The sequence below is a fragment of the Cynocephalus volans genome, chromosome 14 (assembly GCF_027409185.1).
Source record: "Cynocephalus volans isolate mCynVol1 chromosome 14, mCynVol1.pri, whole genome shotgun sequence".
NCBI classification, from domain to species: domain Eukaryota; kingdom Metazoa; phylum Chordata; class Mammalia; order Dermoptera; family Cynocephalidae; genus Cynocephalus; species Cynocephalus volans.
In genome coordinates, this window is record NC_084473.1 from 25,604,586 (window position 1) to 25,675,193 (window position 70,608).

The window sequence follows — 70,608 nt, forward strand, 5'->3', positions numbered from 1 at the left end:
CGCCTCCCAGGATAAATCTCCTCCCACCACCAGGCCTATCCCAACTATCCCCCTTCCTCGGAGCCCAGGGCTAAGTGACTCCCCCCACCCCAACCCCTGCCAGCCCCAGCCTTAGGAAGTACTTTTTTTCCTTTCACTCACATGTAAGATCTACCTCCCGAGCTCTCTTGTCCTGCCTGAGTTGGCCTTTTCTCTGCCTTACTGCTAATAGGGATTTAAAAAAAAAAAAGCCCTGCCAGGACATTTTCCAAAAGCTGGGTTGGTCAGGTTAAAATAGCTGTTTGTGTGGGACACCAACTTCCAGGTCCAGGTTAAGCTGCACCAGGCCCACTCTGAGTCATTGTCACAGTTGTTTTCTCCAGCCTAAGCTGAGGAACTGAGCACCACGTTCTTTTTCTGACTATATTGATCACTTTTTAAAATTTAGTAGACTGGATAAGGAAATTGTGGTGTATATACACAAAGGAACACTACTCAGCCATAAAAAGAATGAAATTCTGTCATTTGCAGCAACATGGATGAGCCTAGAGAAAATTATGTTAAGTGAAATAAGCCAGGCACAGAAAGAGAAATATCACATGTCCTCACTCATAAGTGGGAGCTGAGAAGGAAGGAAGGAAGGAAGGAAGGAAGGAAGGAAGGAAGGAAGGAAGGAAGGAAGGAAGGAAGGAAGGAAGGAACTTTCAGAAGAGAGAACAGACCTATAGTTACTGGAGATGGGAAAGGGGGATGGTTAGGGAGCAATTGGGTAAGGGACACAAAAAATAATTATGATTTGTAATGATGATCATTCTAATAATATTGACTTGATCAGCACATACTATACACAAATACTGATAATCCCCTCCGTACTCATAAATATGCATAATCAATTTAAAAGATTAATACTTATGTTTAGAATAGTATTAGCTTTACAGAAAAATTGGGCAGAAAATACAGACAGTTACTATATATCTCCTCCCCACCTAATCCCCCACACTGCTTTCCCTATTATTAACATCTTGCATTAATGTGGTACATTTGTTACAACTGATGAATCAGTTCTGATACATTATTATTAATCAAGTGCATAGTTTACATTAGGGTTCATTCTCCGTGTTGTACAATTCTATGGGTATTGACAAATGCATAATGCCAATTATCCACCATGACAGCATCATACAGAATAGTTTCATCACCTTAAAAATGTCCCGTACTCCATCTATTCATCCCTCCCGCTTTCCCCTGAACCACTAGCAACCACTTATCTTTTTACTGTCTCTACAGTTTTGCCCTTTCCAGAATGTCATACAGCTGGAATCATACAGCATGTAGTCTTTTCAGATTGGTTTCTTTCACTTAGCAATATGCACTCAAGTTTCTTCCATGTCTTCCTGTGGCTTGATAGCTCCTTTCTTTATACTGATGAATAATATGTTATGGTACTGATGTACCACAGTTTGTTTATCCATTTGCCTATTGAAGAATATCTTGGTTGCTTCCAACCACTGGCAATTATAAACAAAGCTGCTGTAAACATTCATGTGCAGGTGTTTGTGTGGACAAAGTTTTCAACTCATTTTGGTAAATACCTAGGAGCATGGTTGCTGGATTGTAATGGTAAGCCTATGTTTGGCTTTGTAAGAAACTGCCAAGCTGTCTTTCAAAGTGGCTGTAACATCTGCATTCCCACCAGCTATGAATGATTCTGTTTCTCCATGTTCTAGCCGGTATTTGTGTTCTCAGTGTTTTGGAATTTAGCCATTTTAGTGTGTAGTGGTATCTCATTATTGTTTTAATTTGCAATTTCCTGGTGACTTATGATGCTGAGAATCTTTTCATGTGCTTCTCTGCCCTCTTTGTGTCTTCTTTGGTTAGGTATTTATTCACATCTTTTGCCCGTTTTTAAATTAGGTTTAAGAGTCCTTTGTATATTTTGGATACAAGTTTTTTATCAGGTATATATTTTGTAAAGATTTTCTCCTAATATGTGGCTTGTCTTTTCATTCTCTTAAGAGTGTCCTTCACACAGCAGAAAATTTTAATTCTAATGCATTACAACTTGGCAATATTTTATCTTATGGATCATGTTTTTGGTGTTGTATCTAAAAAGTCACCACCAAACCCAAGGTCACCTAGATCTTTTCCTATATTATCATAGTTTTGCATTTTACATTTAGGTCTATGATCCATTTTGAGTTAATTTCTGTAAAAGGTGTAAAGTCTGTGTCTAGATTGATTGATCCTGCAAGTGTATGTCCAATTGTTCCAGCACCATTTGTTGAAAAGACTGTCTTTTCTCCATTGAATTACCGTTGTTCCTTTGTCAAAGTCTATTTGACTATATGTGTGTGAGTCTATTTCCAGGATCTCTATTCTGTTTCATTGACCCATTTGTCTACTCTTTCACTAATACCATACTGTCTTTATCACTATAGCTTTATAGTAAGTCTTCAAGTTAGGTAGTTTCAGTCCCCTGACTTTGGTCTTCTTCAGTCTTGTGCTGGCTGTTCTGAGCCTTCCACCTCCCATATCAACTTTAGAATCAGTTTATTGATGTCCAAAAAATAACATTCTTAAATTTTGATTGGGATTGTGTTGAATCTACATAGCAAGTTGGGAAGAACTGACATCTTAACAAGACTGAGTCTTTCTATCTATGAACATAGAATATTCCTCCATTTATTTATCAGAGTTTTCTTTTGTCAGAGTTTTGTAGTTTTCTTCATATAAATTCTGTACATTATGTTAGATTCACACCTAAGCCAGCCTCCCTCCCGCCTTCCCTCTCTCTCTTGCTCCTCCTTCCCTCCCTCCTTCTTTCCTTTCCTTTCTTTTCTTTTCTCTTTTCCTTCCTTCCTTCCTTCCTTCCTTCCTTCCTTCTTTCCTTCCTTCCTTCCTTCCTTCCTTCCTTCCTTTTCCTTTCTTTCTTTCTTTCTCTCTCTCTCTCTTTCCTTTTCTTCCTTCCTTCCTTTCTCGCACTAATGTAAATGGCATTGTGCTGTTAATGTCAAATTCCTATCGTTCACTGCAAGCATATAGGAAAACAATTGACTTTTGTGTATTGACCTTGTATCCCGCACCCTGCTATAGTTATTAGTTCTGGGAGTTTTTGTTGAGTCTTTGAAATTTTCTACATAGATAATTATGTTATTGGCAAACAAAGTTTTATTTCTTCCTTCCCATTTTATATACCTCATTTCTTTTCTTGTCCCGTTGCATTAACTAGGTCTTTCAGGACAATGTGGAATAGAACTCGTGAGAGGTGACATAGTTGTCTTTTTCCTGACCTTAGGGGGAAATCATCTAGTTTCTCATCATTAAGTATGTTAGTATTAATTACTTTTTTTAAAACATGGAAATCAATAAAAACTAATTTAAAATATGTCTCTATGTTTTCTAGATTTTTGTGTCTTTCTTTAAAAAACCTTCCTTACTCCAAGGTTATAGAAATATATCCCTGCATTTTCTTGATTTTTTTTTTCTAGTAATTGTATAGGCTTGGTTTTTTATCTGTACCTCTTTAATCCCTCTGAAATTTATTTTATATATGGTATAGGGTAGGGGTCTATGACAGATACATACTGTATATTGGCTGGCTCAAAATTCATATCAGTGACTTTCTGGTGTGTCTTCCTGTATTGCAGAGATTCCCTTGAAGCTAGGATTCCAGATGTAATAGAGAGTTCCCCAGTTAGATGCCTTTAGGGTCCACCACATCTCCGAGCCAACGACCGAGCATGGACAGAAAACTGGGGTAAGGCCATTTATTCCTACTATGGGACTCTTTTTCTGGGCAATCTTTGTGGTAATCAAGACTTTATTTTTAGAGCTGCACCACAGTCTGAGGCTTTTTCTAGCCAATTCTCCCGTCTTCTCCTTTTCCTTTTACAGGTGTCAGAACTATGTAACAGTCGCAAGGCTGTCCCTGCTACTCCTGCTTCCTCTCCCTCATTATCTTTCACAAGCTTTATCTCAGTAAATCTCTTGCCTTCTTACCTATATCATGGTGTCTTCTTCCTAGAGGACCTAAGCAGATACAACTCACATGAAGCTTTGAGTTATGGGGGGAAGAAGGCAGAACAGTCTCTATTTTCCTAGCATAGATCCTGGCAGGGGTGATGTGGTTTTGGAACAACATCCATTGCAAAACCTTCCTACTCTCTGGCAGCTTCCAGGTTGTAGCAGAGACATCATGTCCTTCAATGGCTCAGCTCTGCACTGGGCCTTTGAAGTTGTTCTGGTAAGCTCAACCTAAAGTCTTCTTCAACACTCTCTGCAATTCTGGCTGCTATACATAACTTCCATAAATTCCTTTCTGATTAAAATAGCTAGAATGAATTCTCCTTTCAAAAAGCAAAACCATCATCAATATAATATCTAACTTAATTTTTTCCTAAATGGTAAATCTAATGTCCAAACCATTGCCCCCAAAGCATTCTTAAACGATTATTTCCTACTGATTTAAAACGCCACTTTAGCATATACTAGATTTCCATGGGTCTGTTTCTTTATTCTGTTTCATTGATTGGATTATCTTTTCTTGTACCAATATCACTCTGAATGGATCACTTTATAGTAAATGTACGTGGAAGGGCTGTTTCTTCCTCAATGTTCTGACTGGGTCAAAATTGGCTTGGCTATTCTCGTGCATTTTTTCTTCTAGATGACTTTATAAATTAGCTTGTAAAGTTACATTTTTAGAACTTTTGTTAAGTTTTTATTGTTATTTTACCGATTTTATGGATTAATTTTGGCAGAATTTGTGTATCTATGATACTGGATCTTCCCAGGACCAATTTGTTTATAGTAGGGCAGGCTAGATGGCTTGGGAGTAGGCCTGAAGCTTGAACAGGCAATTCCAACGCAATAAGATTATTGCCTCAGTACCCAAATACAGAGGTTACAGGAAAGAGCTCCGAGGCTGTCCCTGGAGAGTCCAGGAAGTCTTCACAGACAAAGAGGCAGCATTTGAGCTGAAATTTGAAGGCTGACTAAGATCTTTCCAGGGAAAACAGTGGGGAGAGTGTATCCCAGGAAGGGATAATATGGACAATGGTACGCAGGCATGAGAAGAGATGGAGTGTTTGGGGAAACTAAAAGTTGTCCTGGATCACTGAAGCATACAGTGGCAAGCATACGGAGGTGGTGTGGAAACAGTGATTGATTAGGCTGGAGGGACATTCATTTGACGGCCATCATTTTTACCACGCATTATCCTAAGAACTCATAGAACTTTTACAGCATCCCAATTATGTAACTACTGTTACAATCCCCATTTTATAGGACAGACAACATAGTAAAAGAAAGGTTATAACTTTCTCAAAGCCATATAGCTATAAAGTGATGGAGGTAAGAATCAAGCCCGGGCAATCTGGCCCAGGGCCATCCATATTCTTATCACTACCCCACCACGAAGAGCCTCCTGTGCTTGAACCATGGAGTCTGACTTCACGCTGTGAACAACAAGACTTGTTAAACCAAGAGAGAAGAGACATGGCAATTCCTTTTGCAGAAAGCTCATTCAAGCAGCAGCCTTGGGGGAAATGCTGCTTGTGGAGACACATGGTGCTTGAACCAAGACAGCTGCCGGGGGATGGAGAGGAAAGGCCAGAAAAGGAGCCATCAGGACCTGGACCTCAGGCTCAGACTCCAGATCAAACCTGCCTTTCATTCTGTATTACCATTTGTTTATTCATTCATTCATTTATTCATTCAGCACTTAGAGGGTGCGAGGCTGGGTGCAGGGTGCCAGGATACATCCTGCTTCTGCGCCAAGACTGGACCAAAAGCTCATGGGGTGACTGGTCAGAACTGTCCCAACAATACCATGTGACAAGAGGGCCCAGTGCCTGGCCCACTCCCCTGGCTTCCAACAACATTCTTCCCACAGCCCTCCCTTGTCCACATGGGACTCACACTGTCTGTCCTCTCACCGTGCAGAATGTCCCTGTCCCTCCCCTCTCCTTTGCTCCTCGCCTTCTTCCTGCCCTCTCTCTCCCCCTCCCTTCTTTCCTTCCTTTCTTTCACTCAACAAACACTCACAGATGCCGGCCTTCTGCCAGGCTCCCAGTAGGTGCTAGGGAAGCAAAGACAAGTAAGATGAAGCCTTATCCTGAAGGATTTCAGGGGAGAGAAAGAGCAAACAAACCTGAGAAGGAGCTGTCAGGAATCTGTCAGGGGGGCAGAGGACCACTGTGTGGTCAGTGGGGGGATGGGGGCAGCACTGAAGAGGTATGAAAAAACCTAGAATGTTCTGGAGATTGCCAACATGGAATTGGGTATAAATGCCTAAGCTTTGGTTTAGAGTCGCACACAGGCGGAGTTTGAATCCCAGCTGTGCCATCTGTGTCAGCCTAGGCAAGTTACTGAACTTCTGAGAAACTGTGTCCTCAGGGCTGACCCATGGCTCACTTGGGAGAGTGTGGTGCTGATAACACCAAGGCCATGGGTTTGGGTCCCTACATAGGGATGGCTGGTTTGCTCACTTGGGTGAGCCTGGTGCTGACAACATCAAGTCAAGGGTTAATATCCCCTTACCGGTCATCTTTAAAAAAAAAAAAAAAAAAAAAAAAAAAAACTGTGTCCTCATTTGTGAAATGGGGATGATGATTTTTACTTCACCAGGCCAGTGTGAGAATTAATTGAAAAAACTATTCAACAAACTATTTTTTGCACACCTACTATGTGCCAGGCACTGTCCCAGGCACGGGGATGCACCAGTGAATAAAATAGATAAGTCCCTGCCCTCATGGAGCTTGTATTCCAATGGAAGGAGGCAGACGGACGGTGAGCAAACAAAGACATAGCATCATCCCAAGTAGTGGTGAGTGACTGAAAATGAAAAAGGCAGGTGTCCCAGGTTGGGCTCCCTGGGAGCAGTCCCTGAAATGAGGATTTGTTAAGGAAGTGCTCCCAGGGGAAACCTTTAAGGGATGCGGGAGGCAGGGCAGGTAGAGGGATGAGGCCAGGGCAGGATGAAGTCTCAGGTAAGGTCTCGCAGATCCTGCAGCAATGCTGCAGGTGTCCCAACTTCCACACCTCCCATCTCAGTTACTCGTTAAGGGGTGCCCAGGGATGTAAATTTCCAGGCATTTCTGGTACCAGCAGGCAAAGCAGGCTTCAGTAGCCCAAGGACAGTTCTCTGGAGAAGAAATGGGGGGTGGGGGATGGCGGAGAAAAGAAGGAATTAAGAGAGGGAGGAAGGGAGAAAGGATATGAGCAGGGCATGAGCATTACGGAGCTGGGTCCAGCTCTAGTCCATCACTCCCAGTGCTCTGTTGCCCACAGAGGCCCAAAGATCTGCCTGTAGGAAGATCTGGCTCCTCAATGTTTGCCGATTGACAAAATGTCAGTGACTTACACTGGTAAATACTTCAGCATATGCAAGCCAGTTTCGCATAACTTGGTGATATAGGCAGGGTAGATAGCATTATTTTTATATCCTCTCTCTCCAGAATGGACACATGGTGGTTGCCCCAATGGCCATCCTATCCACTCCCCACTGGGCAGCAGCCATGCTGTCTAGATAGGACAATCCCACCCAGTTCAGGGGTCTAAAGGCAGTTTGGAAAGAGACGTAGAGATGGGGAATCTGGGGATATGGGATCTGAAGTTCAGTTCGATCATAACTGGCTGAGTGACCTTGGGCATGTCCTTCCCCTCTCCAGGCCACAGTTTCCCCCTCTGTGACATGAGAGGCTTGCACTGTTGACAGATGATCTCTAGGGTTCCTTCTGGCACCAGGATCCTCATAGTTCTGAGACTCTATGTCTCCTGGTCTGTGGAAGGGCAGCTGAGGGCAGTGGAGAGAGTCTGAGATAAGGAGCAGAAAGACCTGAGCTCGGCTCCTGCTCTCCACGCAGCACCCCTGTGCTCAATCACGTGGCCCTTCTGAACTTCAATGTCTTCATCTATATGATGGAGAAAAACAATCCTTGCTCAAGTTATTTTCCCAAGTAAATAAGGGAATAAAACATGATACGACTGCAGAAAACATAAAAAGTTCGCTCTTGTTAATTATCTGTGAGCATCTGCTCTAATTTAGCATTACAGGAAGAATGTTACTTTATGTAACTTAACAGTCAGTCTTATAAGGTGAGAACTGTACCCAGAGCTGTGCTGGTAAATGTTTAACAACCAGGCTGCTAATGAGGAAAGTCCAGATCTGTAGTGTTTGCCCATTTCTGTGGTGTAAATAGTTCTGTCATAGCCCATTCCAAGCTAACCAACCTCATGTTACTGTGTGTGGAGCTGGGGAAGAATGCACACAATTGGCTTCCAGGAGCTGGAGTGAACTGGCTCCAGTGCACCATGGACTGTATCCATTTTATTTGTGAGAAAACTGAAACTCAGAAACTAGCCCAAACTCACACAGTCCGTACCAACAGGGGCGGCCAAAACCCACACCTGGCTGCCTAAAAGCTCAATGGCCCTTCCTGGGCTCTCTGCTGAGGGGAGGGGTGCTGCCTGTTCTCAGGGACAGAAACTGGACTCCAAGTCAGAAGACGTGGGTCTGAAGCCTGTTTCCACCACTTTCTGGCACGACCCCTTGGACATACTACTTAGCTTCTAACCAAAGGCCTCGGTCTCCTCATCTGGGAAGTGGGAGAGAGTGCCCAGCACACATGGTTTCTCTGTGGCACCAATGAGCAAAGCTATGCTTTGCGACAGAAAATCTCAGTCTCTCTGCAACCACACCACAGTGGACAACCGGGAGGAGCTGCTGACCCAGGCAGCCTGTCTGCTTGGGGGATGCAGCTTCCAGCAGGCCATGGGGCGCTCATCGCACCTCCTTTTGCCAAGGGGTCTGCAGCCAAAGGCAGGTAGAAGCACCCTGGGGCCTTCAGTCTACCAGGGTCCCTGCTCCCTTAGCCTCCTAAATCCTAAGATTCCAGAGTAAGCCTCCCCCCAACCCCCGCTGTCCCCCTGAGCTCAAGCCCAGCAGAAACCAGAACCCTTCCCAGAGCTTCTGTATGCATCCTGAGCTGTGACACCAAAGGAACGCTCTGGAAAAGGAAGTCAATCACCTGATGACTGTTTCATCTCACTGAACTCAGGCCTGTCCACGGGGTGGAGCTGCCTTCCACCACCACCCCAAAGGCCATTTGAGGCTCAAACCTCCCTCTCTTGATACTCAAGCAGCACAGGGTGGGAAGGGTCTGCAGGAGGGCCCAGGGCTCCTGGAAAACACACCCTGCTCTGTGACCTGACCCAGCTGCCCTCTCAGAGCCTACACTCCCCCAGCCTGGCTGACCTTGACAGAGGGAGACAGAAGGTCTTCAAGGACCTTTGTAAGAGGGAGACATTATGCTGTCTTTGGGAGCGAAGACTATCCCCAAATCACATGAGTTCACACACATGTATGCGCACATGCACACACATTCACACGCGTGTGCACCCACTCCCATCATCCCCATCCTGGAGCATCCTGGGATTCCAAAGATACACATCGTGATGACTCTGGTCCTCAGAAAAGGTGAGAAAGAGATTTCTGGGTGACCAGAACCCCAGGGGAGACTGTAGGGATGTAGAAGGGGGAAGACATGGGCTGGAAACTGGAAGAAAGCAAGAAACAGAAGAAGGGATGTAGGGATGTCCTGAGTGGAGGAAGGGTCCTGGGTTGACCTCAGGAGGGAGAGCTTACCTGGAGCTAAGTCACTGGGCAGAGCCCGGGCAGCTGGGGCTTTACGGAGGGCAGGTTTGACCTGGAGCCGAGAGGGGCAGGCATAGAAGTTGAGAAAAAAAACCATTCTTTCTGAGTGACTGGGAGAACTCAAAGAAGGAGCTGTGGCCTTCGACAGAGGATGGAAGGAAGGGGTGGCTGGGATGAGTCCTGGAATCCCCTCTGCAATGGGCTGTGCAAGCAAGCAGCCAGACTGAGGCACGTGGGCAGAGTTTGTCCTTCCCCTGGCTTTCGTGTGATGTCATCCAGAACTTTCCCTTATGTACATGCCTGAAGAGTGGTCTGCACAGAGATGGGCTGGGGATGTGGGGTACTGGGCCCTGGGTGGGCAGGGTTCAGAAGCAGGGATGGCCCTGGGAGATTTGTCATGTCTTCTTGGCATTAAGTGGGGAGGTAACAGGCACTGAGATTCTCTCTGTGATTAGTGGGGGGGGGGGGTGTCTAGTAGGCCAGGTAGCATTGACCAGTGGATCTCCCAGGTGGCATCACTCTGGTGAATTGGCCCTTATCCCAGACCAGGCCTTGCCAAGGTCTCAGGCCAATCAGACTCCCAAGAGACAGGAATTGCAGACCTGCTTTGGCCAATGTGTTTAGCCCTAATGAGGGCTTGTAATGCCCCAAGCCAGGCTGCCCCAGCATGGTATGGACCCCCTGGATGGCTGAGGTTGTGGGTATGGGATCTGTGCACGGTCTTAGGGCCACTCCACTCTGGCCATGGTAAGGCCCAGTGACCTGCCCAGCCCATATCAGAGCATAAACCTGGCCCCTCTAGCATTTCTAGATTCAAAGACTTCCCCAATGATGTTGAGCAAATACTACACCCTGTGTCTCAGGGCTCCCTTTTACTCTTCCCAGGTCCATCATCCCCACCCCAGTGAGCCTCAGCAGGCTCTGACAGCAGCTTCCAAGAGTTGCCCTTAGGTTCTGCCCATGCAAGGGGCTGTGACCTCTCCCAAGGCAGGTGTGGAATCCCCTAGAGAATATACATCTGCACCAGTAGAACATTAGGCCCACTGAGGACTCTGTAGATGTCCTTGTCCTCCCCGTGTAATACACAGATGAGGAGCCTGAGGTACAGAGAGGGGTGCGGCTACACCTGGGTCACAGAGTCTATTCAGGGCCGACTCCCACTGCCTGTTCCTCCTATCAAAGCTCACTCCACCACTCCCTAGATTCTGCTCTGGCTACTGAGAAACAGGAAGCTTTCCTGAGCCCAGGCGAGGACCCCCCACCCCACCCTCTTTTACAGGAGGAGCCTTGGTTAGGGCCGGGTGAACTCTGGCCAGGGCAGGAAAGTGCTGTCTAAACATGCTGTGGGGCCTGCGTGTCTGGCTGGCTGTCACCCGGGCCAGGTGGGCCTCTGACACACAGCAGGAATTTTCCACTGGCGCATCCTCAGGCTGGTTGGGATCCAAGGCATTTTCAAGCATCTTTTTTTTTTTCACTCCAGTTGTCTCCCCTGCCCTGTGAAGATGAATCCTGGAGTCCAGAGCATGGGGGTCTTAAACTCTCAGGGAGACTTCAAGGAGCCCCATCTTCTACCACTCAGGAGCCACCTGTCAGCACCTAAATATGGAACTCTAGACTGTAAGAGAAAAAAAGCGCTTTAAAAAAATCTACCCAGACAATGAAATTGAAGTTCAGAGAGAAGGATGACATGTCCAAGATAGGCCAAACACAGGTTTGTCTAACCCTGACACTATTCTATTTCCACTGAAATAGAGAGGGTAAGAGCTAAGGTCATTGGAAGGCACCATAAGCCACATGAGGGAGTTCCAAAGACGAAGCTGCAAGTGGGAGCTGAGCCATCATGTGAGGACACTGCCAGGTCACGGGAGAAGTCTCCAGAATGGACGGCTGCACGTGCCAGTGACACACGTTTCTCCAATGTTCATGTTATTCTGGCCTACCAGTAACAACTCCAACAGCTCTTTCCCACAGGCAAGGCCAGTGACCTTTAGGGGACTGTGACCTTTCATCCTGCAATGCAGTGGCAGGGCTGTTTCCTGGGTTGGGGCAGACATGCTCCATCCTGTGTCCAGAGCATTCCTTGGACAGCAGTAAGGGCCTTGACCTGGTAAACGTGAGGAGTACAGACTGGAAGCCTGGGTCTGTACACTGGAGACCAGCAGGGCTGGAGCTGAGTCTAGTGGGATTGTTGTCAAGCCATGCAGGGTGCCACAGTGGGCAGCCACAGCAGGAGGCTCATTTCAAAGGCAGTGTTCCCGGTGGTAGGGCAAGACCTGTGCCTGCAGGACAGGTTCACAGCCAAGGGGAAAAGACTGACCCTACAAGCTGAAGGGCATTCTGCAGTCTCCTCCCTTGGCTCCTGGCAATGGGTCATAACCATCTGGGGCCAGAGCTTGGGCCTTCACAAAACTGGACATCAGGGAGACTCCAGCCTGTTCAGGGAGGTGGGCAGGTGGGGAAGGTGACAACAGGCAGACCTGGACTGCCATTTGGCCTGGGCAACTTCCTACTCCCGTGAAACCCCTAGAGCCAGGTCCTCAGTTACTAGCCCAGTGCATCCCAAGTTCTGTGAAATAAAGTCAAGTGTGCTACAGAAAAAAGTTTTTCCATGGTCATATAAGTTTGGGAAACCTGGTTAAATCAATCCTGGTTCCTCAAATGTATTACACATTTCCTGCAGATCTCCTAGATGGTGGTTCTCAACTGGGGGTAAATTTGTCCCCTAGTGGACATTTGGCAATATATTTAGATATTACCTAAATGTCTAAATGACTGGGAGGGTGCTACTGGTATCTAGTGGGGAGAGGCCTGGAGAGGCCATCCTCCAATGCACAGGACACCATACAACAAAGAAGTATCCAGACCAAAATGTCAAAGTGCTGCGTGAGAAACCCTGTCCTAGAGCATTGCAAATTCCCCCAGGGAGGAGTCTAGGGGTCACAGTGTAGAGAACATTTGTCATTCTTGTGGGCCACCCAGCATCTGCTCCCTGCCCCCAGGTTTAAGGGTCTCCCCTGTGTGTTGGGGCAGAGGCTGCCTTCCAGTACTGAATCAGAAAGTGGCCTGTCCACATTGCCCCTGCCTCTCTTGCAGCTAGGGCACAGGCACAGGACCTCACTTCACCAACTAGATGTGTTTTCCATGGACTACGCAGAATGTGTTCCACAGCAGTGAGGGCAGAGGCAACTCCGATCTGTTCCTGGAGGCTGTGGCGGCAGCGGTGGTTCTGGACACTTTGGACTGGGTACTCAAGGGGAGACAGACATCAGCGCTTAAGATGCAACTGGTCCTTCTGTTAGATGGTGTTTCCTCTTCCGGGGAGGAGAGTGGGAGCCCAAGGAACATAAGATGAAGGGAATTCACTCTCTGGGGTCATGGAGGATTTCTTGGGGGCGGGACCAGCAGAGGAGCAGGAATGAGCAAGGTGGGGAGAGGAGTGAGCCGGGTGAGGTAGGGCTCATGTGGGGACAGAGAGCAGATGGAGTATGGAGGGTTTGGGGACCTGAAAAAAGGCTCCGAAAGCCAGGGGTGCCCCCAGGTGGGGCAGGTGGACCTGAAGCCAGGCTGGAGAGGTAAGTGGGAGGGGATCCAGAAGAGCCTTGCAGTCAATGTTAAGAATCCAGGTCCTCATCCTGAAAGCAGTGGGAACCATTCGAGGGTTCACTTTGGAGCCATGTGACCTAAGGCTGAGGGGAATCTGAAACTGAGAAATAGGATGTGGCTCCTTCGGTGGCTGAGGCCCATGAAGGGAACCTGACCTCAGGTGGGAACTGCTTCCAACTGAGCTAAAAAGAGGGGTGCAGAAGGGAAGAGAATGGACTTTGGGAAGCACCTCCAACGTGCCCAGGCAGTATGCTGGGTGCTTTACATGTGACTTACAAGAGCTGAAGTTAATCATAAAAGAAGCCCTGACCCCACGCGGAGCCAGAGCCCATGCTTCCCCTTGCTTCCCACTTCCCACAATTGTTTGCTCCCCAGCCTGAAGGCTGTCAGAGAGGCTCTGGGAAGCTGGGAGATGGGGGGTGGAAATAAGCCAGAGCCGCTCCAGAGAGTGGGCTGGGAAGGAATCTTAGAAATCGGCTGGTCCAACCAGCCCCTTTACAGATGAGGAGACTGAGGTCTGGAGTTCAGTGGCAGAACTGGAAATAAAGCCCAGCTCTTCGACGGCTCCTCCACTGCTCTTTCTGCTGCCCTGGGTGTGTGTGCACAAGCACTGTGTGCATGTGCATGTGCACGTGCGTGTGCATGAGCGCAGGTATGGCTGGGACGAGGCCATCCATCTCTCCATCCTCCTGTAATCCAGGTTGGCCGTGATGTCGGCATGAATTAAGATGTTTATAGAAATGAAAAAAAAAAAAATGCTTCGGAAAGAAGTTAATCTCCATATTGGTGGGGGGGGGCAGTTTCAAAAGGTTAATGTCTTGATTTTTTAAAATCTCTTTTCTGTTTTATTCAAAGAGGATTTGGTGTTCTCAGTCCCAGCTGGGAGCTTAAGAAAACAGAACAGCGTTTCTAGGCCTGTTGCCTGTCCCTGCAGCTCTAGGTCCCTCTTGCTGGACCTGGGGACAGGGTTGCCTGGAACCTGGCCTTGGCTCAGGCCAGCTCCATGCCTCAGTTGCCCTCTCTGTACAGAGGCCTGGGGCTTCCCTTTCGGTCCCTCTCCTCACTCTTGGGGAAAGGGTTGGTCCAGCCCAAGAGCTAAAGGGCTCAAACACAAGAGGCATCTTCTCCCCCCGGCCAGATTCCTAAGCCTCAGGCTGCCTGTCTGTCTGGCTATGGTGTGGAGTTGGTTTTCCCAGCCTTTGAGAAAGAAAGAGGGAACAGAAGGCTGCAACGTGCCAGTCCTTACTCAAAGACTGCTGCTTCCGTTATCTCACCTAATCCTCCCAACTGGGTTACAGGCCGGGCAGGGGCGGGCGGGACTGGTGCTCCTTCCTTGGCCTCACGCTGCCTCCTTGGATCCACTCTGGAGAAGCAGAGCAGAGTTCTCCAGCCAGGAGGCCTGTCGGGACTCAACTCATCAAGCATTTATTAATAGACCAGAAGGTTTGCTTGGCATGGTATTAGGGGACAGAAAAGGACCACGGAGCCCGTGGGGTGATTCCATTCTAGCCTCTGGGCTGGGCCTTGGTCCCTCCCCCAGGGCAGTGTCAGGCCATCATCAGACACCCTTGGGCCTCTGGCGGCCGTTTTCCCGCTTGTCCTTGGGGATCCAGCAAGTTACAGCTCATTCCTTTAGCCCACATTGTTCCTTAACGACATCACTTTTTCCATCTCCCTGACGGCACTGTGCCCTTCTGCCTGAGCGGGCCTCCCAGCTGATCTCCATCTCCCTGACATGCTGAGGTTTCCATGGATCACTGGATGGCACCACCTATGGGTCATCTGATACACCCCCTGTGCCTCCCCATGGCGACCCAGTGCCATGACCAACACTCATCCATGTGGTTGGATGGTCCCCCTTTCCAATCGTTGAGTATCCCGAAGACACCACTTTTCTCCCAGGCACCCAGCTCAAAGCCTCAAAGGCATTCTTTAATCTGGGCTCAGATGTGAAAATCCTTCTGAGTCCCTGTCTGGGCTGGGTGCCTGGACACTGTGCAAGGGCTGGGCCATGGACAGTTCTGCCCGTCCCTCACCTCCACCCGGGATGGATCACCAGCTTGTTCACCAGCAGTTGTCTTTCCTAGCTCCTTTGCAAGCTGGAGTCACTCGGCCATACCCACAGCTCTGCCCTGCTCCCTACTCTAAGTCAAGCATCTGTCTCTCCTGGGGTGAATGCAGGTGCTGGATCCTAGCCCTTCCTACAACTTTCTTCTCTGAGATATTCATTCATTTATGCAACCAATATTTTTCTAGGTTCTAACAATGTGCTATGCCCAGTGTTAATAGCACCTTCTGTTTTACTCACCCATTGTTGCCTAGCTCTGCCTTCAATCATCTTCCAGTGAGGGACAGTGGCAGAGAAGGAAAAGCACAGCAGACTGATCTGGGTTTGAATCTTGAATCTGTCATCTATTCAACTGTAAGAGCTTAGGAAAGTTTTCTCACTGTGAGCCTCAGTTTTCTCATCCGTAAACTGGGAACAATGCCATTCCTAGGGTTGTTGGGAGCACTAAGTGCATTCATATATGTACCTGGTATACTTCTGGCATAAGGCAAGAAAGAGCCTGGTGCATTTGGAGGAACTGCAAAGAATGGCAGGTGCAAAGAGCCCTAAGGGGAGCTATGGGGGACAAGGCCAGAGGGGTGGGCTGGGCAGATCGTGCAGCACATGGAAGCCACACTGAGGAATGTGGGCTTGGCTCTGAGGGCCGGGCACAGCCAGCAAGGCCACGATCTCATCATGCAATACCCCTTCCCAAGCACCCTTCATGTCCCTGCACTGCCTCCAAGTAGCAGTGCAGGTTTTTTGGGCTGACAATCAAGGCTTTCCAACAACCTCCTAGTCCAGCCTTCTCTCTCATCACTCATGGAATGAGATGGGGAATAAAGTGGCTTCTTTACAGCTTCCTTCTCGGCAAATGGTTAGTATCGGGTGCGGAGGAGCAGGGCAATCCAGCCTGCTTCCGTACTCCAGTCCTCATGTCCTGCCTCCCTCCTTCTCTTCTCCACTGAGCCTGATCCAGGAGAATCAGCTCTCCTCTAGCCCAGTCTCTGAATCAAGGTTGCTTTTTCCCCACCTCACCCCCCTGTAAATGCTCAAAGGCTGTGCGTGACCTAGCAAGGCCACTGGTTGCCAATCAGCGCCAGGGCTCCCCTTTGAGGACAGATCAAAGCTCTGGTCTAATTACATGGGCACCAGTCATCTGAGACCACCAAGGCCAGGAAAAGCTGAAAGTTTGGTTGCCCCATGATCTGCTCCATCAAGGCCACCCTGCTCTCAAAGTCACAGCCCTGAAATCACAACAGAGAGAAGAGCTGGGTGGGAGAGGGGGACCTGGGCCCCAGATGTTAATAACGTTCTTGCCTTTGAGTAAAATAGTCTGTTAGTTTCACATTCATCACCTCACTTGAAGTCTCCCAATCATTCTTGAGGTAGGATATGTAGAGACCGCTCTCCCCGTTTTCCCATGTTGTAGAGGAGGAACATGAGGCTCAGAGAAGGGCCATGGCTTGCCCAAGGTCTCACAGCTGGGCACTGTAGAAGTCTCTTGCCTTCTGGTCCCTTCCACTGGGCTGCTTGTCTGGTGATTTTGGGTTGCACTGGTTTCTTGGTACCAGCCCAGAGTCCTAGAGCTTCAGTGTTGGAAGGAACTGATGTTTAAAATCCCTCCTCAGCATTCTGACAGCATCCAAAAATCTTTCAGGGAGTTCTTCCTCTGGAAAAGGAATATGCCATGTGAACCAGTGTGGATAGAAAGGACACTGTCATGGCCTGCACCTCATCTGTTTTCATCTTGTTCATGGCCCCTCATTTCCAGGGACCCCTCCCTTTCCCATTTGTCAACATGCTGAGATGACCCAACTTCCTCGATGAATCTGGAACTCAGAAGTCACTAAATTATGTTTTTAAAAATTATGGCTGTTTTTCTGGGAACACACACATTTTATAAAATTTCTAGAGGGAAAAAAAGAATACCAATACGGAATTCATATCTTTAAAATATATACTACTTCAGTTATTTTTGAAAACAAAGTCTGAGTAGTTAGATCCCTTAGTATTTCCAAGTTTGGGAATTTCAAACAGGTTTTTCTGTAGCTGGTCAGCTCACCTTAACTTGGACTAGAATCCAAACCAGCTGGGCTAGAGGGACTAGAGTTTCAAGCTTGGAATGGATTCTCTCTGATCCATCCTCTTCATTTGACAGATAGGGAAATTGAGGCTCAGATCAGAGAAGTGCTCTCCCCAGTGAAATGAAGCTCCTTGGTGGCAGAGCCAGGTTTCATTCCAGGACTTTAAGTACCCCTCCAGTGCTATTTCCATGGTGCTGCAGCCCCTTTGTGGCCTGAGATCTGGGCAGCTTGGGAAGAAGCCAGGGGACCACTTTCTGAGCAGCCTGCCCAGGTCTGGACCTTAGGCTGCTTTGATGCTCCGACTCACGCATGTGTCTGGCTCAAACGGCTGTCCCTTTGGACTGCTGTAAGGGGATGATTAGATGTAATTGCTTTGCCTAGAGCAAGCTATCTGCTTAATAGAATCAGCTCCCAGTAATTAGCCTGCCAGAGGCCCATTTCCCCTGCTGGAGTCCTAGGGCCTCCAGGCTCTTACCCTGACCTATGCACATTGTTCATCTGTAGACAGCAGGGTGTAGGGTGTATGTCAGTGGGCTTTGGGCTTGGGCTGGGAGCAGCTGGGAAAAAGCAGTGTCGTGGAGGTTCAGAAGCAAGAACTCCAGATGCAGTCCTTCCTGAGGCCTGGGGCCAGGGAATTACAGCATTTCCAGATTGGAGGGACACAGAGACTGGCACAGACAGACTGCTCCATAAATGTTGAACCAAACCCAACTGAACCACAAAGGGCATCCGGTCCAGCCCCAAACTCAGTACATTGAACAGTCAAGTCAAAAGGCATTTCTTGAAGACCTGCTATGTGTCAGGCACTGTACTAACTCCTAGGGATCAACCAGGCTGTGCTTGCACACCTCCAGGGACCTGGAGCTCTTTACCCTTCTGGGCAGCTCATTTCTTCTTCGGGGGCAGGGAGAATATTCCATCTTATGTTGAGCTGACTGCTCTTCCCCTGTCACATCACCCCCATAGATTACTGCCCCCCCCAGACCACACAGAGCAAAGACAATCCCTCCTCATGTGACAGCTCACAATGTCCCCTGTGTCTTTTCTCCTGGTTGAACATCCCAAGTTCTCTCAGTTGAGCCATATGCCTCATGCTGGTGAGGCCCCTCATTAATCTGATGGACAGGCCTAGAACCTGCTTCCGTTTGTCAATTGCTTTCTCCCAGCATGGTCCAGAGCCCAGCAGCTGGGACCACAGGAGTCAGGGTTCCACCCTTGGCAGAAACAACTGCAGTCCTGGCCAGAACATGACACTACCAAAAGAATGCCATAGTGGCAGCCCTGTCCCCTCCACTGAGGGAAGGACACCCACCATCTGCTCATCTGGGGCAGAGTCGCCTCTCTTGCCCTCTGCCCCACCTCGAGACATACACACACACACACACACACACACACACACACACTCTGTGCCGTGCACGCTCACAGGCACCACTCAATACTTGCAGGCTGATTAATCATCGCAAGTGCTTTTATAATTATTGTGTTTGGTGCTGAGAACAGGCTGCCTCTGCTTGCTTCTCAGAAGCCATAAACCTGCAAAGAAGGATTTCAAGATTTGTGGGGTTGTTCACTGTATGTCCAGGCTCACTTTTTTCTTTAGCAGTAAGATGTTTGTCAGGAAATACAGGTCATGGCCACTCCGGAATTTCTGCAGAGGACAGGCTTAAAGGACTTAATTCTTGCCATGGGGAGGGGCCGAGTTTAGGGAACTTACCTTGTAGCTGTTGGTTGGGAAGTCAGGACTGCCGGCTGAAGTCTCAGCTCTGGCCCAGCATGCTGGGAGACGTGCAGGTGCTCACTCCCCTCCCCAGGCCTCAGTTTCCTCATGGGCACTAGGTGAACTAGGCTTTCCTCCAGCTTTAAGTATTCTGTGATCCTTGGCCAAATACAGAGAAGAATGTGTGGGGAGGGGGAAATATGAAGGGCTGGGAGATAGAAAAAGGGGAGAAGAGGAGACCAGGACTGAAGCTGAAACTCTCAGGCCCACAGCCTCCTCCACACACGCGCACACACATGGCCGGCTGGCGAACAGAGGCTGGTTTTCTCATCACCTGCTGGCTTACCTGAGTCCCCAGTAATGGCTGCGTCTGTCCAGTGCCCCTGCCCCAAATGCAGGGCAGGGAAGAGTATTGAAGAGGAAAGGGAAAGGGAGAGAAGGGGAAACGAGTAGAAAGCAGGGAGGCCTACGAAAGGCAAAATCGGAAAAGTGAATAGGATGAAATGGACCGTCTCAAGCACTGCTGGGGAGAGTGATGACCTGGCAGTATATAGTGACGTGCAGTGGGCATGAGCATTGTGACTCCTTCTGGGACTGTGTCCCAGCGACAATTCCCTGCAGATCCGTAGGCGCACACATACGAGGAAGCTCATCACATGGCAGTACTCGGGCTCAAAGAAATGGTTGCCATTGAGGGGCCACTCTAGGGGAAGAAGTCCATGGGATGTGGTGGGTGAAGACTTCGGGTGAGGACTCAGGTTTTATGCTGATGGCGCAGCTGTGAGCAGGAGCAAGCCTGACCCCACAGTGACTCCGCAAAGACCCATCATTCCTCACTTTCACTATTAGAACCACGTCTAATCCTGGGCTGGGGCTGGCCTTACAGATCTTTGAGTGTGACCCCTCACTTGGCAGGAGGGAGCATCATGGCCTAGAGAGAGGCAGCCCTTTCCCCAGGTCACACAACTCGATGGGGGCAGGGCCAAGAACAGGGCCAGGTGTCCAGGCTCCCAGCCCAGAGCGCTCTCCCTGGCAGCTCGCAGAGCCTGTCTTTGTTAACAGTTGCCTTTTGTGTTTGATTTGGGCTTGAGATGTTAAACAAATAGAGCCTCTCAACAAATGCAAGCTGGCTGCACTGGGACTGGTTGTGCTCTAGAAAGCCAGACTAATCCCTGACTTCTCTCCCTAGAGACACCCACCAAGAAACACTTCAGACATCCCAAAGCACCCTAAATCTGATCAACCTGCAGTCTGAGGCCACAATCCCTGGCACAGTGCTCCAGTCAGCCACTTCCCTGTCACAACTCTTGGGCCCCTCTTCCTTCCAGGCCTGCCCCTTGCTTGATGTGGAGATGCCCTGGATACTCCTTACTACAGTGAACCAGGGGCCCCAGGCCCTGCCGGCCCACCTAGGCCAGGCTGGCCAACTGGAGCAAATAGAGGAGAGTTTACAGAGCCCTTCTCTGTGCCAGCTGCTGTGCCAGGAGCTGTGGGGTACACAGATGAGTAAGGCACTATCCCTGCCCTGCAGGAGCTTAGTGTCTGGTCTAGACAGAATGGGCCAGAATTTCAGGTGAGGCATTGAAGGAGTCAGCGTTTGAACCCTGGCTTGTCTGATTCATGGTCAGCTCTTTCACTCCCTACCTCCCTGGTCCTGCCCCATCCTCCAAGCAAACTGCCAGTAAAGGGGGCCTGGAAAGCAACAGACAGGGATGTCTCTGGGCCCTTCATCCATTGGACCACATTTTTGTAGAATGAGACCGCTGTCAAAAGCCAGGCCTCTCTTTCACACCCCAGAACGTCAGAGCGGGAAGGGACCTTTCAACAGTCAACACTTTCATCTCATAGAAGAGGAAACCGAGGCACAGAGAGGCCGTGTGACTCTCCCAAGTCCACTCAGGTAGTTGGTGGCAGCCCTGGGACCAAACTCCAGCTATATGTCATGCTTCCTTGAGCCTTTGGACACTCACATCTGTCTTTATCCTCTAAAGCCTTTATCCCCCTAAACCAGACAGGGTTTGCTCCAGCTTTAGAACTGTCTGTCTGCAGAGAGCCACAGAAGCAGATTGCCAGGGTTTTCTGCTTGCAGACTCAGACATCTGTGCCCCTCTCCCACTGGTACAGCTGGCCACTAACTCAGGTGTAGGATTCCTTAAGGCCTTCACTTTGTGTACTGAGTCCCTAAGCAAACATAGGGGACAGCTCTGGGCTGCAAAGCACTGTGGGAAGACTAGCAGGAGTAAGAAGGGTCTCCACCCTGGAGAAAATCAATGAGCCATTGGCGAAGACAAATATTAAAGAGCCAATCAATCTGCCTGGCAGGAGTTGAAGCTGAGTTGAAGCTTCAGCTGGGTGAGTTGAAGCTTCCACAGGGTGCTGGGGAAGCGTAAAGGAGCCAGTGGTTTTGACTGGAGGCAACTGGGGAATTCTTCATGGAGGGAGTAGCCTCTGAGCTGGATCTTGAAGCCTGAATAGGAGTTCAACAGACAGAAGACCAAAGAGGCAGGGAGGTAGCAGAATACCAGCTTATGGAGGCACATGAAGCATGAAAGTGCTTGGATGTGTTTAGAGCTTACAGAGGAGTGGAATGAAAGATAAAGCTGAAAAATTATTGTGTATAACATTGAGTGTATAATAAAATATAGCAACTAATGTTGCTAACTAAATTCTGTACGATTTATCCTAACTCTGTGCCCTTTTCCTCACAAACTGAAGTCTCAAAAGCAGTGGATTATTCTTGGGAGAACTGGGGAAACGGAAGCAAAAGCAGGCCAGGAAGGTCATGGGATGTTATAAATGAAAGGAACATAGAAATTTCCTGATCCAAACCCCTCCATTGATGGATATGCAAAACCAAGGCCCAGGGAGGAGTGACTGGCCCTGAATGCCACAGCAAGCACATGACAGAGACAGGTTGACCTTGGGCAGGTGTGGGCAGGCCCGAGAAGTCCTGGGCAGAAGGAAGTGGGATTGGCTGCTAGGTCTTTGGCACAAACTGACCCAGGTTGGGGGTAGGTGGATAGGACTCCTGCCCGCAAGTCCCAGGAGCTACACAGAAACCTAGACTGGCACCAGCATGGCTCTCCCATCCCAGTTCTCCCTCCATGAGAGAAAGGAAGGAGGGAGGGGCAGGAAGGAGGAGACGCAGGCTGCCCTCCTGCCCTCCAGGGCCACTGGATGGGTTATCCATGCTCCACTGACAGATGCCCTGATCCCAAACATAACGGGTGATATAGGAAAGCCCCCAGCCATGGGGCATGGGTAGGAGGGGGGGCAACTTAAGGGGGTAGCCTTGAGCAACCCCTCCTTCCAGTTCTGAAATGCTGTGAGAATAAGCTTTATCACAATTAACAATAAATGCCCTGCCCCTAAAGAAAGCTTTTTGCCCTTTCCAAAGCTCTTTCACTCATAATATCACCTCTGGTCTGTACAGCAGTCTGGCCTAGCAGCCAAAAGCGAGCAGACCCTGGACATGCACACTTTTTGCCCTGAAACCAGGTCTAGCAAGCCACTCACTCATCTAGACAGGCTTTGGGGGAACTGGCTTCTGGGGCGATTGTGGCCAGGAGCCAATACATTGCCGTTGGAGGAGTGTAGCTTCTGGCAGTGACAGGTCAGCCCAGAATATGGCAGATGGTGTTCTCTCTTCTGGCTGGTTGCCTCCTGAGCCTACCCTCAGTCAGGAGCCTTGGGGACTCTTCCACGTCTCTCAGCTGGCCCATGCCAGGGTCCCATGAAGGACTTTTTGACCCTCTTTGGCACTGGGATTTACATTCCAATCATTCTGCTCACCCAGCCTATCCAAGTCTGGAGTTGTTTGGAGCTGCGCAAGGCACAGGGATCATCTGCCATGACACCTCATCGAAGAGATAAGAAAATGGGGCTCTGAGAGGGGCAGCGAGGCCTTGCCTGAGGTCCCACTGCCCATTTCTCCTTACCACTTCGGCCACTGTATTGACAAATGAAGAAACTGAGGCACAGTGAGCCCCCTGCCCCAGTTCCTCCAGTCTGTCAGTTGAGCCTCCTGATCTGGGCCCCACCTGCTCTATTTTAGCCAGACCCCAGTTCTGCAGACACGCCCCTAGATAGTGTCCAGTGCTATCTCTGGCAGCTCAGCCCAAGCCATGCTCGGCCTGGCATGCTGGTACAGGACAGGAGCTGAAGCCCCTGGGGGGCAGAGCAGGCGGCCCAGGCTACCAGCCTGTGCTTTCTCAGCCAGTTCCAGGAACTGTGCTGACCTGGGGAGGGACGTATTTCATGAGAGCAGGGCTTTCCCTTGGGTGTCGGCTTGTGTGTGCCCAGGTCCACAGCTGGGCCCTGCTTACAGCCAGCATCCGGCGCAGAGGAGGAGTTTGGCCTGGGAGGAAGGAACGCTTGGCTGAATCCCAGTGCTGTCACAAACACACTGCGTGCCCTTGCGTGTCACTTCACCTCTCTGGGCCTCGGTTTCCTCATCCATATAATAAGGGGCAGGACAGAAAGGCCCAAGGTCCCTTCCAGCTCTAACGTGCTGTAATCTCGGTGGCGGGTGGGGGTAGGGTGGGGGCGCGCATCGTCTGTTCCTTTGCCCTTCCTTGCTGTTCTTTTCAGTGCCATCAGTTTATCTCCAGCTATCCAGGTCCCTCGGTCTCAGTCTGTTGCTCCCTCCGTTTCCGTCTCCTGCTCTGTATTTTTCTGCCTCCTCTTTTCTGTCTGTGTCTGTGAATCTCCTTCTCGGTCACACGCACCCCGCCTCCCTCGGTCCTTCTCTGCTCCTTTCTCTGTAGTTATCCGCGTTTGGCTGTCTAGTTCTCTCTCTCTCCCTCTCTGCCTGTCCTGCCAGGGCTCTCCCGCTCGCTGCCGTCCTCTCCCCCTCCGCCAGCCCCTCGTCCCTCCCTCGGCGCGTCTCCCCAGTCCTTATTTGGCTGGGCGGGAGGGCTGGCGGGAGGCGGCGGCCTGCGGGCTGGGGGCGGGGGGCGGGAGGCGGGAGCGGGGCCGGGCGGGGGAGGGCGGTGGGTGGTGCTGAAGGGACAGCTCCGCGGCGGCGGCGGCGGCGGCGGCCCCTGGCGCGGAGCGGGTGCCCGGCGCGGAGAGCGGCGAGCGCAGCCATGCCCCAGGCCGCCTCCGGGGCAGCAGCAGCGGCGGCGGGGGCGCGGGCCGGGGGCGGCGGGGGGCGGGCGGCGGCCCGGGCGGGACGATGAAGCGGCAGAACGTGCGCACGCTGGCGCTCATCGTGTGCACCTTCACCTACCTGCTGGTGGGCGCCGCGGTCTTCGACGCGCTCGAGTCGGAGCCCGAGATGGTGGAGCGGCAGCGGCTGGAGCTGCGGCAGCAGGAGCTGCGGGCGCGCTACAACCTCAGCCAGGGCGGCTACGAGGAGCTGGAGCGCGTCGTGCTGCGCCTCAAGCCGCACAAGGCCGGCGTGCAGTGGCGCTTCGCCGGCTCCTTCTACTTCGCCATCACCGTCATCACCACCATCGGTAACTAGTCGCCGGGCGGGGGGGCGGGGACCGGGGGCTGGGAGCCGGCTCCCAGGGTCGTCCAGGGCCCTCGGGGGCTAGGGCTTCCCCCGGAGAGGGGCTGGGCGCCGGACCCCGCGCTCCCAGGAACCCGAGTTTCGCCTGGCGGGCGTGCTCCGCGGGGACGGGACTCCGGGGAGGCGTCGATTCCTGGCTCCGTACCTGCCTCTCTGGCCAGGCCAGCCCTCGCTTGGGCCTGCCAGGATGCGCGAGGACCCTAGGGGACTCTCAAGTGTGTGACAGGGGCAGGAACGAGGCTCCGGGAGGAGGGGTGTGGCCGGGCCAGGCCCTGGAGCGGGCGCTGAGTGTGAGTGGCGGCGGGGAGTGCGCGACTCCTCCGTGTCCCTGCGGATCGGCTTCCGCACTCCCGCGTGTCTACACCTGCTGGGCTCCAGGGAGGCGAGTGGATGTCGGTACGCGGCTCTTCTTGGCACTCTGGGCCACTCTGGGTGTCTGAAACACCCTGTAACTGCGGCTGTGAGTGCTGCCTAGGGGGGGGTGAGCGTGTGTGCGCACGCACGCGCGCAAATGTGTGTATGTATGTGTGTGTCCAGCTCCAGGAGTTTGGTCACCACCAGCCAGCGCCTGTAATTTTCTCAGGGCAGCAGAGCTGGTGCTGGAAGCCAGATCCAGCTCTGTCAGCCTTCCTGTCCCAGCAAAACAGTCACCTCACAGGAATAGCCCCAGTTCTTTTCCAAGCCAAAGCAGATCACGGCGTAGGAGGCCACACACACCCAGACTGACAACATAGGCCCAGACACACATGCTCACAGGTACACACAGGCACACATAGGGCACACCACATACAGAACACAAAATGAATGTCCGGGAAAGGAATCTCCAGCCAGGCCCTTTATGGTGCTATTCAAGAGTGTCTAGATAGGAGTAAACACCTTACCCACTCTCAACACCCTATGATTCCAGCCCAGCTTCATCACTGCCCCCACTGTATGACCTTGGGCAAGTCCCTTTCCCTGGGACTTTCTCAGGCTGACCTCCAGACAGGGAGGGGTTGGCTGAAATGATCTCATGGGCTCCTCCCAGCCCTGAAGTGCTTGGATTCTGAGAATGGAAACCCACCTTCCCCCAAAGCCTATTGGGGATGCCTCCTCCATCTTTCCAGTTCCTTCTCCTCTCCCTGACACCCCTCCACCACCACCACCACCACACACACTTCCTGCCTTGGCTGCACTCCCAAGGGCTCATTGCCTCTTGGCATAGCCCATGACAAGATGGCAGTGTTTTCCTGGGAGTCAATGGGAGTTTGGGGGGTAAAAGGCAGGACTAGAGGCTGTCCTTGTAGTCTACCCACTGCAGGACTCTGTTCCAAGGGTCCACTGCTCTCTGGGCACCACGGGGAGCTATGCTATGTGTTTTCTGGATTTCTCTCTTGGAAGAGGGAGAAAAGGGCCTCAGGAGTGGAGGTGGACCAGCTGTGAGCATTACTGGATCCTACTGAGCCTGTGAGCTTAGGGTAGGATGGTCAGACCCAGGCCTGCCCAAGGAGGAGCCTGCTTCCCTGAGAGAAACCAGGACAGGTTTGGTCTGAGGTCTCATCCCCTCTGGCCCCACTGCCACCTGTCAGGATTTCAGTAGCTGTTCAGCTGTTGGAGAATGAAGCTGAGCATCCTCAGAGCATCCTCAGACCTTCCCTCCGCCTCTTTCCATACTTCAAGCCCTTGTTTATGCACCGGCTTTCCTTCTCAGTCCCAGGGTTCCCAGCTCCGCAGTCACCTCCTAACTGACCTCCTTGCCCCCAGCCTCATTCTCCCAGCAAGGTAAGCTCCCCAGGACAAGGCTGCCCGAAAGACTCTCCCAGAGCATAGCTCTCACCATATGGATTTCCTTCTCAGAAGCCCCCCGTGGCTCCCTACTGCCCATGGAATCTGGCCCATGCTCCCTACCCTGAATTTTAAGAACCTTACATGGCTCCAATTTCTATGTCTGACTTCATTTGTCACTTCTTACTTACATGATCCCTCTCTACTGCAGCCAAACGGTCCCCTGAGAACACATTAAGTGCATTAAGTGTGCCAGTCTGGCATGCCTTTTTCTCTGTCTTCTATTTATCTTGTCCAAGCTAACCTTCTAGGTCCAGCTGAGATCCCACCTCCTCCTCAAAGCCTCCCAGGCCACTGCTCTGGACAACTGCAGAACTTACTGTCAGGATGACCTGAGCGACACAGTGTATAGGCTCTTTTGAATGGTTATGTACATTTTAGGGGATGTGTTTGGTCTCTTTAACCACATTGTAACCTACCTTCATGTGGCAGAGCCCTGGGATTCCCATCTCTGTGCTCCCAGTGCCAGCACAGTACCCAGAGACTGTGAGCACTCTGAGAATGCCACTGATGGGTTTAAGGTGTGCAGAAATGAAAAGCATCATCCTTCCTCTCCATCCCTGCTGTTTCCCTAAGGGTTTGTAGTCCTCCCCAAAGATAGCCACTAAAAGCTGGGGATAGAGGCAGACAGAGTGCGGTTCTGGTGATTATTTATTTATAAAGTGCTGGGCAAGAGGAAAGACAGCATCAGACCACTGCCCCAGTTCTGTGGGGGCCCAGCCTGACACTGCCCACTCCCAACCAACCCTGGCTTTTTGTCACTTCCCACTCTGGCTATGCTACCTAGCTGGAAGCTGTCCACAAGGACTCTGCTCTCAGAAAAACCTGTCTGGGCTGTGATCAGATGGTTGGACAGGGCCCTATGTTAGGCTGATCTTAACCCAAAACCCAAGGGTAGCAGCCTCTGTCGACCTGACCCCTTTGGGAACCTTAATGGGTCTCCTGTGACACCGTGAGTCCCATCCTAGTGGAATAATGACAGAACCTCCTGTTCATTTGGTTCCTTAGCGATCACAATGCACTTCCATCTCGTGTCTTGACTCTCAGTCTTCACAGTCAGTAAAGTTGCCAGGGCAGGCATTGTCTGCTCCATTGTACAGATGAAGACTTGGAGGCTCAGGGAGGGGGAGATTCCCCCAGAGTCACCCAGCCAGTGAGCAGTGGAGTGGGAAGCTGGGTCTCTGACTCCAAGCCCAGTGCTCTTTCCCTGCTGGTCTTTTGGCTGCTTCCTTTTGCCTCCATATGCTGTGAAGCTGACCCAGCTGGGCCTGGCATAGTCAAGACGTGCTCAGTGATGCCAGGTGGCAGGGCACTCACAGGCAGCCCTGATTGGTTGAAGGTCAGCAGGGTCTGACTTAGTCATTCACCTGGTTAGTCACAGTCTCCGCCGACTGCCAGGCCTCCTCCAGCTCCCTCCTCCCTAGTCTCATAGCCAGGAAACCCTTCCTTTGCTGTGCCCTGAGTTCACCAAACACGGATGGAAACTCTTTTCTTGGGAAACCTTAACCTCTTTAACTGTTGAGTCATTAAACTCCTCCTGGGCCCCGGCCCCATCTATTCATAGCCTGGAGGCTGTCAGAGCGAGAAGGGGCCTCAGAGAGCAGCTGGTACCACCCCTCCTCTTAAAGATAAGGAACCAGAGAGGTGACAGAAATCACACAATCAGAGGGGAGCAGAACCTGACTCCCTGGCCCCTGCTCCTTCTGCCCTTTCAGGATGCCTGTTTATTATTTTTATTAGCAACAGCAGCAGTAGCGATAGGAACAGCAAGCACATTCATTATCCACTCTTTGGCAGGCTCTATACTAGACATTTCACTTGTATCCCCTCATTTATTTCTCTCACCAACCTAAGGCTCTACGTGTAAATGACTCACTCACGGCCTTAAGGCTCAAAAGTATGGCACCTTCCAGAGTCCACTGGGCCTCTCTGACTCCCATGCCCTGCATTTTTCACCAGTTCTTTCTCCACTTCAAGAACCGAGCCCAGACCCTTGTGTCTCGAGGGCACTGAGGAGCCAAGGCTTGCCTCTTCCACTGGCCAAGCCCTCCCCAGGAGAAGAGGGCCTCTGGCTTCAGCACATGACAGCAGCCTACTGCTCCCCCACACTCCAGCCCTTGACTAAATCAGACCACGTGTCAGAGCTGTGCCAAGCTCCAGGCCCTGCCTGAGACTGCCACGGGCTCACAGGTGCCCGTTCTCCCACTGCGGGTCGCAGGAATTCTTGTGGCTCTAAGGTAACAAGAGGCCAGGTGATTATTTGCTGATGGAACCTGGGCAGAAAACCTTCTACCCTGCTCTTTCCTCAGTTTCCAGCCTGTCCTCTGCTGAGCCCAGCTTCCCGTCACCCATGATATGGCCTAAAGACCCTTAGACAGTGCATTCAAGCAGGTGGCTCATGAGGGAACCTGTACTTTTTACATCTTCCCAAGAAGGAGAAAGGTTCAGAAGTGATCTGCCACCCCCTAAATCCCAAAGTCCTAAAATAAGAGTGAGAGGAGACACTAACAATCATCCAAACAGCCAGAGAGGTGAGCAGCTTGTCCAGGGTTACACAGCGAGTCGAGAGTACCACTCTCACTAGAACTCAGGCCTTTGGGTGTCCAGACTGGAGTTCTCTCCATCATGCCAGCCCGTTCCCCTCACGCCCACCACCCCTGTTAGCACTGAGGCAGCTTAGCACCCTCTGCTCCCAGTCCTCCCTTGACTTCCCAGGGGACGAGGGGCAGTAGTCCCAGCATGCGTACTCAGTCAGCCCTTCCCTCCTCCCTGCACACAGGCCGGCCCCTCTGCTTTGACCCCACCAGCCTTTTCTGCAGGATGGCGTAGGACACGGGTACTGACTTGGAAGCCAGAGTGCCTGAGTTCATTTCAATCCACTCCTACCCCCAGCCCACCACTAGCTGCGTGACCTTGAACAGGTTATTTAATCGCTCTGAGATTGTTTTGACATTTACAAAATGCAGATAATATCTGCCTCCTAGGATTAAATGGGATTATGGAAAGAAAGTGCCTGATACAGAGGAGGCACTTAATAAATGACATCTGCAATTACTGCTGTTATTAATATTATTGTTCATGTATTATTACTTCCCCCATAGAGGGAACTCGTCTGTCTCCCAATGGTTACCATGACCACAGCTACCTCTGCTCCTTCCTAACAGGTGGGAACAGTGGGGTTGAGGACCAGGAGGCTGCCACACCCCTTCCCCTTATCTTCCCAGTCGCACTCCCCGCACCTCAGGTCCTCAGCTTCTCAGCCATGCCTGGAGTCTGCCTAACCATCCAGGCTCAAGGGCAGTGCCCCCTCCTCTGAGCAGGAAGACCCTGCAGAAACGAGTCAGGGAGAGTGAGGTATACAGTGGTAGGAGAACCTACCCTGGATTGGAGCAAAGAGGAGAAAGTTGTAGTTCTGCTTAGCTCAGTTGCTGGTCCTCTGTGACCCTCAGTTTCCTCATCTACAAGTGTGTGTTTTTGGCCAGAGGTCCTTCTGATTCTGTCATGCCTCCTGCCTTCATGTCCAGTTCCCACGCATCACGGGTTGGAGCTGGAGGCATGGAGGGAGTGGGGGTGAGAATAGGACAGAAATAGAAGACACACGCCGGGCCACAGTGGGGACAGGACAAACACAATAAGTATTTTCAAAGAAAACATAAACAAGCACAGATGAATGTAGCGCAAATCACCAGTATCAACAGCTTTCAGCTGGCAGCACAGTGAATCTGAGAGTTGATTTTGTAATAAAAAAAAAAATGTGAAAATGATTTCCCTGCAGTCAGCCCATAGCAGGGGAGAGATCAAGCTGTGAGACCATTGTTGGTCTAGGCAAACCTCAGCAGAGACCCAAGATGGGCACTTCCTCATGCCCTCCATGCCCACCCTCGATGCAGGGGACTAAGTGTGTGTAATTAGCCAGGGGATGTCCCTGAGAGGGTGGGTGGAAGCTCAGAGAGGTTCAGAAATTTGATGGAATGTCAGAGCTGAGGTCCTCAGAGCTGCAGGCCTCTCTGTGAGGCTGGAGCGATGCTGTGTCCTTCCCCATAGGAGAGGTTCAGAAATTTGCCCAAGACCCTACACATATAAAACAACAGCACCAGGACTCACACCAGGTCTGTAGGAGGTATCTTTTCAGGCAGCCATGCAGTCCCCGTTCCCCATGGAGCCTCTGCAGTTCCTTCTATGTGAATGCAGCAATGGTGGAGAGTAGGTACCAGCGTCTATGCAGGACACCAGCTGTGGCCTCAGCTTCAGGATATCTTGCCTTCAGAACTATGAATAGAGCATTTGGCCCAAAGAGGATCAGAAGTTCCAATCAGCTCAGTTTATAGTGCAGAAACTTATATCCAGATTGGAAAGGGACTTGCTAAAGGGCACACTTACGGTTATCATCAGAGCTGGGCTGGGAGCCCTGTTCCCTGACCCCTCTGCTAGCCTCTGGTCCTCAGAGAGCCACATGACTGATGCCTTTCGTGGCTGTACAGAGAGCAGTCAACCGCCTGGCCGATGCTGCCGCTTTCCAGTCTGTCCACACTCCCCCGTTGTCCAGAAACTGCCCATGCTAAGGCAGCTCCCAGCTGGCTCCCCGGAGTCCTGCCCCTCACCAGGAGCCACCAGCCCCAAGCCACGGCAGCGAGTCACACCCTCACTGTCCCATTTGTGGAATCAGCCTCAGCTGCAGCCTAGAGCCAGAGATGTCCCCAGATCCAGTGGCCACTCTGTGGCTGGGCCTTCTGGGATCCCTGCCATGTTGGGGCTGACCTCCCACTCCAACCTTTTACAAAAGCTGGTTCCTTAGTACCCCTGATTCCCCCACCTGCTTCCTCCAATGACACAGCAGAGACTCTTAAGTGAGGGGGACACCTGGCTGCCAGGAATGTGAGGCGGGAGCCTGGCCTTCATGCTAGAGATTAGGTTCTTTCACCGCTTCCCCCCCGACCTGCCCCTGTGATAATGGGAGGAGCAGACACTTCCCTGGTGTGCCTCAGTCTCCCCATCTGTATGGAGGAAGTGTTCTCCAGAGGAAACTGAGGAAGGGCAGCTCAGCAATGCAGAGTTCTCTAAGTTAATGCTTCCCAAACTGAAGTGTGCAGGGAATGACCCATCTGACCATGTTTAACTGCAGATTCTCAATCAATAGGTCTGGGGCAGGGCCTGATTGCACATATCTAATAAGCCCCCAAGGGATGAATACTGATGCTGCTGACCCATGGTCCAAATTTTGAGTAGCAAGGATCTAAAGAACCTGGAGACCTGACTTCTAGGAATAGCCATGAGGTATGGACTGTAGTCTAAAGAAAAAGAAAGTTTAGACCTGGAAGAATCCTTAGGAATTTGGTGATGGAATGTCAGAGCTGAGGTCCTCAGAGCTGCGGGCCCTTCCCTGAGGCTGGAGTGATGCCGTGTCTTGCCCCATAGGAGCCAGCTGCGGAGCCCGGGTGGGCCAAGTGCTGTAGCCAGCACCAGCACCGGCACCATGGGGTGGGGGGAAGGGAAGTGGAGAGGGTGGATGGAAAGGGAGGAGAGATGTGGAGAAGGGCTTGCCCCACAGGGAAGCCAGTGCACGGGGATCCACCTGCCCCCTCCTCTCCTATCTGCCAGGGAAGCTCCTTAGGTCAGTGGAGAACTGATGCACCAGAGATCAAACGTCAAATTGGGAAACTGGCCCTTTCCTCATGGCATCTGCCTGTCTTAGTTTGGACTGCTCTAACAAATCACCACAGGCCAGGTGGCTTAAACAATGCACATTTATTTCTCACAGTTTTGGAGGCTGGGAAGTCCAAGATCAGGGTGCCAGCAGATTCGGTGTCTGATGGCGGCCTGTTCCTGGTTTGCAGATAGCCATTTTCTTACTTTGGCCTCACCTGGCAGAGTGAGTGAGGGACAGAGGGAGGGAGGGAGAGAGAGTGCAAGTGCTCATGTCTCTTCTTACGAGGACACTAATCCTATTCATCAGGGCTCCACCCTCATCACCTAATCCCCTCCCAAAGTCCACACCTCCAAATACCATCACGTTGGGGATTAGGCTTCAATGTATGAATTTGGGGAGGACAGAGACTTACAGTCCATAGCACTGCTCAAAGCCCCAAGGACAGTACGGTCTCCAGACACCATTAGAAGAGGCTCAGGTTCACTTCTTCTTTCAAAAAGGGGCCCTGGCTTCTCACAGGCTGGGATCCAGACAGCAGAGGCCCTTGGAGGTCCCGTGGCTACCAGATACGCTCACCCTGTTGCAGGCTACTGTGTGGAATGCTGGTGGCAGCACGTGGCCTGTTTTCTTCTGGACCTGTCTGGCCACATGTGTCTGCAAACTTTAAGAGGGACATCAACATCCTGGGGAAGAGTCAGAGGAGGGGAGCAGCATGTCAAATGAGGGACACTTGGCAGGATATGGAGAACGTTAGTACCACCTTCGAATACTGCTGGGCTATTGTGAGGTAAAGGACCAACCTTGTTCTGAGTGAGCTCAAGAGGTTGAACCAGCGCCGGGGGATAGAGTCCACAGAAAGACTTAATCCAGTCCAGTGTAAGGCAGAACTTGTTAAAGGTGAAGCTGACCAAAGATGTACTGTGCTGCCTGAGGAGGTGGTGAGCTATAAAGCAGACACTGGGTGCGTGTGCTGCAGAGGTCACCTGGATCAGCCAGGGCTCAATCAGAGAAGCAGAGCCAGTAGGAGATATATATTGAGATGTTTTGCAATGAATTGGCTTACAGGATGGTAGGGCTGGCAAGGCATGTCCAAAACCCATTGGGCAGGCTGTCGGGAAGGACAGACTAGAATTCTCTCCAGTATGAGCTAAAGCTGCTGTCCACAGGCAGAATTTCATCTTCAGGGAAGCTTCAGCTCAGCTCTTAAAACCTTTCAACTGATTGAATCAGGCCCACACAGATAATCTAGGACTCAGCCTGTGCTCCTCTACTTAAAGACAACTGATTATGGGCTTTAATCACATCTACAAAATACATTCACAGCAACCTCTAGAAGAGTGTTTGATTGAATAACTAGAGGCTTTAACCTAGCCAAGTTGATAAATCAAAAAGACCATCACACTGCCCATCTTTCAGACCAGGGCTTGCAATAAGTGGCTTTTAAGATTCTTCTCAACTCTGAGATGCTTTAATTTCTTGATCTTCAAGGGGGCAGCCTGGGGAGTTAGAGCACCAGAATGGGACTCAGGAGTGTCCTGGGGGCTCCCAGACCCTCTGGGTCACCTTCCAAATAGAACTGTCTTTAACCTTCAATTCAGTTAACCAAAAATCATTGAGATCTACTGTGTGCCAGGCACTACACTAGGTACCAAGAGAATAGAAAACAACGACCTAGATCCTTCCCCAAGGAGCTTTGGGTCTAGTGGAATCCTGAAAGGCACAAGTTGGATGGTCCACATGCTAGATCCAAGTAGAGTGACTGCAAAGAGGGGTCTGAGAAGGTTTCCTGGGACAGGAAGTGCTTGAGGCGGGCGTGAATAGTAAGTGAGGACTTCGGCAGGTGAAGATTGGCAGTGAGAGCTTTCCAGGGTGAGGGGACAGCAGGAGAGAGGCTAAGGGGCAGGAACTTGCCCAAGGAAAGGTGATTGGCAGGAGACCCTGGAGGAGGCTAGACTCTGCTGGGTGGACTTGAGTTGACAAGCACTGGAGGAGAGAAGTGATGGACCCAACCTGTGTTCTCCCACCTGGATCCTGACCAGTGGGTGCTTCTATGACCCTAGTTGAATCACTGGGTGCCCTGTGACTGCAGGTGAACCAGTGGGTGCTCCATGATCCCAATTAAACCAGAGGGTAGTGGCAATCTGAATCCTCATTGTCTCACTTCACCCCCACCTGCTCACCCAGCAGCCTTCAGTCAACCCCCAGGGAGTGCTCTCACTCCCTCCCCTCCATGTTTCCTTTTCTGGGCCAAAGGTACATTCTGGAGCTCAGACCAAACACAGTTTTTCTGATGGTGTGCAGGAGCCCTTGAGACAGCGCTGAGCTGAAGGGGATGACATGGTCATCCAGCACAGTGTGGATATATTCTGCATGGACGACCCCAGCCCCCACCCCCAGACCCCCTTCCTCTACCACATGCCCTCCCCTGAGTCCACAATTCTGGATCCCAAGCATCCCCTCAATTTCTGCTCGAGGCTCTGAGGCTTGGCATGGACTTAGTGTCCCTCTTCAGGAATGTGCAGGGCCTCTCCTGACCACAGCTCCGACTCAGAAATAACCATCTCAGGGCCGGCTCGTGGCTCACTTGGGAGAGTGCAGTGCTGATAACACCAAGGCTAGGGGTTCGGATTCCTATATAGGGATGGCCGGTTAGCTCACTTGGGAGAGCGTGGTGCTGACAACACCAAGTCAAGGGTGATCCCCTTACTGGTCATCTTTAAAAAAAAAAAAAGGAAGAACCATCTTGGAAGCATGTGGAGAGTCGCATTCCAGCCTTCAGGCCGTAGGACCCTCCGAGGGGCTTTCTCCAGAGAGCCGACCTGTCAGGCCTGTGTGGGGCAGCCTGGAGAGAGCAAGGCCAGGCTCTCAGAGAGGGGTGGCCCTCTCTTCAGGACAGGGTTGAGTCCTGCTGCCCGTGCAGAGGAGCTTGCCTGGGGCCTAGGCTATGAGGGGAGTCGAGATCCAGGCAGTTCCAGCCAGGAACAAGCCCTCGATCGGCGTGACAGATGTGTCTAGCCTGGGCTGGTCCATACGGATCTTAGACCCAACATGAAGCAGCCGCTCCTCACGGAGCCTGCCTCGGTTTCCACAGTCATAAACCAAGGCTCCCATTCACTGGGAGGTTCCTGTGGGCTAAGCTCTTCATATGTGTTACCTCATTCAATCCTCACAGCCACCCTAGGAGGGAGGCACTGTTATAATGGCCATTTTACAGATGAGACTCTGAGACGCAGGGGGCCAGGGAATGTCCCCAAGGTCACGCTGCTGGCAAGTGGCAGAGCAAGGGATGTGTTGAGCTAGCATGGCACTCAGTCATATGGTATTTCTTCTGAGCCTCTCATCAACCCCAAGGTGCAGGTGTCATTTTTCCTACTTTGCCAATGAAGAAATCAGACTTGAGACAATAAGGTCACTTCCTGCCATCCAGAGCCAGTAAATGTGGGAGTCAGAGTCAAATCCAGACCCTCCAACCTTAAAACTGAGCTCTTCTCCCCCAAACTCAAGTGCCCATGCCCCCTGGACAGTGGCTGAAGGTGTGGATATTAGACACATCACAGAGGCACATGTCAGCCTATGGAGGGTAGAAATGGCAGTGTTGGGGGTGAGGGGCAGTTGTCGCAGAGTGGCCTTAGTTCCATGCATTTGTCAACACCACCTGACTGAACAGGATGGGAACCTGGGACTAGAAAGGGGGCAGAGTGACAATTCTTAAGAGTGGCCACTGAGTGAGAGAGGGGACCTTGTTGGGGGTGACTCGGGCAACTCGCCTGCTCTCTGGTGTGTGTGTTGGGTGGCAGGTAAAATGGCCCTTGTATACTGAGTAGGAAGATTGTCCCAGCAGCAGCTGTTGTTTGGAGCCAGAGCAGTGGGGCTTAGGGACCTGCCCCCAGGAGTTATTCATTAGGGCTGGGGTAAGCCCAGGAGGCTTCAAGTTTTAAAGGCTCCCCAGGTGATGAGAGTCTGCAGCCAGGTTTGGGAACCACAGGGGAGAAGAGAGCTTATTAGGATCAGCATTCTGTACTTGGGAAGCATTTTCTTTCTGGGTTTCCTTGCTATCTCAGAAACATCCAAAGGATGGCTGAGAAAGAATCTTTGCTAATTCATCAGCCAAAGCTCCTGAAGGAAGCCAGACGGCAAAGACATCAGGAGTCAGTGGGTGGCCCAGGAGAAGGTCATCTTCCTCTCCCCCCAGCAAAGAAGGGCACTGAGAGGGCCTCAGTGGGGGTCCTGGGGACAGGCTGTGTCTCCCCTTCATGGCGTTAGCTCTCAGCCTGCTCTCAAACAACCCCAGGAAAGGGTGTCAGCCCAGGGGCAGCCCCTCCACCGGGAACAAACTGGGAGGTTTTGGCCAGACTGAGCCAGTGTGACACCCTCTTCAGCATGACTCTGAACCATGGATGGTCCACCATGAGGGTCAGACAGAGGATGACCCCCTGGGGCCATCAGGGCTCTGAAGTACGGGTCCCTCTTGTCCTTGGTCCACCTCCGGGTGGGGCCGGAGAGAGAAAACCTGGACCCAGACTCAATGGCACCCCTTCTCTTGGATGCCCTGAGTCCTGCACACTCATCTATGGGCACCAAAGAGGCCCTGCTGCCCACTGCCTGCCCCCACAGGACTAGCCACTGGATTCATAGAGGGAGGCCGTATGTCCTTTCTCAAAGCTGTGGCTGATGGCTTAGCTTAGTGCTGCTGAGCTAAGGAAAGTGGGGGTCTGGTCCCCTCCGCTGCTTCTCTGCTCCCACCTGGCTGTGAGACCTGGGGCAAACACACCTGACCCTGGCCTTGTCTGTGAGGGATTGGGCTGGTGGTGCCTAAGGCCCCTTAAAGTCTGGACAGTTGTCTGCTGGACCTACCCCAGGCCTCCCCACCCCCAGCCCCTCCGAAGGAGCACGTTATCCAGGATTATGCTCTTGTCCCCACTTCACCCCACGCTGTCAGAGCCCTGGAGGGACTTCCTCTGTGTCCGGTCCCAAGAGCAGAGCTCTGTCCAGGACCTCCAAGTCACCCCTTTCTGGAAAGAGAGCATTTCTGACTGTGGCCAAGACCCGGCTTATCAGCAGAGTGAGTCCACTGCCCCAGCCCCTGGGACAGCTGGAATGCAGGAGCCTCCCACCCGGAAAGGGCTGATGCTCATGGCTGGTAGCTCCCACAGTAGTCCCTGGAATGGAGCACGGGAAGGAGTGCTGGCGCTGAGAGCAGGCCGACCCCAGCCAGTGCCTCTCGACAGAGGGTGGCCAGGAGCAAGGCTGCACACAGAGCCTTCTTGGACCCGAGCCAGCCCAGGATCGCTCCAAGGCTTCCAGGGCCCTGGGAGCCGAAGTCCTTCACATGAACTGGCCTTCGACATCCCACCTAGACCAGTGACCCCCTGGATCTCTGAAGAGCCAGGGATTAGCCCCGCGGTCCTCACAATGGTTAGATATCTCAAAATGTTAATGGGGCATTGTGCGATTACCTGCTGCAGAACCTGCACAGGCATCCTACTCAGCCTTTAGCGAGGCTGGGCAAGTTCAGGGTGCTACACTGGCCCGCTCCTGCAGAATAAAGGCTCTGGGAGGCAGTGGATGGCATCACGGCAATCCCCGGGGTCCTTCAGATTCTTTGAGAACTAGTGGTGTAGTCCAACCCTCTCTCTTCCAGATGAGGAGAGGAGACTGGGGAGGGGTGTGGGGGAGATGGGGAATGGCCTGCCCCAGCCACACAGCAGCTCCGTACCAAAGCAGGCCTCCAACCAGGCCCCCTGACTCTTTCCACCCACCTCAGGCACCCACACAGTCATTCCTCCATTCCCTTGGTTTTTCCAAGCATCTTCCATGTGTCGGGCACTGTTCTGGGCCCAGAGGTTCAGCAGGGAAAAAAGGCAGCCCCTGTTCTGATGGTGTCTCCATTTCAGCGGAAGTAGGTAGTCAATAAACTAAATTAGGTTGTAAAAAACAAACAACATAATCCCAATGGTAATAAGTGCCAGGGAACAGGAAAGCCAGGGGATGTGGGAGACAGAGAAAGCTGCCTTCCCAGGAGGGGGACTGTGAAATGCAGAGATCCAGGAAGAGCCTTCCTGGCAGGGGAGCAGCAAATGCTGAGGTCTCAGGTGGCCACAGGTGGGTGTGTTTGAGAAACAGGAGCAGCAGGAGCAGGGTGGCTTCAGACCACTGAGCCAGGAGGTAGAAAAGAAGAGGAGACATGGAAGCATCCACCTGCAGGGCCATGAGACCACGGTCAGGAGTTTGGATCTTATTCTAAGAATGATGGAAGTCACTGGAAGTTTCAATGCAGGGTTGTGATGTGATGTGACTTAAATTTTTACAAAATCACTCTGGCTTCTCCATGGAGGTTAGCTGGTTGTGATTCAAAAGGGAAGGCAGGGAGACTAACCAGGCTGTGGTTCAGCAACTCGAAAGAGAGAATGGGAACAGTGGAGGTGGAGAGCACGGGCAGATCGAGGCCATGCTTCAGAGGCAGTGTGGACAGGACTTGCTGATGGGACGCATGCACACATGTTGGGGGAGAGGACGGAGGGAGAGGACTGCGGGAGCCGGGGAAGAGAATAATCAAGGATGGCCCTCGGTCTTTGACCCGAGCAACTGCATGGAGCATGAGCATTGGCCAGATGCAAAATAAAACCAGGCGAGTAACAAGTTTGGTAGAGATCCCAGACTTCTGTTTTAGATATTCAGGTTAATTTTGAGATGCTCATTACAAATCCATGAAGGCAGTCAGAGAGAAAACTCTGCAGTTCAAGGGAGAAGTCAAAGCTGAGATGTAAACTCAGGAGTTATCAGATGGAAGTAATATTTTAAGTCCTGTGCTAGTTGAGATCAGCTGGGCAGAGGTAGATTTGGTGAAGAGCAGAGTACCCAGCCCTTCCTCTAACACTGGGAGGTTGAGCAAGGAAGGGAGCCGGCAAAGAGACAGAAGGAAACCTGGGACTGCGGTGTCTCAGAGGCCAGGAGTGTTTCAAGAGTGGGAACAGCTGACTGTACCAGCTGCTGCTGGGAGACCAAATCAGATGACCACGGAGAAGCAACCAGTGGATCTGGCAGCTGGTGGTCACTGGAGACATTGACCATAAAAACAGTGTAACATTCAACAGCTTGTTCCAGGAGCAAGGGAAGTGGAGGGTAGTATGGGGGGTCTTTGTACTTGTTGAGCCTGACATGTAACAGAGGGGCCAGATTCCAGGGGAGGCAGGGAGAGAGCAAACTATGTTGCCGTTCCCCATTTCCAGGCCTTTTCATAAATGCTTCACAACCTCCTCCTGCAGAGGCCCATGAGGTGGTTATCATTATATGTATTATGCAAATGAGGCCCAAAGCCCAGCAAGGTTATGGGCCCAGGGCACCCAGACAGGACCCCAAGTTCAGGTCTGCCTGCCCCAAAACCCCCCTCTTCCTGCAGCAGCCCCCAAGCCCCAACCCCATGAGCTCCGCCTGCCTGCCCCAGCCCCTGCTTTCCACATCCCCTCCCACCTCATCCATCCTTGTCCTTTGATCCTTTCTGTCAGCTCCCAGCAGTCTTGGCCTCTGCTTCCCTCCTCCGGGAAAGCTCTGCTTTTTCTCTTTGATCCTGCACGTCTGTCCTCGGCTGCGTCCTCAGCTGGGCCTATGTCCCTCCCTCTCTGTCACTGCAGGATGTTCCCGCACACTTTGCCAAAGGTGGGGGCTGCAAGAGTTTCCAAGAGTCCTGAGGGAACCTGGCCACAGGACAGGAGTGTGGCCCTGCCGCCCTGACTATCTTGGGGAAAGAGCTTGGGCTCTTTGGGGATGGACTGAACTTTGGGCCTGGCCGGCTTCAGTCCAGCCCCAGCTCAGCACTGAGGGTCCAAGGGTACGAGCTCATCGGCCAGGGATACCTCTGGAGGTGGCCAGGAGGGGCCACAGGAGGGCTGGGCATTCTTACCCTGATGGGCTGAGAGAATGGTGTAGATGAGAAGTGGCATTCAGGAGTCCTAAATAGGATGTCGTAATTGGCAAAACCAGCCTGTGGCTGCCACCACCACCAAATGCACTTCAGAGAAGAGGGCAGGGGTCCAGGACTTCAGAGTCCCTTTTGGAGCCAGGGTGATTCCAGTGGGAAGTCATAGGCAAGGCCCAGGGACAATGTGGGATAATGAGAGAATCCCTGGCAGGAGCAGGCGACTGGAGCTCTCTGCCAGGCCTGGCCCCTAACCTGCCCAGCCTGGGGGCTTCCTCCCTACCCTGCCTCCCTGTCCTGGTCTCTGCAATGAGGGAGGCCACCCAGGAAGCCCAGTGCTGCCTCCAGCTCTGACCCTTGGGATACTGTGGCCCTGTCTACACCCGGCTGCTCTTTTTTTTTTTTTTTTTTTTAAAAAGATGACCGGTAAGGGGATCTTAACCCTTGACTTGGTGTTGTCAGCACCACGCTCACCCAGTGAGCAACCGGCCATCCCTATATGGGATCCGAACCTGTGGCCTTGGTGTTATCAGCACCACACTCTCCCGAGTGAGCCACGGGCCGGCCCTACACCCGGCTGCTCTGGGATGGCCTGGTACCCGGCTCCCAACTGGAAGAGGTGAGTGGAGGGGACCCAGAGGAGGACCAGCGCACTCCTGACACCCTGACGGGGCTGCAGTAGTAATTAGCTCCTCACACAACCCTAGGGTTATTTTTAAACCTGGTTTATTTTTAAAGGAGCACTGGCACGTGGCTGGCTGGCTGCCCTTCCCAGGTGCCTGTGCCAATTTGGGCCAGGAATGGAGCAGGACGAGATGTGCCCCTCCCTCAGGTCCCCTGCTGAGTGCTGCTGAGTGTTAACCAACCCCTCTCTAGATGGCTCAAGGGGGTGCTGCACTGAAAACCCTGCTCCAGCCTGGGGTGAGGAAGTGGGCTGGCAGCGGAAGACCCCTGAGAAATACCCACTGTGACCAAGTCACCCCCCTCACCCAAGCTCGTCCTCCTCATTGCTCAGGGGGATGAGTGACAGAAACACTCACCTCACTCACTGTCAAAGCACTCTGAAGTGAGGGATAGACTAAAAGAATAGTGTGATTCACATGAAGGAATATTGTGATGAACTCCCATACAAATGTGCCCCTCCCCCACCCCACCCCCACTCTCCACCAAACCCCGTCCAAGTCCAAGTCCAAGTCCCAGCCTCTGTTCCCATTCATCCCTCACCCACCTGCCCTGACCCCACTTTCACACCTTCAGTGCCGCTGAACTCTAATCCAGGCTGCCTGGGGTGAAGGGAGCTGTGCACAGAGACAGTGGAGACAGCATGGGGGAGAGCCCAGCTTGGCATGTACTTGCTGCGTGACCTTGAGCAAGTACTTGACCTCTCTGTAGTATAATAATAGTACCTACTGACAGGGTTGTTTGAGAATTAAACAAGGTCCATATATTAGCTCGTTTAGAGCAGCTGGCACATAGTAGTAAGCGCTATATAAATGTTAGCTAGTATTGTTTTGAACTGGGGAGGAGGAGCAGTGAAAGAGGCGTTTAATCATTTAAATAACGTCAAGTGCAGAGAAAGCCAGCTTGCCCAGATTCTGCACTGGGGGTGGGTGGAAGGAGGGGGAGGCAGGACAGCACTGTAAGCAGCAGCTGAAGGGAGCTTGGTCCTGGGGAGACTGCCTGGGTCCTGGGGAGGCTGCCCAGCTTGGAGCTGTTGGCACCATAAAAAGCAAGCTCAGGAAACCAGTGCATAAACAGGCAGCCTCTATAGGCTACAGAAGCCAGGGAGTCACTCTCCTATTATACCCTGGCCTGTCCAGTCTCCTGTCCAATTCTGGGCTGTAAACAGTGGTGGGGATGGGGGGCGGGGAGCAGCAGAGGGCATTGGGAAGGCTGGGAAATAGGAGGTCAGAAGAGAGTAGCAAGCCCGGGGTGAGTCGGGCCTTGGAGGCAGGCTGGGGGTGGGCGTCTGCCTCCCCGTTTCTGTGTGAAGGGCAGTGTCCCTGAGGACGGGGACAGCTGTTTGCTGTCTCCACGGAGGACAGGCTGAGATGGAAGCGCCGAAGCCTCAGTCACTTCATAAGGAGCATTTCTGACAGGGCGTAGGGTTGAGTGCAGTGTGTTTCCATGGAGAGTGGTGGAATCTTAGCCTCCCAGAAGAGTCTGTGTCCTCTTGGGATGGAGGGAAAGAGGACTCTCAATGAGGGGGCTGGATTGGGTAGCTTCTTTAGATCCCTGAGGTCCTGGAACTTGAGGGAACAGAGGGGACCCAGAGGCCAGGTCCTGTGAGGGGCTCCCTCTCCCTTTATTGAGGTGCAGATTTTCCTGCTTCCCTGGGTCTGCCCATGCTGTAGCACACCTAGTTCTTGCATCCTGCCCTGAATGGTGAACAGTCATGCCAAGAGGCCACAGTGGGGGACACACTGGGTGTTGGAGTGTGTGTGTGTGTGTGTGTGTGTGTGTGTGTGTGTGTGTGTGTGTGTGTGTGTGTTGGGAACCCCACATCTGCAGGCTGGCTCAAAGGGAGAGAAGGTCCCGGCAGCTGCCTCCAGCCTAAAGTCCCTATTGCCTGGAGTCCCTTTCCTCCTGGGCGCTATGCCAACCTACACCATCTGAGCTCCTGAGCCCTGGGGAGGGTGCCGAGCCTAAGAAAAGCCTCCTTTCACATCTCCTGGCATCTGCTTCCAAATCCCCTGCCAGCCAGAACTGTCTGGGCCACTAGCCATGACCAGGAAGGAGAGTGGGGAGCAGGTGATGGAAATGGTGTCACACACACCCCAAGGCCTCCCCACCACACCCAAGCCAACCATCAAGGCCAGCTGTGTGCATCTGCTGGCTTCCCACTGTGGGCACCAGGCACAGTGGCCAATGGGAGATGGACACACCTCTCCGCAAAACTGAATAACTGGCAGAGAGAGTTGAGGGCAGAAGAAGGTGCCATTCTCCCAGTTGGGGGACAGGGGAAGCTGTGCCAAAGAGGCCGCCCTGGAGATGTCCTTGGAGGCCAGAAAAGATGAGGGAGGGAACTCCATGAGGGAGTGTGTCCAGAGGGGAAAGTGGGACAGGTGCAGGGAACTCACAGAACAAAGTCCTGGAGGAGTCGGGAGAGGGCAGACCAGGTAGCGGTGGGTCAGGTCGTAGAGGGACAGGCTATGTGCTGGACTGGAAGACCCCAGACTATATTGTGTGGAATTGGGGAACTAAGGAAGGTTTCTGGATGGTGAGTGGCAGCTCAGAGCTAGGCTGAAAAAATATTCCGTATATATTAATAACAGCTTCTACTCCCTGAGACCCTCCACGTGCCAGGCCTTGTACTTTGCCTATGCTTTGCACACTGTATTTCTAGCCCCAGAGTCACCCAGCTGCCTTGTAGGAGATGGCTCAGAGAGGCAGTGTGCCTGGTGGGAGAAGCAGCAGGCTTGGAATCAAGAGACCTGGGTCCCAGGTCCAGCTCTGGAGCTGCAACCACGGGCAAGATGTCCAACCTTTCCAGGTGCAATGTCCCCTCTGCCCAATGGACATGAGGCTGCTGTGAAGACTCAACAGGAATGCTCCTTAACACTGTAGAGTGCTATGCCCATGTGTGTCTCCTGAAACCAAGCCAGGCCCTTCTGCTGCACTGCTTACCATGCAGGGCACCCCTGGGAGGCAACGCTTGAGGGCTGGGCCCCTCCATCTGGAGTGGCTGGTGCCCAGCCAGGGCACAGTGCCCCTTTGGACCAGAGCAAGGAAAGGGGACTTCTGAAAGGAAACAGCGCCACTTAGCCAATGTCAAAGTCTGACCATCCAAAGTCCAAGCCTCTCCCTCCAGTCTCTTGGGCTGCATTATTCTGCCTCTGGTCATTCTCTGGCTTCTCTTCCCCTGTTACTCTGATTTGCATATGGCTTTGGCTTGCCCTGGCCCCACCCTGAAGCTCAGCTCCCCAAAGCTGACCTAGCCTATCCGCCCCTCATCAATTCCTAGGAGAGAGAACCTGAATGGCTCAGCCTAGCCAGTAGCTTGGGTCCTCTTGGATCCAATCCGCTCTGCCCTGGACTGCCTAGGCCCACCCTTGACTAAGGTTATTGCAGGAAGGATAGTTTCAGAGAGGTAGGAAGAGGGCAGGCACCCCGTCCACCACAGATGGTCTCCCTGACCCTGTCCCCCAGCTTCCCTCCCCTCCCCTCCTGCTCTGTCTGGCTCAAGGCCACACTGAAGCATCCCAGGAGTCTCCCAAGAAAACTGCCAGGCCTGCTCCCTGGGCAGAAAGGACTGGCCTCCCAACCTCGGGGTTCATCAGCCTAGCAGAGAGCAGGGGATGGGCTCAGGAGAGAGGGTCTTTGGACAGGATGGCATCCTCCATCTTCACATAGTTTGAGCACCCACTGTATGCAGGGCACCAGTACTATAAGACCAGGTAGTACCCTGAGGGGTTTGCAGTGGTCTTGGGACAATGGCTGCTGGACATGTGTTCTATGCTCTTTAGACAAGGCAGATGGTCCCGGGACACCCTGAGTGGTCAGACAGCTGAAAGCGCCCGGTCTTTGAAGGCCAAAGACCATGGGTGAATCCTTCTTTTGCCAATTTTTATCTGTACGGCCTTGGGCCACTAGTATTTAACCTTCCTGAGTCTTGGTTTCCTTATCAACATGGAGCTAACAATGCCCATCTTGAGGGTCATGGTGAGGATTAGAGATAAGTAATGCAAGAGCATCTGGGTCACCTGGGTCGCCAGTGTTGCCGTCACTGGCAGAGGCACTACCAGCAGAGAAGCACAGGCTCTGTGCCAGCGTATCAATGTCCTCCCTTTCTCCTCTTGGCCTTCTAACACTCCATCCTCTGCATTCCACCGGCAGCCCCAGACTCAGCCACACAGAGGGGAGGCCAGGAGGCAAGAACCCACCCAGGGCACCTCTTGAAAGGCTTGTCCGTGCCCAGCACTGCCGCACATGCTAGCTGGCCCTCTTCCCCTCAGGCTGTGCAAGCAGCAGCTTTGCTCATAGACACGTGGCTGTGCATAAGGAGATGGGTAAATATGCCAGCCAACGTCCTCCAAGAGCAGCAGAGATGGATGCTGCATGGAGAGCTGAGAGAAGGGGACGCTCATGGGCCAGACTGGGGGAAGCCTCCTGGGAAAAGGCAAGGAGGAGTGGTGGGAACACAACAGCCTGCACCACATTGGCCTAGGAGAGGTGCTGAGCCCTTTGGAAAGGAAGGGAGGTCTTCGTCATAATTCTGTACATCTATAACTGTTCTAAAACAAAAAGCTTATTTTAAAAAATTGTAAATGCCAAAACAAACCAAAAAGCAAGGGAGGAAGGGGGAAAAGAGAGAGTATGGCCTCGGACATTGACCTTGATTTTTGTAATGAGGATCTGTAGTGACAACCAGGGCCAAGAGACTCTGCAAACCAACCAGGTGTTCATAGCAACCTTGAACAATGCATCCAGGTGTTCAGGGCCATCTTCAGACTCTGGGGACAAATCTTTACCTCCAGGCTTCTCCACCTGCCCACTGGCTAGTCTCTGTTCCCAGAGGGCATAGCCGTCCCTTCTCTGCATCCTCTCCCAGCACTTAGCTTAGTGCCTGGCTCCAAGTAGTAGGTGCTTAAGAAATGTTTACTCAACTAATTAATTAAGACAAGCTAAAAGGGATGTATCTGTTTTCACCTCGCTGATTTTCCAGCTGATATTCTTGAGACCAGCCAATTGCTGCAGGCTCCCTGGGGCCCCTGCTTCCCGCTCAGCCTCTCCAGGCACCCCAGCTCCCTCTTCCAGAGGCAGGATGCCTTCTTCCAGGCTGGCCACAAGCTCCCCACAGCCCATGGCTAGGCTCAGCCTGCTGCCTCCTGCCATCTGGCCAGAGGAGGGGTCTTCTGTAAATACCCAGCAGGTTGGGCTGCTGGCAGGGAGGAGGAATCACTGCTGGACAGAGCACCTGTCTACCTGCCCCACCCTCCCCATGCCACCACAGGAAGGATCCGTCCTAATGGGCCATGGATCCTGATCCCTGACCCCAGTCCCTGGAGGCCGCCAAGATGAGAAAGAAAGAGAAGAGGACTTGGCCTAGGAAGCTCTGATCCTGCCACATACTTGTGTGGCCTTGTCCCAGCCACTCAGCTCAGTCTCCTTGGCTGGGAAAACCAGGGCACCTGCCTTCCAGAACTCAGCATCTATTCAACGAACACTGGTTAGGCTGTACATGGTAACTGTCCTGAACTTAAACCCTGACTCAGCCACTTACTGGGCTTGAATGAGCTGTGGAAATTTTCTGTGCCTCAGTTTTCTCATTTGAAAAGTGGAGATAATAGCTATCTCATGAAAGTCTTGTGAAGATTAAATAATGTGTGCAAAGCACTGTGTACAGTGCCTGGCGTGCAAATGCTCAGGAAATGTGAGCTTTATTATTATTACTGTCACCACCACCACCTGCATGCCGGGAGTTGAGCTACTGAGATGTACACGACCATCCCTGCCCTCGGAAGCCTCAGAGTCCAGAAAGAGATTGAGAGGACAAAATTAGACCAAAAGTAAGAAGCCTGGTGGCTAAGGAAGCAAACAAAAGGGAGCAAGGACTCCAGGTCCCAGGAGACTGGTTTTCACGACTAGAGGGAGGTGGGGAGGGTGTTAGCAGCTCCTCAGGGCTCAGCAGTCAGTAGGGAGAGCCCAGGGAACAAGACTTCCCAAATGCTCTGGCCTGTCTTGGCTCTGGGAGACTCAAGCAGGGACACACAGCCATCATCGCCCTGATGCCACGTGGTCTGAGGCTGTGGGGGGTGGGGCGGGGGGCTGGGACTTTATGTCTCTGAAGAGTGGGCTCTGCTGCCCCTCTTCTCAGAGCTCTGCTGACCAGGCCTGCCCAAAGGTCCTCACCCTCTCCACAGTATCTGATCAGTGCCGCCCAGGACTGTGGGCCTGCTGGGCACCCAGAAGCCTGGTGCCATTGCTTTGGGTGTCCGACAGTCCCCGTGGTCCTTTGTCTGACCGCTCCGTTGAGACTACTGCTTTCTTCACTGTTTGTGGGGGAGGGACCATGGCCCCTCAGAAGGCCCAGAATCCTAGAATGTTGAAGGCCCTCCATAGCATCCCCACCAGCTTCTTCAGTTCCCAGAGGAGGCACTCAAGGCCTAGAGAGGGGCAGGGGCTTGCCTGTGACCACACAATGGCACAGCTAGAATAAGACCCAGATCTTTTGACTTCCATCCCAGAGTGAAGAGTCCTGGGGCAGCCAAGCACAGTGGGAAGAAGACTGCCTTTGTATCTCAAGTCTGGTTCCAGCATTTATGGCCTGAGATAAAACACTTTGTCTCTGAGCCTCAGTTTCTACATCTGTAAAATAGGAATAATAACACCTCCTCTATAGGATTGCTATGCAAGCTCAAACAATAGAATGTATAGAACTTGCTTCGTAAACGATCAAGCCCTGCACAAATGAAATAGAAGAAATTATTATTATTATAGATCATATTATTAATATGTATTACAGTACATATTAAGGACCCAAAAATATCTGCTGCTTGAACAGATGAATGTTTTAGGGATGCTGAGTAATGAACCAAGGGCCCCAGGAGCACTGACAAGGAGATGCCAACACGCCCTGCTTCTCCTCCATGGGCAAAATGGGAAAAGCCAGGAAGTGCCAATGTGTAAGACCCGGCCAGCCAGATGTCAAAGTTACAGACATAGCCTTTAAAGAAGAGTGTGAGGGAGGACTGGCACCTCCAGCCATCTGCTGACAGGGCCGAGTCCACTTTCAGTTGAGCTGGAGAATTCCTTTCTCAATGCCAGGCTGTCGCTGGTGGATTCATTTAATTAAAACCCCACCAGATCTGATCTGTTAGAAGTTCTGATCTCACAGATGCCCTGTCCAGCTGGTCATAAGGACGCAGACAGGCCACAGGCATGGGCCATGGCACTTGGTTCAGTGGCTGGCTTAGAAGAGACCTCACAGGCCCCAGGTCAGTGGCCTTCCCAGGACAACGGAGTCACTGCCCTGTGGTGTGACGCTGCCCGCCTCACATGATATCCATCCTCCCTGTTCAAAGCTCAGGCTCATCTCTCATGCCTCTCTCTTCCTAATTCATTCATTCAACAGAGATTTATGAAGCACCAGCTCTTTGCCACGCACCCTTCCAGGCGTGGGATCCATAGTCATAAACAAAAGAGACAAGAATCCCTGCCCTCATGGAGCTTGCAGTTTCACCCACAAGTGCAAGTGCATCCTGCACACTGTGTATCCGCTCTCTCCTCCCCCTCCATTCTTCCTCTCCCCTCTCCTGTCCCCTCCCTTCTGCCCTTCCCCTACTCCCTTCCTTCCTGAACTCTTGAATTCTCTGTTTCCTTCTAGCTCAGGCTTGAGCACTTGACCATGCAGAAGCCCCCTAATAAATCCTCCTGCCCCCCACCTCCCACTGCCACCCCCCTGCGCCGGGATGCCAGGAAGTTCATCTCAATACCTCTTTGAGAATGTTCCTCCCCTACCCAGGAGCTGTCAATGGCTGCTCACTTCCTTCAGGGTAAGATTTTTATTCCTGAACCTTCCCTTAAGCTCCTCAAAGTTTCGCCCTTGCCCACCTTACCAACCTTCACTTTTCAGCTGAACTTCCTGTTCCAAGAATGTCAGAACTTTTGTCATTGTTAGGTCTATAATATTCATCATTTTCTACTTATAAAAGTAATAGATTTTTGTGGAAAATATAGAATGTATAAAAAGAAAACTAAAATCAATCATGAGCCCACTATTCAGGGATTAACTCTGTGAGCTTTTTAGTGTATTTCTTTCTAAGTTCTTTTTCTGCATGTCTATAGACGCATTTTTTATATTTATATATTGAGTGTGGGATCCCACTATACAGAAAGTATTGTATACCATTTTTATTTAATATTATATGGTTGTATTCTCTGTAATTAGGAGACGCCTCAAGAAGAGCACTTTAATGGCTGCACAATATTCTGCCACATTAATATACCTTAATATGTTTAACCAAACCCTACTGGTGAACATTTGGACTGTTTACAATCTTTCACAATGAAAATACTGCTATAAACATACTTATTCATAAATCTTTGTTACAATCTCTGGTTATTTTCCTAGCAAAGATTCCTAGAAGTGGCATTGCAGGTTCACCAGGTAGACACATTTCTAAGGCTCTTAATGCATATCTGAGACAGTCTGCCAGTACCTACCCCATCCCACCCCCATTTGTGAGAATGCCCAGCAGCCCCATGCAGGTCTGTTTTCTCTGCCCCCAACACACCATGTGTCTTCCTAGCATTGTATTCTTGCTTTGGCAGCTCCCCTTCTCAGTACCCTGTGTTTCCCATCAGTCTTTCAGAGCTCAGGGAAAATGCCACCTCCTCCATGTAGCCCTCCCTGATACCCCAGCCAAAGTTCTCCATCTCCAGCTCTCCTTCAGCCCCTGTCTTAAATCCCTCCTAAAACATTTACCACCTTTACCATGCATGATAACATGCATTTTAATAATCTGTGTAATAATAACCCCTGCTTTGTACAGGGCATTGAAGTTTTCAAAGTGCTTCCATTGAGAGGTCTCATCTGATTCACTCCCAGACGGAAAGTGTTTTGAGGTCACGGACCTTGGTTTGATCATTTGGGTCTATTTTCTGAGCCACATCACCAACCTCAAGCCGGCCCTTGATTTAAGGGAACTTTTGAACCCAGTCTTCACCATTCCTTGGCCTATCAGAATAGAACTTAGGGTGCTCCCCTCTGCAGCATGGTGCAGTAAAGGAGAATTGAGCTTGGACAGAGGGCCCTGGATTCTAGTCCTAGCTCTGCCACTGACTTGCTGTTACCTGGGGCTGGTCCCTGCTGTTCTCTGGGCCTTGGTTTACCCATCTATAAAGTGAGTAAGTTGAACTATATAGTCTCCCATGCTCCAGGACTGATCACTCCTAAGGTCCCTGTCCCCAGGCACCAAGAGCAGACCTGGGGTGCCTCTCAGGGCCCCTGCACAGAGCTGGCCTCTGGGATGGGCTGACGCGAGCTGGCCCGGGAGGCAGGCCTGGCTCCAGGCCAGGCTATGTCTGCAAACACTGACCTTGGCTGCCGCAGGGATTTTCCATGACACCAGCACCCTCCCTCTCAGCTCCCCCCATCCCATGTGGGCCTGGGGAGGGTGGGGGATGGGAACATTGGGGACTGTCCTACACCAGAGGCCCCCAAATCAGCAACGGGACTCCTGTGGTAGGAGATAACTAAAAGCAAGAGAGGACAGAGCAGTGGGGCCACAAGTGGAAGGTCTGGGAGGAAGGAAGGGGTGGGGCGAGACCCCACTGGTGGGGAGTGGGGAGAAGAGCAGAAGGAGGAGATGGGAAGATGGGAAGGGAGGCCTTGCACAGGGGCTGAGCTTCAGCACTGTCCCCAGGAGCTCAGGCGTGGAGGGGAACAAACTCCAGACCCAGTTCTGCCCTGTGGTCCCACCCCCACTCCAGCACCATGAGACCCTGGTGGTTTCCCAGGCCTACCTCAGGGCTTGGCCAGGCCAGGGGCAGGGGGATTCTTTTGGGGGCCTTGAAGCTGACCTCATTTGGGGGACCAGGGGGGCACAGCAAGGGCAGGAGCTATGAGTCACCAAAGGCCCTCCTGCTAATGGCTGCTTCCCCTCCCCCTCCTGGGTGTCTAAGGGGAGGTTTCTCTCATCCCCACCACAAACTTCAGAGTCCTCCGACCCAGGGCCCTCTGGGCTTAACAGCATTTGCAGAGCAGCAGCCCCCAACAGGCCCTGCGCTGGACACTGAGGGGACTTGCCAGCCCTCCAGGAGCTCAGAGCCCTGCAGGACTCCTCTGTAGACATGAGGGCCTGAGAGAGGCAGAGGGAGAGGCCTCTCCAGTGCTGGGAAGAAGGTTCCGGAAGGTTCTTGGAGAAGGTGTCTGAGCTGGATCTTACAGGATGGAAGGAGAGAGAGAAGCTGCCTCTCCTCCCATCTCCGCCAAGCCAGCAGCCCTCCCCCTCCCTCGAGGGCCTGGACACACTTGTCGGCTTCTTTCCACCTCATCTCCTGTAACACACCAATTAGGCTCCCTCCAAGCCTCCAGCCCCACTTCCTGGCTCCATCTCCAGGCCAAGTGGAGGCTCCCTGTCTGTGTCTCAGGCCCCTCCTAGGTGCCCCTCAGCCCGACTGCCCTCTGCTCCTCTGCTGCCAGCGGGAGAGCCCAGCCTTCCTCTGGGGGCACCGGTGTCTCCTCCCACTTGCTCCTCTCTGGCTGCCCCACCAGGCCCGGGCAGCACCCCGAGGTCAGGCCCACTGCCCATTGCCGGCATCAGCCCAGAGTGCAAAGCCTTTGGGCACCTCAGGCCCCGGGTCGCCTCATCCCTGTTCCCTCAGGACAAACATTAGTGCAGCCAGTGCTGTATTTACATTAGATAACCAGGTCTGCAGGGAGACGGCTACAGCCCTGCATTGCCAAGGGCTATGAGTTTCTAATGTACAGAAAGGCTGAGCCGCCCTGAGATGGGGATCAGAGAATCTCAAAGTCAAAGACTTGGAAGAAGGACCTTAGAGGTTCTTGATGCTACAGAGCAGTGTTTCCCAAACGGCTCCAATGAACACCTATCCAGCAATATACACTATGGGAAAAGAGCTCAACAATGAAACGAGTAGGAAAACTTAGCACATTCTCCCACCTCTGACTGACCTTACTCATGAACACGCGTATGGTTCTGAGAAAGCCTACGCTTAAATGAAGTGACATCAGGGCCGGCCCATGGCTCACTTGGGAGATTGTGGTGCTGATAACACCAAGGCCATGGGTTCGGATCCCTATATAGGGATGGCTGGTTAGCTCACTTGGGAGAGCGTGGTGCTGACAACACCAAGTCAAGGGTTAAGATCCCCTTACTGGTCATCTTTAAAAAAAAAAAAAATCAAATGACATCAAATCTGTTTAATGCAGCATTTCCCCAGTTTTTTTTTTTTTTTTTTTTTTTTTTTTTTAAAGATGACCGGTAAGGGGATCTTAACCCTTGACTTGGTGTTGTCAGCACCACACTCAGCCAGTGAGCGAACCGGCCATCCGTATATGGGAACCGAACCCGGGGCCTTGGTGTTATCAGCACCGCACTCTACCGAGTGAGCCACGGGCCGGCCCTCCCCAGTTTAATTGAACCAAGCAACCCTTTTCTCATCCAACAGTTATTAACATTCCATGCAACTGGTATTCCAGGAAATTAATTTTGGGAAACACTGGTCGTAGAACGTTGGTGCTGAAAAGAACTTTAAAGATTACCTTATCTTATTATTTCCAAAAATATTCATATTAATAATTAATATTAATTGATTCCAATGTCCTAATCATTTTAAGTTTACTAACTCATCAAACCACAGCAACCCTCTGAGGTAAATACATCATTATTCCCATTTTACAGATGAGCAATCTGAGGCACAGAGGATTAAGTAATTTGGCCAAGGTGAAAACCTACTTGGCTTCTGAGGTTGTGCTCTTATTTGCTCCATTAAACTGCAGAGATCCCCTACCTATGAGTATTTTCAGTACTTCAAAATATAACAATAACTTAATTCAGTCTCATAGAATTATTATTCCATGCTAATAAGAAGTTCTGATTAAATTAAATAAATTAATTATGGCTTTTATATTTATTTGTTCAGTGCCTGCTCTGTGTAGTATCTACACTGCACTGATCAATACATAGTACTGCGTAAATAAAATCTTCCAGAATTTTGACTCTATGAATGGATGGGTGAACAGAAAAAAAAAAATAAGAAGCATCTACAGCAGTGAAAATAGGTGGAAATCTCATCTCTTGCCCTGTGTTTCCATGTCACAGAAGAGAAAAACTGAGGCCCAGAGAGGGGAAGAGACTGGCCAAGACACAAAGCTGGCTATGGTCAGGGTCAGGTCAGGCCCCAGAGCTCCTCCTTCTTGGCCCCATGCTCTCTCTTCCATCAGAGGCTGTGGCAGTGTCCTGGCCTGCAGCCAGCTAGGCCAGGGGTAGGAGGTCAGGCATATGAGGCTAGCAGTCATACGAGGCCAGTGGGGAGCAGGCAGCTGAGCCCAGTCCAGCCAAGGCCATTACCAAGGGCTCACGGCAGCTAGGTGTGCTTTGACCAGAAGAAAATAGGCCCCAGGGAGAGAAAGACCAGTAAGAGGAAGGCCAGACCCGACCTTACTCCCCTTCCTCCCCAACTCTGTATCTCCCTGGAAGATGGAGCTTCAGCCAGTTTCTGAGCTCCCTGGTGATTCTGGGAAGAAAACAGAAGAACTAAGGTCCAGAGGTTCCCATCCCACCTCTGTTTGCCTGCTACCCTACAATATTTGTACTAATACATAATTAATTTTTATGTCCAGCCACCTGGCTTCCCCGGGTGAATTTTGTGCCTCCAGGCAGGTTCCAGGGCCATCTCTTAGCTGAGTTGCTCCCAAGTAGGAGCTGCTGGCCCTGGTTGAATGAACAGGTACAGCTCTGGTCATACCTGAGCCAGAGGGCAGTGGACAGAGCGTTGGTTTTAGAACCAAGGACCTTGGGTTATAGTCCTGGTCTGCCATTCACCAGCTGTGTGGCCTTGAGCATGTTGCTTTCCTCTCTGGGCCTCCATTGCCTCATCTATACAATATAAGCACTGGACTAAATGATCGGTAAGGGCCTTTCTAGCTCTGAAAACCTTTAAGTCTATGGTGGATTCAGGGACAGGAGACTGGAGGAGGAGGAGGCAGAGATGGCCTTGGTCAGTGCTCTGAGGGGCGCCAGCTTGGGTCTCACGATCAGGGCATGAGTTCCGGTTGATCAGTCCAGCAGGTACTGTGAGAGAGGGTCCTCAGAGAGCAGCCTCTGAGTGTGTGGGCGGAGCCCCTTACTCAGAGACTCGCAGGGCAGGACGGGGAAAAGAAGATGGATCCACCTTCTGCCCCTTTCCTTGTAAAGCCAAGCCTGATGTGGGCAGGGACCAGGCAGGCAGCAGGCCTGCTGGCAAGCAGGCGAATCTTGCCAAACTCCCACTGCTTCCCAGAAGCCCCAGGGTCCCCTGGGAGTGGCTCCACCCTGACTGGCACCCCTCCAAGCTGAGCACTCACGTCAGCAGGTCCTCACAGCTCCCTTGTCCTTTCATCCAGTGACAACAGGACAGGCGAAGCAATGCAGGCGCGCTGACCCTGGGCCTGAACTTGGAGAAGTGTCTGCGTCCCTGGGCATCACTCTCCTGTTACCACTTCTGCCAGGTCCGGCTCAGGGTGGTGCCTGAGGCTGAGGCTCCAAGTGGAATGCTATCCTCTCAGGTCCTCAGTTTCTCATCCTGGTCACCCTTCCTGGGGTGATACAGGCTCCAATGCACCAGAATGAACACTGAGTCAGAAAGGCCTAGTGATTTTGTTCAACTCACAAGCCCTCTCCAGACCCCAGTTGTAAAATGGAGATAGTCATAGGAAGTTTTTGAGAATTAAGTTAAAAACATATCTGAAGGGTAGGAGCTTATTATTTCACACCTCAGCCTGGGGTAAGAAGTGAGTGCGAGCGTCGGGGGGCATCCGACTCCAAGGGTGAGGCATGTGTGGGCCGGGGCTGCCCTGGATGGGACAGTGGCCATGGTGGAGCATGAGGTTTCTGTCCCTGAGAAGAGCCTTTATGGAAGCCTGGATGAGTCACTTGCTTTGAAAGTCACGAAGTTCAACAGAAGGAGGGCCAGGGAAGGGGCTGTGGCTGCTGCAGTAGGGGTCTGAGGGCGCTGGGGCTCAGGGCAGGAGAGGCTGGATGAGGGCAGTAGGGGTAGCACTGTGGGGAGAGGTGGCCAGGTCATCTGGGGTGTGGGGTGAGGACGACTGTGGAGTACAGTAAGAGAAGGCCGGGAAGGTGGGCTGGAATCTGACAGGGGAGGGCCGCAGACACCAATACGAGGGTACTTCGAAAAGTTTGTGGGAAGATTCTGATTAGTTTTCAATCCTATTTTTCCATGAACTTTTTGAAGTACCCTTGTATGTTGCTCCCTGAAGCTGGGGGCTTTGTGGGCAGCCCACAGTGGGCAAGGTGACCAGGCAGGTGGGCGCTGGGTTCTCCTAAGAGATGGTAAACCTGGAGAAGTCACAGCCTATGAATGAACACAGGGCCAGGAGGTGGTGGTGGAGAGGGGGTCCCTCCCCCTGATGGTGGGATGTGGCTGCCTGAACCCACAGAGATCACCCCACCCCCAGGCCCACTTGCCCCGGTGAGACGTCGCCACTGCTCTGTCCTGCGCACCACAAGTTCCAAAGCACTTTCACATCCAGTCTCTCCTTTACCCCTAAGGACAGCTCTGGCAGGTGGCCAGCTCGGGGAATAATAGCTCTAGTTCAATCCCCCAGAGTGTAGACAAGGCAAGTGAGACCAGAGAGGGGAAGGATTTGCCCAAGGTCACACAGCCAACATGTGGTCAAGCTGGGCCCACCCCCTCTCAAGTGCCATGCCCTCCCCCTTACACTGTGCGGTGCTAGCCTTGGGGACAGGGGAGGACAGGATGAGAAGCAGCTCTGGCTTGGGGCCTGCCCAGCTGTCAAGGTGAGTTGTGGTCTGGCTGCCATGGCCGAGCTGGCGGGCACAATCTGTTCTCACCCTGCTGGGGCACGGGTGGGCCAGGCACAGCGGTTCAAGAGCTCAGCTGTCCAGGCTCCTGGCAAAGGGTGACATAGACACTGGCTCAACACCATGGTGGGGGGCAGGGGAGCCTGTTCTAAGGGCAGCCCCACAGCCTTGCACAACAGCAAGCAGCTGTCCTCAGACCTCCCTCGGCTTTAAGATTCAAACTGCCCTAGGTTGGCAGAGTTGCCAGCTTTACTGGAACTGAGCTGCCTCCAAGCCCAGATGCTCTCTTGGAAACGTGAGAGTAATCTGGCACTTCATTCATTATTAATCACGGTGAGCCATTATTGAGCACTTGATATGTACCAGGCTCTAGGCTAAGTGCATTAAACACATTATCTCACTTATTCCTCCCAAAAGCCTTGTAAGGAACGTGCTACTTAATATGTGAAAACTAAGACTCAGATAATTACACACACACAGCTAGTCCATGGCAGGGTTGAGATCTGAACTCAGATCAGACACCAAAAGCAAACCCTGAAATTCAGTCATCAAACATATTTTGGGCCCCATGGCATGGCTAGCAATGTGGAGGTGGAAACTAGAGAGGAACGTGACAAGGCCCAGCAGTGTCTGCCCGCCTTCCAAGCTAGTGTTTAGCTGTATGCAGCTGGGGGCCTTAGGTGGCAAAGGGGTCGTGGTGGTAATATTGGTCCTGGAGTTCAAAGCTGGACATTCTTATTGCCACCCAAATAAGGCAAAGATCACTTTCAGCTGTGAGGAATACAGAAAGACTGTGTGGAAGAAGCAGCATTTGGTTAGGACTTGACAAGGCTTCGAAAGGAGGAAAAATTGGAAAGGCTGCCAGCATTATTTTATTATCATAATTCTATTAATAAAAGTAATAAATATGAAATAATTTGATGAAAGAAGCAGGAGCAGGACCAGTAAGCCTAATTTACAAAGGAAGAAACATGCTCAGAGAGGGGGAGTAACTTGCCCAAGGTCATATAGCCACTAGTCACAGGGCTGGAATTTGTGCCCAGGGCTTCTGAGTTCCCATTCAGGGTCATTTTCCCTCCAAGTAACCAGGAAAAATTCTTGACTTAAGGCCATTTGATGGTTGGCTCAGAGGGAGGCTTCACCTCTGCCTGGCTCCTGGCTCAGTAAGGACTGGGGTCGGTGGGGGGGTGGGCACAGAGGTTATCTGGCTGGTGATAGTAACACATGTGGAAGGACACCCAGGGCTCCTGCTCTGCTAGAGGTAGCACCTCCTCCGCACGAGGACAGACCCTACTTTGGGGCCAAGCACAGATCCCCAAGGCCCCAGACTGGAGGCTGATGAGGACCGTGGAGCACTCGTTCATCCAGCTAGGAGCGGGCACAGGCAGCCTCCTTTCTCTGGCACTGGTGGGCCAACTGTGCCGAGGGGGCTGGAGGGCCCCACTCACCAACCACCCCCCATAAGCTTTGGCTGGCAGCAGGGAGATCATCAAGGAGCCATCACCCATGCCTCAGTTCCCCTTCCTTCACACTGAATCACAGGATGTCAGAACCTACTGAGTCTAACCACCTCCCCTTATAGTCAAGGAAACTGAGGCCCAGAGAGGACGAGGAGCCTGTCCAAAGCCCACCGACGCTGAACTAGAACCCAGGCCTCCCAGCGGACTTGTGCCTTTGGACAGAGTTCCCAGCGGCACCACGAGCCTGCTTCCCCTTTAGGTATATGAAACGGTCCAGTCTTGGCAACCAAGCAGACCCGAGTTCAAATGCGGGTCGCTCTGCTTCCAAACACTGTGACCTTTGAAAAGTCCTTGAGCCCTCTCTGTTTCTTCCTCCCCCCCCCCCCCCACCTTCTGGAGCTGTCACAAAAGTAAATTAGAGGGCATAAGCAAGGGAGCAGAACAGAGTGTGAGGACAAGGACGCAGCCGTAACTGCAGGGCGGGGGAGGCGGAGGGCGTCGGGCAGGGCAGCCCCACAGCTGTGCTTTCTCTCCTCTGCCCGCTCCCGCAGGCTACGGCCACGCGGCGCCCAGCACGGACGGCGGCAAGGTGTTCTGCATGTTCTACGCGCTGCTGGGCATCCCGCTCACGCTCGTCATGTTCCAGAGCCTGGGCGAGCGCATCAACACCCTGGTGAAGTACCTGCTGCACCGCGCCAAGAAGGGGCTGGGCATGCGGCGCGCCGACGTGTCCATGGCCAACATGGTGCTCATCGGCTTCTTCTCGTGCATCAGCACGCTGTGCATCGGCGCCGCCGCCTTCTCCTACTACGAGCACTGGACCTTCTTCCAGGCCTACTACTACTGCTTCATCACGCTCACCACCATCGGCTTCGGCGACTACGTGGCGCTGCAGAAGGACCAGGCGCTGCAGACGCAGCCGCAGTACGTGGCCTTCAGCTTCGTCTACATCCTCACGGGCCTCACGGTCATCGGCGCCTTCCTCAACCTCGTGGTGCTGCGCTTCATGACCATGAACGCCGAGGACGAGAAGCGCGACGCCGAGCACCGCGCGCTGCTCACGCGCAACGGCCAGGCGGGCGGCGGGGGCTGCGGCGGCGGCGGCGCGGGCGGCAGCGCGCACACCACGGACACCGCCTCGTCCACGGCGGCGGTGGGCGGCGGCGGCGGCGGCGGCGGCGGCTTCCGCAACGTGTACGCCGAGGTGCTGCACTTCCAGTCCATGTGCTCGTGCCTCTGGTACAAGAGCCGCGAGAAGCTGCAGTACTCCATCCCCATGATCATCCCGCGGGACCTCTCCACGTCCGACACGTGCGTCGAGCAGAGCCACTCGTCGCCGGGAGGGGGCGGCCGCTACAGCGACACGCCGTCGCACCGCTGCCTGTGCAGCGGGGCGCCGCGCTCGGCCATCAGCTCCGTGTCCACGGGCCTTCACAGCCTGTCCACCATCCGCGGCCTCATGAAGCGCAGGAGCTCGGTGTGATCGTCCCGCGGTGCCTGGAGCACCTGGGAGCGCGGGCTGGGGGCTCCCGCCCCTGGGAGCAGCAGCAGGGGGTCGGCGAGGAGGCCCGGCAGGTGACATGCCCCCAGCACCCCTCACCATTCTCCCCCAGCCCCCCATCTCCGACTGTGCCTGCTCACACCAGCCGGCAGGAGGCCGGGCTCTGAGGACCCCTGGAGCCCCCATCCGAGCCCTGCAAATTCCGAGAAATGTGAAACTTGGGGGGCGGGGGGGCTCCGGGAGGGAGGGCAAAAGCTGGGAGCCTTCCATTCCTTTGGAAATCTACGGAGCTCCCCAGTCCTCGGAGGCCCTGCTTGTACCCAGACCCCCACCTCTGGAGGAGACTTCCTGTTCCGTGTACGTTTGCATCTCTATTTATACCTCTATCCTGCCAGGTCTCCCACTTCCCTTGGCTCCAAAAGCCAGGTGTCTTTGTCCAGGTCACCCCCACTCAGTCCCACTCTCCTTCCTCATCCCCAGCTGTATCTCCCAACCTCACACTACCTTTCGTGTTGTTTTGCATGGCTTTGCAGTTATGGAGAAAGTGGAAACTCAGCAGTCCCTAAAGCTATTCCCCAGAGGGCAGGGCAGAAAGGAAGAAAGGACAGTCAGGCAGGCAGGAGCAGGAGAGAAGGGAGCCGGGGAGGCAGTGGCTCTCCAGTTTGCAGGGGCTGGTAGGTGAGAGATAACTGGCCTCTAGCCACATTCTCTTAGGGGTTTGGGGGAGTCCAGCTTTCCAGACACTGCCCTTAGAATCTGGAACAGAACACGTCAGACTTGCCATCCCCAGCTATTGCTGATAATTACCAACTCGTAAATTTGTGGATTTTTAGCCTCTGAAAACCTTGTCCTGACTACTTGTCCGTTCAAGTCTCACAACACCCCAATTAGGTCACCAGGGCAGGAGTTCTTAACCCCATTTTACAGATGAGGACACTGAGGCCTGGACAGGTGAAGTGACTTGCCCAAGGTGATACAGACAGCAAAAGGCAAAGGGGAGCAGGAACCCAGCCTGCTTGTTGCCAGCTGAAGAGCTCTTTCCTCCCAGCTCAGCTGCTCTCAAAAGCAAAGCTTCTACCCTGCACACCCTGGCATTGTGTGAGTAGCTGACGCTTAAACCAGAACCAGAAGCTCAGGGCTGGGCCACTGCTGAGGCTCAGCCTCTGCTACTCTTGGCCAGGAGGCAGGGGCTCTGAATGGGCCTCTGAGGGTAGGGCCCCCTTGTCTCTGGGCTCTCTGCTTACAAACAGGGAAATCCTTGGGACCAAGATAGGCAAGGCTGGATTTCATGGAAGAAAGGCCAGGAGCTGGGGTTCTAGGAGTTTGAGAATTGGGCAGAGCAGCCAAAAGAGCTAGCAGGCATATCCTACTAGGACATTATCCCTGGCCCCACAGCCAGTGTTGGTGCCTGTGTCCCAAGTAGCTGGAGGTAAGCTCAGGCTGCAGCAAGGAACATCCCTCCCAGGTGTGTGTGGGGGGGGTGGTTGGGCCTGGTGTGCCCTTTGCCTACCCCACCAGCAACCCAGAAGCCCAGTGCAGCAGATGGAGGTGATACCCTAGGCTCACTGTTGGGGCCCCCCAGCTGGAGCTGGCACAGTGACCAGGACAGCATCAAGGGATGGATGAGGGACCTCTCCTCCTGCAGTACCGCCTTCCCATGCTGTTCCCATGTCAGCTCCTTAACACTGCAGAGCAAGGCCAGCCCTGGCATTCAGGGAAACTAGAGGGAGGGGCCCCACCGCAGCCATGTCCTCTAGTCTTTGGCCTGTGTGTGAGTCCCGTCTCAGCGTGGAGGAGCTGGCTGCTCATGTGCCGGGAGAACAGGGCCCAGGACCTGGGGTGCCCTCTGTGTTTATGTTGGGGGTGAGAGGTAGTGCCGGCTGCCTCTGTCCTGTGTGTGACCCTGCCCTCCAGGGGTCCTGTCCTGTCAGTCCCAAGGGAGCCACAACCAAAGTTGCAGAGAGATAGTGGGGAAGGAGGAAGCATGGCCCTGGGCAGAGCATAGCTGACTGCTCAGTCTCCAGCTGGGCCTTTCCTAGGGCACTGGAAGGCCAATGTCACCTCTCCTTCTCATGCCTTCCCACCGCAGGCAGCCTTTCTGCTTCCCCAATGCCTTATGCCTGGGCACACTGCCACAGAATATGCAATATGTGTGGGTGACATCACCCCACGCCCACAACCCCACCCCGGGCAGCCCCTGGACTCCAAAGGCTGTGGCCGCCACGGCCTTCCCTTAGCTCTTCCTGCCTATCTGTCTTTACACTGAGAATGGCGCCTAATAAATGCTGTCCATGGAGACCAGACTCAGGCTCCAGCTGCTTCTGTTACCATATACCCTTGCTGCTGCCAGGTAGTGGCCATCCTGCCTTGGCCTCTGCCTGATTTACCTTGGGCTGCAAGACTCTGCTTCAGGGTCTTCGGGAGAAGCCTGATGAGAAACACTGGCTACCCTTTTGGGATTTCCCAGAAAATCCAGATTTTCTTTTCTTTCTTATCTTTTTTTAAATTTTTTATTTTAACATTTATTTGTACATATTTTCGGGGTACACTATGTTTTGGTACATGCATATACTGCACAAGGATTCACTTAGGACAGATAGCACAGTTTTGTACCCATTAGTCCACCACTTTTTCTCATCCTGCCCCCTCCCCACCCCATCATTCTACTGGTAACCATCATTCTACTTCTATGAGAACTACTTTTGTTTTTTCAGATTCCACATATGAGTGAGATCATGCGATATATGTCTTTTGGTGCCTGACTTCACTTAACATGATGGTTTCCAGTTCCATCCATGCCGCTGCAAATGATAGGATATTATTTTCTTAAATAGCTGAAGTAGTATTCCATTGTGTATACGTACCGCAGTTTTTTTATCCACTCATCCGATGATGGACATTTAGGGTGATTCCATCAGATTTTCTTAACGTCATCCTGGAAAGACTATGAGAACAAGACCTTAGAAATCACCTGGTCCTATCGCTCTCTTTGTACCTGCGTAAACTGAGGCCCAGAAAGGGCAAGCTACTTGCCCTGAGTCACACAGCCATGAGTGGCAGATCCAGGATAAGGACAAGAACTGGGGATTCCTAGTCCATTGTTCCCCTCTTCATGCAGCCTGCAGAGTCCGAGTGGACACAGCCCAGCTGACAGTGATACTGCTCTGTCACTGTGAGTAGGAATGCCTTTCTCCTCCAGCAGGAGCCCCCGGCTCAGTGGCCTGCTTCACACAAAAATGTCTCTTTCACATCAGAAGCATCCTTCTTCAGGGTACATTTTTCGATGGGTCTGGAGGAACACTCAGGCTTGGGACTGGGCCCCAGAGCCCAGGACAGACCCAGGGGGTAGATCCTCCCTGCCCAGCTGGTGCCAGTCCTCAGAGTCAGCTCGCCAGTGACTTCCAAACTTCACTGAGAACAATCCATAGTGATACATTGACACCACACCTCCATATCCGTCTACGTACCTGTCTACCTATCAATCTTTCATGAAATAATACTTAACAACCCTACTACATCCAATGCGCTCTAATACCTCCTAGTCTACTTTATGTTATAAAATGCCTGTCATGACCCACTAAATTGATTTCTCTACCCACTAATGGTTTTCTGTCTGCAGATTGAAATACACTAGAGAAACAAAAGGGGTGGAGGGTAGGGACACTTTCTCCCAGTCGTCCGTCATACCCATGAAGGTCAATTAAAAGATACAGAGAGGACCTCTTTATGGAGGGTTCAGGGTTCAAAGAAAGAAAGGATGGCACCTGCACCCCTTCACCCCTGGAGGCAGGACACAGTCCTCCTGGCTGCTCCCTGCAGTTGCAGGGAGGCTTCTGGGACATGCTCCTGGTTGGCCTGTGGCCCTCAGGAGCCTGGTTGGCCTGCTCCTGGTTGGCCTGTGGCCTGTGGCCACAGCAGAAGCGGACCTTAGTTCCCTTTGGCTTATACACGCCTAAGCTCCCTCATCAATGTCTGGAGCTTACTACCCATGGCTGAGATGCCTGTCTTTCTTAGGACAACTAAATGCAACAACAGCAAAAACTAGTTTGTTTTTGAGGTCAGCAGTGACCTGTACGAGGTTACTTTTACTTTCTTAAGCATGCTTACAGACACAAACACGCTGACACTTGCCCTCCTTTCTTCATTGCCTGGTGCAAAAGATCTACAAATAGACCTTGAAGGAATCCCCAAGGGGCTACATTTATGCCAGTCTCCTTACAGGTGATCAGAATGGTGGCAGCTGGGAAGGGCAGTGGCAAACTGCACCCCAGTCCTTGCCCACAGCTCCCAAGAGCTCAGAATTGCCAGGGGCTTTACTGTGGGCTCTTTATCTCCAGATGATGCCATCTCCATCTCCTCAGTTCCACACAGCATCTGAGGCATTCTTCACTAAAAGATATATGTACAGCAAAACAAAAATAGAAAACCAGCACTGCAGAGTAAGGGTGGAGTATAAATAAACCAAGATCTCTGCCGATTTGGTTACTTGGGTTGAACATCAGATGGAGACAGAAGCTTCCCAGGAGTCAAGAGAGAAAAAGGGATACAAGGCATCTCTTCCCAAAACATGTCCCATCACAGACCTTGTGGGAAAAGGGTTCCTTGGTCAAATGAAATTGGGAGAACGCTGCACACGTCACCCACTCAGGGAGATTCACAGGACAGCTTAGTACAGGTTATGAAAAGTCCTGCAGCAAAGGCACTGTCTACCTTTGCTTACCCCAGCATTGCCCAAACTAATTTCAAATACAAGGGTCTCTGTTTGCATGACCTCCTTTCACACCCTGTACTTCACAGAACAGGCTTTGGGAAATGCTGATCTACCGAAATCTCATTGAAGAAGAGAGAAGGCTGGTCCTTCCCCCTCATCCTGCACTAAATTCTGAAAGGAGTTTAGCCTGTAAGTCCTTCTACAACTGAAGACCATAACAATACAAAATACATATGGTATCCTCAATTATGTGCCAATCAAACCAAGGCTCAGAGAAGCCCATTTGCCCAAGATCAGGCAGCGAACTAGTGGCAGAACTGGGATTTGAACCCAGGCCCAGTAGCTGTGAAGCACAGGCTCCTACCCATCTTGCTGTGCACTGTCCCATGACGGTCCATGTTTTCAGCAAAGGCTTGGGAGATGTGGCAGAGCTATTTATGACACAGTCATTTCTTATTTAGAACCTTGGTGAGATGGGAGGCTGTAACCTAAACATGTCATCTTTCTGAGCTGACAGATACCGATGAAGCTAAGAAGTCCTGTTCCACCTCAGAGCCTCCCACTCCCACAATTAGGCCATTTAGCTCTTTCTGCAGGCCCAGCATTGCACCCCAAGCCCAACAGCCTCCCCACAACTTATATCAGAAAGCCAGAGCCCGGCAGGGATCATTCAGGGTGGATGCGTTGCCAGAAGCAAGAGCAGCTGCCTACACTGAAAGTGCCAAGTTCCCTCCCTCAGGGCTCCACTCGCTATCACCACCTAGTGGTGTGAAGCCGATGCCCCCTCTCAGTCCCAAGGCTGGGCTCAGGTTAGACAGCTGAGTGACTCAGTTTCTCAAGTGGTCCCTGAAAAGCCCAGTCTGTAGTGGACTCGGTCCCTTTCTCTTGCCCAGCCAGGCAGGAGCCTTGACGCTGGAACAACAGCTCTCCAGCGCTGCCATCACCTTTTGTCAAAAAAAGGTTGCAAGGACACACACACACACACACACACAACACACACTCACACACACACACACACACACACACTCACACACACTGGGGGCCCAGGCTTCTCTGACTCTGATTTCAGATGAAAGCTGCTAATCTCTGGGGTTTAGTCATTCTGATGCTGGAAATTTACCACATCCACATCAGGCCTCATGCTCCTGCCTTCAGTCTCCCCACTGCAGGGGAGGGCCTTGTGGGTGCTGCCACCCCCTTAAGGCAGGAGCTGTGATGGGCTTGACCTCCATGACCCTCTCTGACCGCTGAACCCCCCACAAGAACCCACATTAATGGCCTTTTGCATTTACAAAGCTCTCTCACGTCATCCTCTCATTGATCCTCAGGACGACACTGTGATTTAGGTGAGGATTAATGCCCCCATTTTACAGATGACAAAACTACATCTCAGAAAGACCAAGGTCCTGAGAGTAGGGACCATTCCAAAGTCACCTCCGTATCTGAAGCACTTGGCAGAGCACCAGGCATTTCCTTGGTGACTGATGTGCAGTGCCAGGGCTGTGGCCCAGTCCCAGTAGCTCCCGGCCAGCAAGTGTCCCACTGTTCACATGCCTCACAGCTCGCCGGGCTGGTTCCCATGGTTGGGGAGCCCCCAGATGGACATGGTTTATAGGACATATTAACAAAAGGAGACAGGAGCTATGAGCACTTTGCACACTTCACCATGTGCCTAGGACACGCTCTGCCTAGAGCCCTAGACTTTAGACCAAGACCAGCAAAATGTTTAGCCAACAAACCCTGCCCTTCAGCTGGAGAGAACAAAGGTTCCTGGGGAAAAGTTCATGCGTTTGACCCAGGCCAACTCCCCAAATCAACACTCTCCACAGTTTTTGTTTTCTGGAAGCAGGAACATGTGACCAGGTATCCCTGACTCCAGAATACTCTGGTCTGACAACCGGATCAGAGTGGCAGGAAGAAGGCCCACATCCCTGGGCTTGTTCTGGACCCAGCACTCAGGTTTGAGAGATGCTGTCCCTCCAGATTGCACATGTACAATTGGGGAGACAAGAGATGCCGCTGAAGCAGGGAGCCCAGCAGGGGCCATGATGTGCTCTCTCCTCCCCTCTGGTCCTCGCCCCTTCTGTGTAGCAAACCTCTCTTTGGCTTCTATGGGGTACTATACAGCTGCTGTCTTTGCCAACTTCTCTCCAAAGGAGATACCAGAGAATTAAGGGCTTGTTTATTAAGGACTCTCTGCCTCCGAAGTTCAGGCCCTGTCCACTGCACCCTCCTGCCTGGGACACGTCTCATCCAGCCTCCCTCCCAATGTGAGGATTACCTCCACGGCCTCCCCAACAGGTCGCACAGCCTCGACTTACAGGACTTATGGGTCTCTCTGTGGGGCCCCTTCACTCACTGGGTAGAAGCTCTAATGGCCATAAACTTCTTCCTCCCACTGAGACCAGAACTACTTCTGGTTCTGGATCTGCCCTCTGGAGAGTATCACTGGAGGGCAGATGGGATCATTCCTCACAACTCAAGATGCACCCCATATGGACAGGTGCCTCCCTGCCTTCTCCAGGTTAAATGCCCTGGTTCTTTCAGCCACACCTCCTGTGACAGTGCTTCTAGACCTCTCACCAGCCTGCCCCCCTCTCTGGAAGAGCTTCAGCTTACCTCTACCCCTGTAGCTTGATATGCCCTGTGTGGTCCAGCCAGCACAGAGGCTGTGCCCATTCCATTCCTCTGCTCCAGATGCTGCTCTCCTATCAATGCAGCCTACGCGTACATCTGACTGTCAGGCAGCCACCTCACACTGAGCTTGCAGCCTACCAAAACTTCGCCAGATTGTTCTGTGAGCCACTGCGGCAGACACTGTTGGTTACCTAAGAGCCATTCCTACACCCCTCTGCCTTGATGACAGAGGGCTGACATTTCCCAGGTGCTTACTCTCCCTCAACCCAGTCCCAGGAACTAAGCCAATCCCAGTAGCCTCAAGTATCTTTCCAAGATTGGATTAGGTACGAATGTGGTCAATCCCGGTTAGTGGGCTCTTCAGGGACCTCTTCTGGGGGGTCTACTGGGAAAGGCTTTCCTTCTCCTAAAAGAAAACACAGGGGAGGAAATACCCCTCTACTCTGATGGGACCTTGCCAGGTCTATGGGTAATGCTTGGAATGGTGGCAGCTTCTTGTGACCATGAAGGAAGTCACCGTGGACACAGCAAAGATGGCAGAGGGAAGAGATGGAGAACTTCATTGTCACTGTGCCGTTGAACAAACCCTGGAACTCCTGACCTCAGGACCTCTTGTCATGGGAGCTGGGAGGTGATAGACCCAAATGCATTTTCTGCTACCTGCAGCTGAAAGCCCCATGGTCCACAGGCTCCCACGACAGGATTACGGCACAGTCTGAACCTGGTGGACCACAAGGAAGAAAATATTCCCCCCCCCCCCACTTAATGGCCTTCAGCAACCCTAGGTTGAATCTCCCATTCTTGTCTCTTAAATGACAACTAGGGCCAATCTCAAAGCTTTGTGGTCACTCTTGGATACAAGGAAGTCCAGTCCAGTCTATTCCAGTTTAAAACTTTGATCTCAAATCCATTGTAATGCTATATTCCCCTGCTCCCAGAATAGACCATACCTCAGCCTCAGGGATGTAGAAAGGAGAGGAAGCATGTTCCCCACCCCCCGCCCCCACCTTCTATTTCTGGCTCCTCCACTGCTGGCTGGGAAAGAGGGACTTAAAAGACAACGGAGCCCTCTGTGTGGCCAGGCTCCAGGTGCTGGCCTGCTAGTGTACCCATTGGGGTTCAGAGCCCATGCAGAAGTCTCTCCTTGCCCCGTTCCACTGAGGGGCAACCCAAGACCCCATAGCTCCAGCCCCTGATGGCCTCCTCTGGCCCCACAGCCAGACCTCTGCAAAAATCCAAAGCCCAGCCATCTTCCAGTGTCCACCTGGCCCACAGGATACTGACACATCCTGACCATGCCAGAGGGAGTGCAGACAGCCCCCAATGACCCCTGCCGCCTCTCCCTGCTGCCTTTTACCTTTGATCAAACAGGCACAGAGGGTGGAACAGCAAGCTCATTTCAAAAGGAGACTTTCCACCAGGGAAGAAGATGCCATCTCCCTTCTCGCAGTTTCTATCAGTGATTCCCGTGAGCCTGCTGCCCCAACATGGCTAGGTTTCTTCCCTAGGCTGACAACCACAACAAGAGTGATCCTCTCTCTCAGTTATCCAGGCAGGGAGAACTGGGGCCATCTCTGTCCTTGGCTGTGCATGTGCATTCTGGTGGCCAATTCTAGGGCAAGAGAAAAAGTCAGTGCCTGTTATGCACCTTTCAAGCCAAGCCTTGCCTGTGCTGAAGCTGAGCACTTGCTCTTTTTAATGTCAGTGCAGGACTGCACACGTAGCGCCACTGGTTGGTTCCAGGCTTTTGATGATGTTCCAGTTGCTGAAGCCTGATTCTAACCTTAAATCTATTACTCTCTCTCCCAGCCCCACATCACCCACCAATTTGATAATCCAGACATCTGTGCCATTACTTAAGCCTTTGATGAGATTATCAAAGATGACAGGACCAGATAGGGGACCTTTAATTCAGGGTGACATTTATTCCAGCAGCATGTTCTTGGTGAACTGTTGCTGGCTCCAGCTACTCACCACTTCCTTTATCGGTGCTCTGAAATTGTCTGTTCAATCAAAGCTGGCAGGTGGCTGGGCTCCAGTCACATCAGCACAGCTCTCTAGTCCCCAGGATGTTAGTAACCCAGGCTGGGGATTTGAACTTGCTGAAAATAGCAGGTGCTTCCTCACCGGCTCAGCCTTCAGCGCCTTCCCCCACCAACCACCACCACCTTCTCTGGGCATCCACCACCACCACTACCACCACCTTCTCCGGGCTTCTTCTGCCCAGTGCACCCCATCCCTAGCTCCTGAGGGGAACGTGGCCCTTCTAGTGCCCTTCCTGGCTCAGACTCAGATCCTCTCTGAGGTAACTGTTTGTCCTTGAGGGGAGGGAGTGGGAGGGTCATTCCTAGAGCACTCAGGATGGCCCCCAAGGGTTGAGATCTGCCACAGAAAGCTTGATGGCCAGGGCCCTTAGGTCAGCTGGGGCTGGGGTGGGTGGAGCAAAGAATATTTAAGAAGCATGTGCCAGGAGCTGGGTGGAGTGTTACTGAATCCTCCTAACACTGCTGTGGAAGTAGGCACAAGGATCTCCTTCAAGAGGTGAGGAAACCAGGGCTCAGGGCGGTCACCTTACTTGCCCAAGTTCATCTGACTAGCAAGTGGCGGAACAAGGTTTCGAAAAGGAGGGGAGTCTCCACCCTCCACATCAGCCACCGCCCTTCTGGACTTGGTGCCACGCTGTCTTCTTACTTTCCCAGGTTTACCCCTCACCTCCACACCTGGGAAATTGGGGACCTGGACACTGTTTCAGCGGCCTCTGGAAGACAAGGTAAGCCTGAGCCCAGCTCTTCCTGACCCCCTGCCCTTGGAGGGAGTAGCAGGTTAGTGAGGTGACATCAGGCTGCGGGAAAACCACTCCAGCATTCCTGAGACCCGAGCAATTTGGGATTATTTTTTTCCAGATCTGGCACCACAGCCATGATAGGAGTCTGCTGCCCCTCCACCCCCTCCAGCCCCGTCAGCATGAACAGATGGGCAGACCCCTCTCTTGGGTCTAAGTAGGGCACTGCTGAGGTTGCTGGGAGGCAGGGAGGGAGGCCAGTCAGTGGGGGTTAGGGTCCGGTTGGAGAGTGCAGGGCAGGGGCAAGGGCAGACTCAGCTCCACCCCCCACCCCCACCCCCCCACCTGGGCCCCTGGGATGGGTGAAATCGAAGGGTCAGCTCTCTGCCAGGGGTGGGAACCCTCAAGCAGAGCCTGGACAAGCGTTTCGAAAGAATCAGGCACCGAGTCAGGCGACCATGCTGATAGTGCTTAAGGTCTTTTCTTACTCCAGACTCCTTAGCCTCAGCCCACCAGAGCTAATGGGCTGCAGAGACTTACCACTTGGGTCGCGTGAGGCCCAGCCTCTGCCACCAGCCACACTGTCACCTGAGCCCAGTGGGCTGGGGTGGGGCAGGGGTTATGGTAATAATAGAGGAACATAAAAGTAGTTGACTGTCAGAGCCAGAGGGACCTTAGGAACCATGAGTCCAACACTTCATGGTTCAGAAGAGAACAGTAAGGCTCAGAGAGGGGATGGGACAGGCACACAGTGGGCAGTGACAGAGCCAGGGCCTGTGGCTCCCTGACTTGGGCTCCTTCCACATCTGCGCCAGCTGCAGAGCTTCATCTATAACAGCCAAAACTGGGAACCACCCACACGTCCTTCAACAGGTACAGGCATAACTGGCTGAGCACGTGCCCACTAGGAAATACTGCTCAGCCACAAAGGAATGAACTATGATGCACACACCAACATGGGCATGTCTCAAAATCGTCACCCGAGTGAAAGAAGTCAGACGACAAAGAGCACGTACTGCGTCATTCCGTCTACATACAGCTCTAGAAAACGTAAACATTCCGGGGGGACAGAAAGCAGATCAGTAGTTGCTAAAAAGGGGAACAAGGGAAGGTTGGGGTGATGGATACACTCACTCTCGTGATTGAGGTGATGATTTCACAGGTACATACATGTCAAAACTTACCAAATTCTTCATTTTAAATATGTGCAGTATGTTACATCGGTTTTAGTTCAAAAAAGCTGCTTATAAAAAGGCAAGCTGCAGAGGCGTTGCCCCCAGCCCAACCACGTGAGCTAAGCACCACCCCCCACCCACCCCACAGCCATTTTGTCCTGGTGGCCAGGGCAGGGGACATAAGACAGTGGGGAAGCCACCAATGCTTCTGGTCAGCTTCTGCCCACCCCAACCTAGGCTGGCTGTAACCATGGGTGTCACCAGTGCCATGTGAAGTTGGATACATGCCATGGCGTACGAATGTCACAGCAACCCTGAGACCCCCCATACTGTGTTGCTGGCACAAGCCAGACATCGAGCAAAAGTGAATGGGGTAGGAAGTAACCTGAAACTCTGTGCCTCTGCTTAATGAAACATGGTCTCTCAGGACCCCCTCCCCCAGGCTGGGGACAAATGGAAAGTCCCCAGAATCCATAAACAGCATTTCTTCACCTGTTTCTTAGACTTTTAAAATCACCCTCCTAAGTCCATGAAGAGTCCTGAAGGGTCTCACACCATCTAAACCACTATGAGTGGCCACCACTTACCTCCTGGCCTGGCACCTGCTGCTTAGGGCTGGAGCTGCTCAAGGTGACCGATGGGGTGGCTCTTCCTCTTCCACAACAGTTGGGACAGGTGGACCATCTGCTGCTCAGGCTGCTGGGTCCACCCCAATGGGGACAGTCCCCGCATGCCACGCACCTGGTGCCACGCTCTGTTCTGTAGCTTCAGAGCAAACCATTCAATGCTCCAAAGTTTCATGGTGGGTTTAGTAAAAACACTTCAGGTTTTTACTCAGAGCCCC

At 52.3% G+C, this 70,608-nt stretch overlaps 1 protein-coding gene across 1 annotated transcript; it reads left to right on the forward strand.

Moving 5' to 3' along the window:
• Nucleotides 1-24,264: 24,264 nt before the first annotated feature.
• On the forward strand, nucleotides 24,265-59,995 carry KCNK3 (potassium two pore domain channel subfamily K member 3). The gene is made up of 2 exons (XM_063078805.1): nucleotides 24,265-24,547; nucleotides 57,510-59,995. Exons 1-2 carry the CDS (start codon nucleotides 24,265-24,267, stop codon nucleotides 58,439-58,441), a joined length of 1,215 nt encoding a protein of 404 aa, XP_062934875.1. The 3' UTR covers nucleotides 58,442-59,995.
• The last annotated feature ends 10,613 nt before the right edge of the window (nucleotides 59,996-70,608 follow it).

Coding starts and splice junctions, on each gene's coding strand:
- KCNK3 (XM_063078805.1), top strand. CDS start 24,265: ATGAAGCGGCAGAACGTGCGCACGCTGGCGCTCATCGTGTGCACCTTC. Junction 24,548..57,509: donor CACCGTCATCACCACCATCG/GTAACTAGTCGC, acceptor CCGCTCCCGCAG/GCTACGGCCACGCGGCGCCC.